At 38.9% G+C, this 65285-nt stretch overlaps 1 protein-coding gene across 1 annotated transcript; it reads right to left on the bottom strand.

The window, feature by feature from the left end:
- Positions 1 to 5073: 5073 nt before the first annotated feature.
- On the bottom strand, positions 5074 to 32218 carry BMP3 (bone morphogenetic protein 3). The gene is made up of 3 exons (XM_045858112.1): positions 31317 to 32218; positions 15648 to 16558; positions 5074 to 9097 (listed from the first exon to the last, which is right to left on the bottom strand). Exons 1-3 carry the CDS (start codon positions 31666 to 31668, stop codon positions 8906 to 8908), a joined length of 1455 nt encoding a protein of 484 aa, XP_045714068.1. The 5' UTR covers positions 31669 to 32218; the 3' UTR covers positions 5074 to 8905.
- Between the last annotated feature and the right edge of the window lie 33067 nt (positions 32219 to 65285).

The following is a 65285-nucleotide window of genomic DNA, read 5'->3' as shown; positions in this document are numbered from 1 at the left end:
TGCTTCAGTTATTAAATATTTAACTCAAAACTGGTTTTTAAGCACAAAGATATAATTCAGTACTCATTCAATTTATCCACTCATCTCTGTGGATGACATACTGAGAATGTAATGGTGGAGAATTGAAACGGTGGGAAATTGTGACCCACCCTAGCATTCTTTTGACACTGTTCCTGCAAGTGCTGACTCTCACTAATATGTATGTTGTAGATGAAGAGCATGTTTGTATAAGAATCCTAGGAACTAGCTTCAAAAGATACAGACTCTGACCTCCTCGCATCCCAGCTCTGGGAGGTTTGCTGACCTTCAACTGTGGAGCTGGGAAGATGTGAAGCCAGGATGACTAAACCAGGATGACTCACACAAGACTAGCGCTTGTCTTATCGGAATGGGCTGTGCTCCTCTCTCTGTAGAGCACTTTTCAATGCCCTCCCTTGATCTCTTGGTTCTATTCCCCTCTCCCTCCCTATAAAAACCTGTCTCTACTGAGAATGGAGATAGGCTTTGGGACATGAGTCCCAGTCTTCCAGGTGGCCCACACCTGCCTTGCAACTATTGACTTTCCTAGAGAACAGGCAGCTGGACCTGCCTTTCTGTTACAAGGGAAAAAAAATCCTAGAGCTACATACACATTTTGAAAACACAAGTAAGCTATGTTTCACACACGTAATTTCATTCTTAGTCTAGAAACACTAACACTTCCAGTCAGTTGACACAGACTTTTGTACCCTAGAAAGTTAAAAAAAAACACTTAAGGGTTTTAGAGGATCGTATGTCCTTCAGAAAACAGAAACCAAGTGCATTCTGTGGGTTGTAGAGTCTGAATATTTCCCTCTGAAACTGCAGCTTCTCTGGGCAAACACGCCCACCACCACACAGCAAAGCAATGGGAACGTCGGAAACTTAACTGCTTTGGTCTAGTTTATACCCACAACTTTCTATTTTAGCCTTGAAAACAGCTTTCTGATATAATTATCTTTTAAATGTTTATTACTTATTTTGATAGAACTGTATCTCAAAAGAAGGACTGAGAAGTTTGGAGAAACATTTTATCTTTTTATAAGATATAAATATATAATTTTTATAATAATATGAAATTTGTGTAAATTTTAAATGATTGTAACTAATGCATTTGTCAAAGTATTCACTTGTAGAAAAATTAATGAACAGTTATACAGGAATTGAAATAACTGCTGATGAAAAACAGGGTAAAACGGTTTATCAGTATTTACCTTTATCTATCAGTCTGTCTACCTACCTACCTACCTGCCTGCCTGCCCACCTATCTGTCATCTACAAATATTCTAAATGTTGTGAAAGGGCAAAAAATCAGCTTCTTACAAAAAGTGGACTGAATGGATTAGGAATAACTGTGGACAATTCAATGTTATAACAAAGGTTTTGAAGTCGAAAGAAAGGCACGGGGAGCTCTCTGCAGCATATAATATAATTCTGGAAAGAGTAACACAGCTGGGCTTGGTAATTAACATCTGTATTATAAATAGCAGGTGAGTGAAAACTGGACCCAGTGCCAAGAGAAATGACCTGAGGCAGCTTTTAGGTTAGAGAGTGATTAACATATAATCTGAAATAAGTATGGGTTATAAATTTGACATGTAATAGTTTTTCAATTTCAGTCAGCCACAAGGGTGCTGCATCTTTTATCACTTTCCAGAGCCTACATATTGGCCAAAGATCTCTCCATTGCTAGTGCACCTTGTTCAGATGAGGGATATAAAACAGACAACCTTCTCCTGCAGAGTCCAAGTGAAAGCACTCTACTTCCTGTTTATCCCACATGTCAACTTTGTCCAAGAGAACTTTCTGTGAGGATGGACTTGTTCTGCATCTGTGTTGTTCAACAAGGTAGCCACTGGCCACATGTGGCTATTGAGCACTTGAAATATAGTGTCATGGACTGAGGAATGGAATCTTTCATTCTGTTCCATTTTAATTACTTTAAAGTTAAATACCCCAACATGGTAGTGGTGATGGTACCTGTGCAGTCTTAGATTCAAGCTCTTACCTCTTTACTCCACTGAGGGCATTTTTCTGAATTTTTAGTTATTTTTTAACTAAAAATAACTATATTTTTTAGTTATCAGATGTTAGGCCTTTAAAACCTAAGCTAACACTAAAACCCAAGCTGCCTGTCATTCAAACAACTGAAGAAACTCTTATTTTGGGTTTCTCCCTTTTATCCAATGCTGTTTCTGTCAATTAATGAATAAATTACTATTCAGGACTTCTTGTCTTTAGTAGTGGTCATAATGGCACTCTTCAAATTCCCAGTGTTCAAAACAGACATTTTCTCTTTTCTTTTTTTTTTTTTTTGAGTAAGAGTCTTTACAATTGAGCTAATTGTTTTTCATCAGTCATAAGTGTCTAAGACTAGGCTTTGTTATTTTTCCCCATAAATCCAATTAAAAATCTTTTTAATAAGTGTTTAATGTGTAGATTAGATCATTCCATTTCCCACTTATTTTTTCTTTGTATCCTAACTCGGGTTTGTAGACCACTATCTCTGTGTCTGACAGGCCACTTTTGTGGCCACTGAACCTTTTAACAAATTCAGATTTTCTTTCAGAAAGCGGCAAAAGACCTGAGAAAAAAATAATAACAAAGTCCAAGGTTATTTAAGATTTTTTTAACATAAATAAAATATAACATTTTAATTCAAATCAATATATTCATGTAGAGGTGATTTCTCCCTTGTTCTCAAAGCAGGAGGTCATTTTCTTGCATCTAATAGGTAGTTCCAAGTGGAGTGCAGTTAAGGAGGCTGTCTGTGGTACAACAGCCATATCTTATCTTTACAGTGAATTTGAAATCTCAGTTCTATAATTAGCTGGAGTGGGGTAGGATTTTAAAACTGCTCCAGTAATACTCTGCTCCGGGGAATGAGAACACTGACGACCTAAGAGGCAACTAACTGCAACTTCAAAATGCTCTCAGCCCCCAACCCATCAAACCTGAGACTTCTCTCGGTAATATGCTGTGAGCCCTTGGAAGTGATACAAAGTGAGCTTCAGATCAAAGGAAGGAGGAAGCACAGCTCCAAACAGCTCGTTATTTATGGAAGCACACCCCCTAGCCAGGCCAGCCCTCTACCGCTGCATCATAAAATCGCACAAACGTTACTAACAACTCTGACTTTCCCAATCTGTGTTATTGACGCCAGCTTCCACACAGCATTTGTCTATGTGACCGTTTCAACTGCCAAAATTTTGAGATTGAGTCATTAATTTCTCCCATTTCTAACAAATAAGATGACTTAATGAAATTACATATGCTGGACCCAATTTTAAAAGTCCATGTATGTCCATGTGTATGTATATCAGTGTTTATAGTTATGGAAAATCTCCAGAAAGCAGGGCTGAAGTCCTATAAACACCAAAATGTTTCTCTTAAATAAGTCCACTTTGGGAAAAGCTCTGTCACATGGCTCTTACACATAATTGCCTCACCTCTGGACTGCTGCGTTCACATCTGGCCTAAGCCCCCATGAGGTAGGGGCTGGTTTTGACTATAACCCCATGGCAATTTGCCTGTGTTTTGAGTCTGAAAATGCAGTTGGCTAATATTTTGAGTCAAGGAGTTGGATATAACTATACCTCTCTCCCTGCTCTAGGGACATGGCAGCAGAGCCAACATCTGTGTGTGTGTGTGTGTGTGTGTGTGTGTGTATGTGAGAAATGAGAGGGAGAGAAAGACAGAGAGAGAGAGAGAGAGAGAGAGAGAGAGAGATGTGTGTGTATAATAAAAACAAATTCCAACAGTTGCCTGAAATGATTGCTGTATATTGTCATTGCTACATTTAGATTCATAGTAAATGTTCATTACAATTTAAAAAGTGACAGGAGACAGTTCGTATCACAAGTTATGTTAGGGGAGTCATTTTACCCCATTCCTTACCTTTCCATAAATGGGCTCAGCTTCTACCCAGCTTTCTGAGAGGGCCACATCCTGTTTTTTCCTCTGTTCACTGCTCTTCATTCTCTTATAAAAGACACAGAAGCTGCAATGTCATCAGGAACCAAGGCAGCTCTCCTTGCTCTTTAAGGCTCAATGCTCTACTGGTGTCCCATTCATTCTTTTCTCTCTGAACACTGGGTTTTAAAACTTTTTCACATTCCTTGTAGAAAATGGTTATATACAGCTCTCTCCCACAGCTTTGCTGCTAAACAACTGCTCAGCTTTACCAACATTGCCCAGCTCCCATCCCATGCTCATCCTTGTTATGTAAGAAGGAACCCGTCCCTGTTAGAGCCAGTTTCTAGGGGAGGACATGATGAATAGACATCTAAACAGGAATAAACCACAGCATGTCTACATTTCCTTATTTGGAAAATAAGAAAACTAGATTAGACAATAATAATAATTGATGGTAATGAAGTCGTTACTCTGTTTCAGGCACTTGGTGAAGTAATTCACATGTATTATTTCATTAAACCTTGTAACAAATCTGTGAGGCAGGAAGTTGTCTCATTTTACTGGGAAGATAAATGGGGCACGGAGGGGCTAAGTAACGTGCTCAAAATGATCTCTGAAGGGCCCTGTGGTTCCAAAATGCTATGGTTTTTATTTAAATATCATGGTATAAAAAAGTCTAACAGAAATAGATTAAATAAGTGAAAATACTATGAAAGCTTATTTTATTTTTTAACCTCAGGTCATTTTTTAAAAGTGAAAGCCATAGGCTTAAAAAAAAAGGTCAAATACATCTCAATGATCAGATTAATTAAATTTAGATGCTTATCATTCTAAAATGGAAACAATGACTGATGACATAAAATTATATTTTAAACACCGAGTCAGGCATCCAGAAAAAACAAATTCTCCAAGTAGGAAATGTGGAATTTGTGGTTAAACAAAAAATACCAAAAAAAAAAGGAATAAAAGAGGAATACGAAATAATTGAAGTTAGGTTTCTCAAGTTTAGAAGACACAAGAATTTTCCTCTTATGTGTGTATTTCAATATTTTTCACAGTGTTAATCCTATTATGTTGATAGCAGATTATGATGCTCCATTCATGATACCATTTGAGGTTAAAAATGTTCCAACTCTGAGGGAATGTTCAATTAAGCAGTTTTTTATTTCCATACTATGTCATGGAAAACTTTCCATCACTGGAGGAAAGGATACAAGGTCAGCAAAGCTTCTGCATCAGTAGTGACGTGTCCTTCCCAGACCCACTGCAGTGCACCCCTTGAGTGGACTTGACCAATGACCCAAATTTCACTTTTCATGTAATAACTGTCTTAAAAGAGTTTTTTCCTCACCATCAAAGGATGAAAATTATTACTATTATAAGAAGGCAACAATCATTAAATAAATTAAAAGCATCTTTAAAGTTTTTCCATATACATATATAATATATATTTTTAAAATTGCCATTGACTGTACAAGCATCAAATTCTCTACTAAAACATTTACAGAAACTAGGCAGAAAGCTGAGAGGAAAGCTTGGCTCTTCGAAAAGGGGGATCATTTAATCACCTATAAACTACATTAAAATATGATTCTTAAGGGGAAAAAAGCTATACAGAGAAGTCGGACTTACCCAAGGTTTCTTATTTAATTTCATATTTAATCTTACGCATCAGGTGTGCATAGCTGTTCTTTAACCCGACTCTCATTCAATACGAAGTCAACGTCCAGACCTTAGTTACTTGTTAGCACAGAGGAAAGTGACAGCAGAAAGACTAAACTGAGTAATGTTATTATATAAATTTTTTATGTCAGACTGATAATAGTATTATACACATATGATTACCTATGAAAATATTTAAATGGGCAACAAGAGAGTATTTTTCCAGAAATATTAAGGTAAAACCCAATGAACGAATGATCATCAGTGAATCCATAGCTAGGCGGATGTAAAAATATGTCTGGAATAGTCCTGCCATCTGGGGAGTCCCCTCTTCCAGTTGCGATTCCACAGCCCCGAATCCTGTAAACTGTATGCTACTTACACAGGTTACAATAAAACACTTTGAAAACACTGTATTGACATCGGCAGCCCCTGAATTTGAATTCAAGAGAATAGTTATTGAAAAAATTCAATTTTTGAGTGACTGTGTTTGTGCCTCTGTGTCTCACATCCAGGAGTGGGGTCAGGGTGGGGGTCGGGAGAAAGAGAGAGGAGACCTGGCAGAGACACACAGAGGTGGGGGGAAAGGGGAGAGACGGAGAGACGGGCGGAGTCGCGTGACTTCGGAATGGTGTTGGATACGTGACTTCTCGCCACTGCCGCTTTTATATCAGGAGACTTATAAAAAAATCTACGTAGCACTTACATGGACACTGGCACCTAACAAACTGTGAAATAGTTAATTCATTTTCCAACTATTTCAAGTACATTTTTATAAATTAAGATATTAACTCATTTACTGCAACTGCCACTAGTGAAAAGTAACCTTTCTTTATTCTGTGGGAATGAAACTTTTCCTGTTCATACAGGAACGCATCCTCGCTGCAGCAGTGAATTGAGGGGCACGCTGCCTCCTCAACAGAACTGCTGGCCGAGGATGATTGTGATTGCCCAGAGACCATCCAAGCTCTTTCCTTGTGTTGCAATTTTATCATAAAATTGCCACTTACAGTAAAATCTTAACTAGTTTGTACTTGCACATTTTTATTATTTAGAAGACTTTGGGCCATTTTAGGTTTTAATTTGTAACAGGTAGGCATCAATTCCATTAAGAAAGGTAGCAAGAGACATCTGGATAGAAAAAGACTGAAATGTAATACTGGGAATTGCTAGAGGTTTGGTTGAAATACCTCTAGAAAAAAAAAACTAGTTAAAAGCTTCATCAAATCTACCAATGAAAAAGAGATTTTCTTTATTGAAAAACAGTGTGACTGGGATATATTGTGGCCACAAGCTGGCTTGCTTCTATTATATAATTTTCCCTTCAAATTTTTGATTAAAAGTTTTTAAAAGTAATTTTATTACCTATCTCATTTTGAATCTTTAACTTTATTCTATCAGAACAACAACAACAAAAGAATGAACTATAAGAAATATAGTAACTCAAGCACCAGAACTTAATTTATTATTAGAGCTGGTGTATCTCATTCATGAACTTAATGCATGTGAACACCAACCTTTGCGTGCTCCAAAAGTATCAAAGAGCTGCTTTTTGTGGTAATCTTCTGTAAATGGGGTTCCAGTAAGAGAGAAATACTACTTAAATGGAGACTTCAACATTCACAAGCACTGAAGAGTAGAATGTTTTTGCATTGGGTTTATGAACAGAGATACCTGCAGTGTTTTAAAGTCTCACTATCATCCATTCAAGAAAGCTGTGTATGATACAGCCAATATCATACACCCAAATTTTCAGTGCCAGAAGGGCTTTCCAGCTTAGACAGACTCTTCATTTTAGGACACTAAACACACATGGTTAATATAGTGTCTTTTACAAAATATGTGCTCAATAAATGTTTATTAAATGATGAACCACAATAGAGGACTATAGGCAGAGATGGAGCAAGCCCTATGTCTTCTGATACTTCACAACCTCTGCAATGGCTTGGTCATCTCTAATCAGGTGAGACTGAAGTAAGATGAGGATTAATTTAGCCACAGATATAACATCAATGACAATCCATGGTCTGAAAACATTTCTGAATGCTTTCACAGCAAGGGAAAACTTTTTGAGACAATATTCAAGGACAACAGTATAAGAGGAAATACTTATGACAAATGGAAATGAGAGAAAACAAAGTATCTGTATTGGACTCCTCTTCTTGGTGGATAATTTTTAGTGAATTTTGCTAACTACCTTTCATGACTGAGTCAAAAGTCTCCATCCGTGTGATAAAGTGCCTGGATCTGAATGTGGCCGAAGAATGATAATGAATCTGTGATTGTAATTAAATCGGTCATTTAAATAAACCTCTAATATCCCATCAGTTTTTGAACCTTGACATCAATTGATTACTTCACAGGAAGTAAATGCATAGCAAGAGAACTAAGAATTTAATGGTTTCAGGAAGGATTTTTGAATTCAACTTAGAAGAGCAAAGGAAAGCACATACAAAGAGAGGCACAGGAGAGGAATTACATCTGGATTTTGGAAATGGGGTTGCTGGTTTCCTTTTCTGGGAGGCAATGAAATGAAAACAACTGTATTTCCAATTAAATGGCTGGGCCGAGTGGTAACTCTCTACATATGCTCTTGGATCACTCGATCCTATTTTGGTCAAGTTCTCATAATTGAATGGTGCTTGCCAGAACATGAAATTAAAAAAACAAGGAATCCTGTGTAGGCCGGATTATAAATCCATGTTAAGCAAACCTTCCTCCAGAGGGCACAGGCACCTGGTAGTGCGCACACACATTCTCGGTGACACGTGGCACACACTCACCACTCAACTGTTCGCACTCTGCCGCGTGCGGAAAAACACAGGTAAACAGGAGTCTCCAGTATTTTTAAGATAAGCATCAGCATTGATTGGGTTATTTAGCACTTACTGAGTTGCTCAGGAATCTAAGGCAATAAGCCTACTTGAAAATAGGAAAGTATTCTATTCTCTATGTGTGGAGATGAAGGATAAGCTATCATTGTTTTTCCAATCTATTTTCAAAGCCCATTACAAAAATAAATCAGTGTTCTCTAACAGTCCTAAAAACAGTTTGAGTTATCATTTCCTAGTGTGATTTTTAAAACAGAAATAGATGTTTGTATTTATTAAATCCTTGCATTGAGTTACATTCAGAAACAAATACAGTCCAGTTCTCTGTGGTGGAAATTGTCAGTCTATTCGCTCCTTTTTTTTTTTTTTTTTTTGAGTATTAAAAAATCTTTTGGAATGAAACGCATTGACAGTGCAAACAACAAAGTCAATAAAAATAAACTGATTCAATTAAGCATTCAGATGAGTTCTTTGCCAGGTTATCTGCAAGCACAAGACTCTACTGTCATGTTAGGATATACTTTAAGTACCACATTCTTATTTTCATCGAAGAATAAGATACTGAGCGAGGACATCTTTTCTGGCACACAGCAAGGCTCAGGAATTCCCGGAACAACCCCCACAGCTCTCACTATACTCTGGATGGTAGCATGGTTTGATGGCTTCAAAGACTAGAAAAGAAATGGAAGAACACGCAAGTTAAATGAAACTGCTTTTCTGCTCTTCACCTTGCATCACTACAATGCATACATAATGAACTCCTTTCAACAATTTAATGACGCCCTGGCATCTCGACACATTCAGCCAATCTCCTACATCACCATCACTAAAGTGGTTATAATTTATTAAGTTCCTGCTATGTGTCAGGCATGTTATACTCAGTATCTCTATTCCTACAACAAAACTAATTTCTTACATTTTACAGGAAAAGGAATAGATTCAAAAAGCTTAAGTAACACATTTAAAATCAAATAGCTACTAAGTGATAGACTGGGGATTTGAGTGGCTTAGTTCCCAAATGGGATTAATATATCCTAGGATGTTTTCAATAATAGTATTGCAACAAAAAAAATACTTGTTTTAAATCCTATGCTAATCATAATGAACCCTAACAAGCCCCTTACTCAACATTGATACTTATTGCCACTGCTGTAATGATATTTATACTTTTTTGTTAGAAATAAAACAGCCATATCTAGGGACATTGATTTATTTAACAGTTGCTGCCAGGATGAATTGGATGGTGATTGTTCCACTAAGTAATTATTCACCTCTCCTTAGAAGCACAAATTGAGAAGACCACACCATTGGCCACTGGGGGTCACTATTGCTCCACGGTGGAACTTTACTGTGGTAGCATTAATTGTACTCTAAGAGTGGGCCATACCCACTGGGAAAGGATGTAGGGAACCTAAGGTTATCGCATGGATGTCAGAAGTTTGACCAAAGAAGCCTGGGTAAAATCTGTCCCTGAGAAAATGCCAAATGAGACCATTAACACCTACGTGAAACACGTGGTTTGATTTAGAGTGTGCCAGATAGCTCTGCTCAGCAGTGAAGTGTAGTCACTTTTCCAACCCCGGGATGTTTAGACATTGCCAGAGTGGTAGGAACTTCACGAGAAATGCCACCCTTTCCAAGGTTACTTCTCCCCAATGTCATTTTTATGCAGGTGAATCCAGTATTGTTTTAAGCATATTTTAAACAGAAATTTGGTAACTTGTCAGAGGTCATGTGTGAATTCAGGAGTAGGATTTAGGCCAGAACTCTGGCTTTCTGATTTCAGGGTTTCGAGCCATGATTCTCATGGCTCAGAGGCATCTGTGCTGCAACGAACTGGCATTTTAAGTTCATGCCCCTGAAAGTCCCAGTGTGGGAAACGGGAAAAAGCTAAAATGTTAAAGGTACATACAAGTTAAGGGAGAAGCAAATAATATAGAAAGATGGCATGCTATTTTTCCTAACGATTCTTTTTGGCAGATCTTATTTATCTCATTCCATCTCTCAACTTTAATGAAAACAATTACCCATAGGTTAGACTTCAGCTTTATTTTGAATACTCAAAAATTATTTAAAAATTAGTCTTGATGGACAACTGTTTTTTTTACTTGCTCTTCCTAAATCTTTTAAGTATGTGTTTTTAAAAATGCAAACTTTTAGTTAATTAGCTTTGCAGAGAAAGGTATTTCCCCTTTAAAGAAAAAAAGTTTATGTTGTTCTATTTGGCCTATCCTGTGCTCTCCACCATCAATAATACCTGTGTAACTGGCACAAACTGCAATGATATTGTACAATAGAGGTCAATAGCCACTGTTTATTTCATCAGTGTTGGTGATTTCCAAAGAGAACTTTTGCCACCATCTACTCTTCACTATTGATCTATTCTTTATTCTTTAAGATTTTATTTATTTATTTTTAGAGAGGGGAAGGGAGGGAGAAAGAGAGGGGGAGAAACATCAATGTGTGGTTGTCTTTTGTGTTCCCCCTACTGGGGACCTGGCCCACAACCCAGGCATGTGCCCTGGCTGGGAATCAAACCGGCAGCCCTTTGGTTCACAGCCCATGTTCAATCCACTGAGCTACACCAGCCAGGGCTATTGATCTGTTCTTTAGACTCAATCATCCAAACAGCTTATGACAATGCCCCCAAAGAGTTCTGAAATCAATAATTTTTCTGACATTATTCTGTTATTGTCAATGTTTTAATGACCTCTATACTACTTAAATTTCCTCAGACGTGAGTCTACTTAAGTAAATGAGGCTTCAGCCGATAAACACTGCTCTGCAAGCCTAGAACAGGGCATGCTTTAGACTAAATAAACACTAAGTGGATGAAAAATGTATAAAAAATAACATACACTCCACTTTACCTATTTCTATGGAAATAATTCCCAACAACAAAAATAAAGGGTTCTGTGCAAATGACCCAGAGTAGATATGGAAAACATTCATGGGTGTTCCCTCGGAAAATTCCTGTCCTTTTTTTTCAATGCTCTAACTCACAAATGATAGATTCAGAAACTATGAGAAGTCTCTGGTGGGCTCATGAAATACAGTACAAGCCCATGATTCTCGGTTGGTGTGTCTTATCATGAACCTGTCAGTTTTCCAGGGAGTGTCCTCCTTTTTTTTCACTATGGAATCCTCTGATCAGGCTGCCACTACCAGGAATAATTATGTCATGCACAAAAGATCCAGGCAGTAATTTGCTTATCTGAAGCATATCACCCAGTCTATAATTTTTGTTCATTTTTGAGTTTTGATCATATTTCTCATGACTCTCTTTATATACAGCTTAGGAAATCTATCAATCACAAATGCAAATCTGTGTTATTTCCCTCCCCAGGATCCCTTTTTAATGAGGGTAAAACGGGGCTTCATCAGTTTAGGTGATTTTTTGCTTAGGTAACTCAGTACATCAAGAGTTAGGATTTTTAGAATTCATAATTACAAGCAGAGATTGGAACTGGAAAACTCAGGGAATTGAGGGTGTGTCATTTTGAACTCATTAAATGTACAATTTAATTTCTTCTTTATATAGGGTGCTTGTTCAAAGTGTTTAGATTTGTTGCTACCTAGATTCTTTGCTATTCCTAGGTTTTGCACCATTCCATGCAAACATAACTTCATCCCTCTAATCCTTGTTGGTTCTCTGGGGCCTCTGTCAGCAACAATGGTTCAATCATTTTCACTTGAAATCTCTGTTTTCCATCTTTGTGAAGGTGGTGAGAAGAGAGGCAAAGGCATATGAGTTGGCTTTAGCTACATGGGTATTTTTCATCTGATGGCAGAATTCCAGGGGTCTTTCCCTGGGAGAACAGATTGGCTGTCAGGGCTAGAAATCAGAAAAATCCAAACTGCCGTGCCTGTGAATGAAATCTGCGCTAGTCAGGCCCGCACCTGCCAAGCTGCGCATGATGGCCTCGAGTTGAATTTGATTACAAACGCATTAGCAGGGGAGAGTATGTCATCAGCTAAGAGCCTTCATTCCTGACCTGGGCCATGGGCTTTTGCTCCACACTCTTCCAGTCCAGCCCACATGGGTGTGATAGCCCAGAAACTATCTAATTGGAATCAGTGAAAGGGCAAAGCCTGGAATTTGGGAAAGGCAGAACACAGCTGTTCTGAATTACAGAACAGGTTGCTGACTTTTGCAGACGCAGAGCCTCGCCATATAGAGCAGGCTTTCGTGCAGGAAGCCAAAAAGAAGGAGGGCCGGCAGAGGAGTCTGGCCTGGAAGAACTTCTCTCTGGGGCAAAATGTATATCTGAAGTCTGAAGGTTCTTTGGCGCCTCAGTTATTCCACATGTGTTTGTACTGATCTGGTCAGAGACCTTGTTTTCTTCTGTTGCTTGGACGGTATTTCTATTTAAGAAGTTCACTCTGGTTACTATGTTGGACACTGTGCTGATAACAGCAATGCTGATTAATTACCCCTAATGTAGCAGCTTCACATTGCTTTATGTTTCCCTTCCTTTTGGTGACTTTACCACTTGAAAGCCACAAAGTCTGGAAGGCTTAAAGGGAACCACCAGAATGCTTTAAAAGTTAAGCAGATCCACACTAGGTGATGAGAGACTGAGAACTCCATGTAACAGCCAAACTTCCACTCTCAACTTGGCAAAGGGAAATCTCAAACTCAGAGAGAAAACTCCACACTTATCCCTGTTATGTCTCCCTGGAGTTCTGATGCCATTCCAAGTTTTGACAAATATTATGATGAGTTTAGTTGCTGCACCCAATGCTCTCCTGATTCTATTATTCTCCAAAGGAACGGTGCTGGAAGAGCTTACAGGCTGTTGAACCCACAGAGAGAATCCTATTTTAGGCTTTGTGATGTTTAAAAAGGGACTAGAGACATTTACAAAACCTTCTCTTGTCTTACATCTTTCTTTCTCTTGATCCCTTTCCCTATGGGGTCTTTCATCAACCCCTACATGTAACTTTCTGCTCTCCACAGTCTCAGTAGTGGCCGTTAATAATATCAGTGGCTAATATTCATATAGTGCCTACTATGTGCAAGGTGCTCTAGTAGCTCATTTTCCCACTGTGTTTATTATGTAGATACGGTTATTTTTATTACTGATTATTGCATCTGTTTCACAGATGAGAATACTAACACACAAAGAGTTTGAGTAACCTCCCCCTAAAACCATATCTACTAAGAGGGCAAAACAAGATTTAAGCCAAAAGGATTTGACTCTTGAATTTACTACTGCAAGTGTAATTTTTGGACCATCAGCTACGAGCTTGTTAGATGTGCAGAGTCATAGGCTCTGCCCCAGAGCACTAGAATAGATCCTGAATGTTAATACGATCCCCAGGCAATCTGCAGGCTCATTAAGGTTAAGAAGCCCACCTATGACCAAGCGTGTATCCTTAATCATCCTGCTGTACTAACATACTTCTCTCCTTTGACTTGTTCCTGGCATTCTTCACTTAGTCCTTGTAAGTTTTTCAATTATTATTATTCTTAAGTCATTGAGAACCAGGGTAAACTTCTGCTGAAGCAATAGTAAGGTTTTTGAACAATCAAAACAGGCAATGCCAACAAGAGATGGGGCAATTTTGGGGGGCAGAGACCAGGCCAGGCCTCTAGAGTTAGGGGTTGAAAAGCTAACTGACTATCTCCACACGATCATGGCTCCCTCAGGTCCTCAAATCCAGAGTCAGGAGGGGAGAGAAAAGCTTTCTGCAGGCTACCCAGAGAAATCACAGTTTATGAGCATGGGAGCAGTTATTTGGAAGACTCAGAGGCCCACTTAACATCAGTCATCCTAGGTTTAGAGACAGATTTTGAATCCATTTCTGCCGTTCAACACCACAAAGCAAGCCATATTCTGCAGAAATATTCTGTAAAATATTCAGCACTATCTGTTATGCTCGGCATTTTTGTTGTGTGTTTTTAAATTCTGTACTAGTTTGAATGATGTTTGTTTGATCAGTGAAGTGAATATTAGAAAAGATAAGGCTTTTATATAATTGTAAATGTATATATCTTTACTTTGTGTTTGGGTTTACAAAATATGGAATCTGCAAAAAAAAAATTGGGGAATGTCTCAGAAATGTAGAAAGCTTGTTCCTCTGAGACATTCTAACAAGAAAATGGAATTTCAGTCGAGTGCCTTGCCCTGGGGCTGACATGGCTTTGCGCAGGCCATCGACCCTTCGCTTCACGCGTGTGTGCGGTAGCACGCTGGTGATCATGGGACTGGAATGTGAGCGTGCTGCTATAAAGATCTATAAGCAGGAACTGGTTACTCTTCGAGGCAAAGGTTTTTTTTTTCTACATTATTGCACGACAGCAAAAGTTGATTCACTTCAAGCTTTCCAAAACAAAAACAAATCCTCTATTCTTCCTCTGAATTCTATTCCTAGGACCACTTTTTATTGTATAACAGAAATTTAAACTATTATAAACTAGGAATGAAAGTGTAGCAATATGCTTAAATGAAGGCCAGAGGGCATTACTACATTTTACCGCCTGCAAGTGCTAAGAGAACAGTCACTTGGACTTGTGTGCAAGATGGGGTTAGGGAGGTTTCTGAAAATATCTTTGTCAGAATACTGAGTACCAATATGATAAAGTACAGTTCTTGTTGATTTTGAAAGAGAGCACAGGTAAGCTCTGATTGGTGGAAATGAGTCTTGGAAAAACTTTCCAGAGTCATTGTATCCTATTCTGATGTTTATCAGGGAAGCAAATGCAATAAACATCTGGTGGATTTCATGAGGTGAGTTTACCTGGCCCGACGCTGATCTTGACCCCGTGGGGACAATTGATCTCAGAAGAGACTATTAAAAAACATTCTGCATCAGGATATCAGTCCAATCAGTCCTTCCCTGTGCTCCCACGACATCCACTCATTCTCTAAATACCCCCTCCAAGTCAGCCTTCCACCATTTGGGACTTGCTTATTGTAGATAGGCATAGATTCACATAGTTGAATAGGCCATGTAGCTGAATACTTGGAAGCAGCACACACACAAAAAACCCCCACATATTTTACACATACATTTTTTTCTCATACCCTTCTTTGTACCAATACTGACTTCATGTAACTTTAACAACTATTAAAGAAAAACCAAGCACAACCATATTACCTACTCTAATTTAGAATGCAATAAATAAGCATCCCTATGGATTTGTAAATAAAAACACACACACTCAACTTGCTACTCTATGGAAATAGGAAGTACAGGGCAAACAACAATGGCTACCTTTGGCATGGGGAACTGGCACGCTCCAGAGCAATAATAGGCATCAAAGGACTTGGGGGAGATAATCCATTCACTCCAGCCAATATCTGCAAAGTCCACCTTAAGGTATCGCCTGGCACAATTCCGAGGTTCAATCCATTGCTTTCTTCTTGCCTTCTTCAGCGTCTGTTCATCAAACTGGAGCGTCTGGCTCTTTTGATGAGGTCCCTTTCTCTGTTTCTTCTTGTTCTTACTCTTCTCAGGGGGCTGAGTCTGAAGGGTCTTGTACGGCTTTCTTTCCTCCCATACCCCATCCTCCTTATACTGATATTCTGCACCAGGAAGCTCATTGTTCTGCAGAGGCAGAAGGACCCCAGTAGAACGCTTCTTCCTCCGTTCAATAGAAAGGGCAGCCCTGATATGGCTATCCAATTTGGGCACAGATCCTGTAGGAAAATTCCGGTGACCTTGGAAGCTTGATACCACACTCTCTGGTTCAGAAATGGCAGCATCATTGGCATATACCAAGATATATGGTTCAGGAAAGGATAACATCTTCTTTGGCAGCTGGTGTCCTTTGGAAGTTATGTTAAATCCTATGAGGAACTCCTCACTTTCCTTGGCCTTTCTCAAGAGTTGTGTGATATCTTTAGACAGCCAAGACATGCCATCTCGATGAGGTTTGGCCACATCTGCTGAAAGATGACCCAGGAGTCGACTTTGGTTTCTGTTGGGTTTGAGGATCCATACAGCGAGATCGATCTGAACATGTTTCCGTTGGGCATGATGGGAGCATTTTCTTGACACTGGACAACTCAGGCTGCTGTTCGTCAGCTCTCCGACATAGAAATGCAGTGTGGCAGATAAAATGTTTTCAGACTTGGTTAGAGAAGTCATGTTAAAAATATGCAGACCCTTGCCTTCAAGGGTTCCTAGGAAGAAAAAAAAAGAAAGTAAACAGGAGCAAATAGGACCCCTACCTCACACCATATTTAAAAATTCATTCAAAATGAATTAATGACCTAAATATAGGAGCTAAAATCATAAAATTCTAAGAAGAATACACAGGGGTAAAACTTCATGGCTTTGGATTTGGTGATGGATTCTTAGAAATGACATCCAATGTGCACACACAAAAATATAGATAAATTGATAAAAATAAGATAACCTAGACTTCATCAAAAGTAAAACTTTTGTGCATCCAAGGACATTATCAAGAAAGCCTGTACAACCTAAAGAATGGAGAAAATATTTTCAAACCATGGAATTGATAAAACCTAGTATGCAGAATACACAGATTACAACTCAGCAACAAAAAGTCAAATGAACCAATTAAAAATGTGCAAGGAATTGAATAGACATTTCTGCAAAGAAGATTTACAGAGGGCCAACAGGCACATGAAAAGGTGCTCAATATCAGTAGTAGTCATCAGGAAAATGTAAATCAAACCACAGTATGGTACCATTTGACACATACTAGGCTGGCAACAATAATAAAAAAAACCAAAATAACAAATGTTAGCAAGGATGTAGAGGAAGTAGAACCTGTTTACATTACTGGTTGGAATGTAAATTGCTTCATCTGCTGTGAAAAATAGTTTGGAAGCCCTTCAAAAAGTTTAACATAGAAATATCATGGGACCCCACAATTCCACTCCTAGGTATACAGACAAAAGAACTGAAAATAGGTACTCAAACAAGTACATGCACAAATATGTTTAAAATAGGACAACAGTCAAGGATGATGAGTATATCCATACAATGGAATATTATTGAGCTATAACAAGGAATGAAGTACTGATGCATGCTACAGTGTGGGTAAACCTGGAAAACATTATGCTAAATGAAAAAAGCCAGAAATAAAAGGTGCTGTATGATTCTATTTATACCTAATATCAGGAATGGGTAAATCCATGGAGACAAAATGCAAATTGGTGTTTGCCAGAGGCTGGAAGATTGGTTCCTTCCCTTAACATCATCAAGAGGTAAGGCTGAGATTAGACTCAAGAACCCAGTCCGGGGATGGGCCACCAGAACTCCTCCTCCATGCACTTGTTTCATATACATATTTGTTTCAGAAACATACACACAACTGTGAAATTATGTTCTTAATCAAACACATGCTTCAGTCAAAACAAAATATTTTTATAAAGATGTGGAAATTTAAAATGAGCTTATTGAGTCCCCCAGCACAAGAGAAGTACAGTGTGAAATATATTTTACTCATTTTTAACATTGTATGAAGGAAAAAGGAGGAAACTGCCACTTGTGCACATTTGTACACTGCATGACACCAGGATAATATTTTACAGGCCTCTGTGGCATCAGGGATCTTCAGAAACTCTAGTCTTAATTTAGACCAGTCACCATAGAATACAGTTTTATCCAAACCTCATGTAGCAGACAGATGTTAAATGTGGAAGGAAGAGAACTCAGTCTAAGAACGTGCCAATCAAATGGTTAACAAATGAGCATCTGGGCAGGGAAGAAGTGAACTACGAGGGGCATCAGTGGTACAGTCTTAATGAGTAAATTCATTGTGATCCTTTCCCACACATTTTGCTTCAAACTGTTTCCTTCTTTCAAACATGTTTCCAGACACCTATGACTTACTATTAATCAGCTTCCACCCCTGTGTCTAATTTTCAGTATCTTCCTATAAATGTCTCAGAAATCTGCCACATGGCCTCTTCTGATGGATTTCATTTTAATGTAAAGCATCATTTTGAAGTGAAAGCCTCCTCTCAGCTCCACCATGACCAATAGTTGTCCTCAGGCAAATAACCTAAGCTCATGAAATCTCCGTTTGCTCACCTATAAAGTGAGCACAATAGTATCAGCTACAGAGTTGTAAGAAGTAATTGAAAGATACTTAAAAAATGTAATTGAAAGGATGCAGGTAAACCACATAGCACATAGAAAAAATTCAGTGAGTGTCAGCTAACGAGAACTGCACTGTCCAGCAACATAGTGATTAGTCACTCAAGTTTGAATTGAGATATTCTATAAATGTAAAATACACACTGGATTCCAAAGACTTAGTACAATACTGAAAGTAAAATATCACATTAATCTGTTTTATGTTGATTACATGTTGAGATGGTAATATTTGGATTTAGCAAGTCAACTGTTGTGATTATGTAACTTATAATAAGAAATATTGGATTGGACAAAGAGTTGGTTTGGTTTTTTTCTGTAAGACATCTCCAGGACACTTAGTAGCCTTTAAGTTCATTAGAAAAAATTTTGTTAGATTGTATTGGCACAGCTGTCATATCAGCGTGCATTTAAAAAAGAACATCAAAATTGGTGAATTTTTGTTTAGCTGTTTTAATAGTGAAGATGGAAGAAAATACTTAACGTTTTTGGTGTATTATGCTTTATTATTTTAAGAAAGGTAAAAATGCATCTGAAACACAAAAAAAGATTTGTGCAGTGTATGGAGAAGGTGCTGTGACTGATCAAATGTGTCAAATGTGGTTTGTGAAATTTCATGCTGGAGGTTTCTTGCTGGATGATGCTCCATGGTTCAGTAGACCAACTGAAGTCGATAGCGATCAAATAGAGACAGTAATCAATGTTATACTATGCAAGAGATAGCCTACATACTCAAAATATCCAAATCAATAAAGTTCTTGGTGAAAATGAAAAATGTGTTTTTTGTAACAGAAAAAAAACATGTAGACATTTTGGCCAACCCAACATACAGGGTCCGGCAAAAGTAAGGTTTGCTTGAGTGTGGTTGGTAGGGTAATAATATGGGTGTAATAATTTATAGTTTTATTTTTGACATTTTGTCTAAAATGTCATATTGTGTGCTTGCATGTGAAGTTGTTGTGTTACAGAATTAGATGCTTATGATTTTGTAATAAAAAATGGAGGCGTTATTTGTGCTGGACCCCTGAAAGGTCCTCCTCCTTTCTCTGGCACAGAACTCCTAAAGCCCTTGGAATTTCCTAAGTGTTGAGAGCTATACAGGTGTCTTTTGTTATGTTAATGAGGTGACCTTAGGAGGTCAGGTAAGAGTGGAGGCCGGTTGCCCAGTGACTCAATACAGTGTTTAGAGGATTGAACTTTCAGTTCCACCCCCAACATTCCCCACCTCTCTTGGGAGGGGAAGGGGCCTGGAGCTTGAAGTTAGCACCAATGGTTGATGATTTCATCAGTCATGCCAATGAATGAAGCCTCCATACTCCACCCCCATGAGAAATGGAATTTGGAGAGGGTCCAGATTGGTGAATACATAAATATCTGGGGAGAAGGGGTCCTAGGAGTCTCCAGCATGTAGCCAGCCAGTCAGAAGAGTAGGTAACAACCTGGGCTGGCTATTAGCATCTGAAGTGGAGGTTGGTCTGGTGGGACAGAGCCCTTTACCTGTGGAATCTGATGCTATCTCCTGCATATAACACCAGAATTGAGTTGAATTCTCTGACACTCTGCTTGTCTGTGTGGGAACACTTCCCCCTTCAGAACTGGGTGCAGAATATTTCAAATATATTATTAAATTTAATTTAACATGTTGCTTTTCATATTTTTAAATGTGGCCACTAAATTTTTTAAATTACATATGTGGTTGATATTTGCGGCTTAAATTAAATTTCCATTGGATAGTGGTGGTCTAGAATAACCACCAGTTTTAGTAGTCATAGAGTCCAAAGGGAAAGAAAAAGGGTATCCTTTTTTTTCTAAATGCAATGAAGAATTGCGATTTTGCTAACCATGAATATGCAAACCAAAAAGTAAACTGGGCAAAAATTCCCTTCTGGGAATGCAACATATTTCCCTTATCAAGGACATATTAGATAAAGATAACTTTGGTGATTACTTTTTAACTTTTCCTCCATTTACATCTAATTGTTTCCATCTGCAGTCACAAGCCTAAAACCAACAAACTATTCTAAATGGAGTGAAATGGGCAGATTAACAGTAGTGTTTTATGGCACAGTGATTATATATATAGCTTTGTGTTAACCTGGGTATTACACATAAACATCCACTACAACCAACAAAGAACAGGGACTGAAGGAAAACACATGCTTTACTGAACAAATAGGAATTTTTTACTACTAGGTGCTGGAACCCAGTCTGGGTCTCAGGCTGCACAAGTGACAGCTGCTGTCTGCACTGTGGCAGGGGGAAATTTATGAGCAATATGCAGGTAGCCATGCCATGATGATGCTACTTGCTGTCGAAAGTGTTAACTATGCTCTTGGAGCACAGAGGAAGGAGCGATTAACTTTGCCCCTCAAGGAGAAGAGGGACACCCAGGGAGGAAGGCACCTTCAAACAGACTTTTAAGAATGAAGGGGAAAGGGGTGTTGGGGAGGGAATGGCAGGAGAACAGTAATGCAATGCTGTATATCTGAGAGCTTTTGTGTAAGCAATGTGTCCAATGTTTTGAATAGAAGCTTATAAAAATATTGCAAATTGACCTAGTTACTTAAAGTCCTAACAGACATCTAAGCTGCCTATGTTCAGAAAAAGAATGGCCATTTCACATTTAACTCCTAATAGAAAGTGTCGCATGCCCAGCACTTGATGGCTTTGCTCCATTCTCCATTTCCACCCAGATAGGGGACTGTCTCCTCATGTTCTAGATTCTGCAACCCCCACTTCTTTTAAACAATAAGCTTGAAATCTCAACCATTCCACAAACCATTCCTTGGTTTTTCTAACCTACACTTCATTTTTGCTTTCTCTGACCTTAAAGTATTTAAGCTCTGTGCAAGTCAATGTCCTTTCTCTCAAAGCAACCCAACAAATAGTGCTTATTTACAATGGACAAGAACAGTAATATGAGAGTTGCATGGATTTGAGCAAATGAGTGTGGAGAAATAAATAAGAGTGAGATAATATTTCCCTGCAAGTAGAACTATGTGGTAATAATATCAGCTCAATCATTCTCATTAATTTTTATCTTTTAGATTTCATATTAATTTAACTTTTCAGATGAGTATCTTCCCATACTCAGTAACTGGAGTTTTGCAACAGGCTCCTCTCCCTCTTACCCACAAGTTATAGAAGAGATTTATCTATGAATATAGATATCTATATTCAGAGTGAATTAAAAATGATTTAGTGTTCACTTTTCTATTTTTTAAGATTTTATTTATTTATTTTTAGAGAGAGGAAGGGAAGGAGAAAGAATAAGAGAGAAACATTAGTGTGTGGTTGTCTGTCATGCACCCCCTACTGGGGACCTGGCCCCAAACCAGGCATGTGTCCTGACTGGAAATCGAACTGGCGACCCTTTGGTTAGCAGGGGGTAGTCAATCCACTGAGCCACACCAGCCAGGGTCACTTTTTCTATTCTTTTAAAATACTTCAATACATATTTATTCAGAATTATTGAATCTGAAACCCAAGGTAATTTCTGATTAATAAGAACAAAGTAATATAATAATATAAACAAATGGTGGGTTTTATAAGGTTGCAAAACAATAGCTTATGCATTTTTAGGCTGTTTACAGTCTTTAGGTACTAGGAAACATTAACTATATGCCACACCAATCCAATTATCTCCAGAGTTGCATGCTGAATTCTGGGTGCTCTCAGTTTTACTAGTTTATTATAGAAGATAGCAACTAGGAAAGTAACCAAGATGTTGAAGACTCTGGTTCCTTTTGTACAAATTTGATTGGAAGAAATAGAAAATATATGGACGGGAGGAAAAAAGGTTTAATAGTGCCATGAGAATTGTTTGCAGATACTTGAGGGGCTTCAGAAAGATCAGGGTTTCCCTTTCCAGTGTCAAAGATGAGAATGAGATGGGAAGGTGATGGTTGAATGGTAGAAAAATCCAGGCCAATGTAGGTCACAAGGTCTACAGGTCTAGCCTGACATCGAGACCCTTCTGTGGGACTGAGCAAACAGAAAATAGATGATCATAAATCAAGGCTATTACAGGAAGAACTCATTATGGTAGGGAGGGTGTAGAATCTGAAGTACATAACCTCACAGATCCCTTGCACGGAACTACACAACAAGTTTGATTTCCAGCTTTTCCCAAAGAAGTATTTTTGATGCCAAACCATAGTAACCAATAGGTGGTGCTGTTTTCTCACTGTTTGCTGGCACTGACACAAGCTTGAATTTTCCCTGTTGGGGATACAGCTACCACAGTCCATTTAGGACTTGCCATTGGCATTATGATCTTATTTCTAATTTTCCAGATTCATAATATCTGAGAATTGAAAAGGGGTTTAGAAGTCGAGTGAGTTTACGAACAAGCCATCCTCCCCTTTGCACAACTGTTAGGACTTTGCACACCTGTTAGGACTTTGCACACCTGTTAGGACTTTGCGCCTGCTGTTTCTTCCACCTGAATTGCCTTCACCCACCTTTGCTCTCCTTGAATTCCAGGTTTGTCTTGTAAGGTGAAGCAGAGGCATAACTTCTTGAAGCAAGCTTGTCATGACAACCCACTCCTGTGGTTCAGAACCTGTGTCTATTACTTTTTGCATCATACTGTTGCTCTGTCCTAAAACCATAAACTCCCTAAAGACAAGGCCCTGTAGTAATTAACAACAGACTCTTGAGCCCCTAGCATAGGGCTTAACTCATAAACTGTGCTCAGTAAATGCTTCTTTCATGAATAAACAGATTTAGTTCAGGCTGTTCATTATAGCAAAGCAAAAAAAAAAAAAAGGGACCAGTTAGCTAGAAATTGATTTTGGAGAGGAACCCAGGTCTTCTTTTATCTATATAGATTTGTTTTTGGAGTTTGATTACTAAATAAAGACAGAAGGTCGATTTATTTTCATCTGAAAACAAAGCACCTGCAGTGAGTGACACCAAAGATGCAGCGAGGAAACTGACTTAGGACCAGCTACACTCTTGCAACAGCTCCGATGTTCTCCAGCGGCACCTGAGGCGGTTCCCAGCAAGTGGTAGGTGGAAGGTGACCTTCATGCCGGCCCCCACAGAACATTTTCAAAGGGAATTAGAACACACAATAGAAAGCTTTTTATGTAAAGTCTGATTTTTAAACAAATAGACTAAATGAAATCTCAATGATTACTTAAATCCCCAGGGAATAGGAAAAACATTTCAGTCATTCAGAAAATATGTAACTACCAACAACTTTTTTCCCATTTCTTTTTCTAAACGATGTACAGCTGCGAGAAATGCCAGCAGTGCCTAGGACGGGGCCACATTCACCCATTGTCACTGGTGAAATGCTTGCTGCAGATTACTAAGTCAAGACCAGTTTCTCTCTGCCACCCTCAGCTGTTGGGCAAACGCAGGACAGAGTGTTTCTAAATAGAACACCAAGTCACAGATTTTTGTTTTTCTTGCAGAGTCCCAGTCAAATGACTGAGTTTTATGGGACCTCAAAACAACCATTCTCTCTGTCCCAAGTAAAACATGGCCAAAGATGATATAATGTATGTTTTTCTAGAATAGCAAAATATTCATTAATCAGTTTATCTCCTCTTAGCCTCCACCCAAGGGCATTCCTAGACTGTGAGCTCTCGGAGGGTAGACCTAAGTCCTATAAATCTTTGAACTTCTAATTCTTTGCACAGAATGGAGCATTTATATCCTGAAAAATATTTGTTAAACTTGTTGAATGAACAAATGTGTAAACTTACCCGTTTCAAAAGTGTTTCTTACTTAACACGAAAGTGAAAAACTTTCAAGTAGTTTCAAGTTCCCAAAGTCAGCAAAAGCCCGTCTTGGGTATAAGTACAGTGTGGAGTTTCCTTTCTGTCCATCAGGAAAGCATTATTAGAACAGTGTATATAGAGTCAAATATTATTTCCATTCAACATATACATGGTAAAATGCTTCATGAGAAATCCTTTTATGGCAAATTCATTTTTAAAGGATCCTTTGCCTGGCTGATAGCTTTTCTACTGTCTCTTCTCATCTAGTCCCTTCAACAGCTAACTCAGCTCAACTAAAATATTTACTAGGTGCCTGCTGGGTGGCAAAAAATGCCAGGCCTCAGAATACAAGAATAAGACTTGCTTTGTAGGCTTCTACTCCCATAGTTTTCCAGCTTGCAAACTGATTAAGCTCCAAACTCTCCACAGCTGCAAAAGAAGGGCAAGAAGTCAACTTACTGTGAAGCCCTCTTCAGGGCCAAAACTGTCATAAGACAGTAACATACCTTCCAAAGTGAAAGAAGCTTACCCTTATATAAATTCATAAACCATTTGTTCATGGCAAAACCCATCATGAGGACCAGGACTCACACATTAACCAGTTTTAAATTTCTAATGCTGGTAATGATATGATACTCAAAACTCTAGGAGCACGAACTTGGAGCAGTGAGTCTTAAACATGCACCAGAATCACACTGATGGCTTGTTAAAACAGAGACTTCTGGGCCACCCCTCCTCAAAGTTTCATCAGGTGGTCTTGGGTGGTCTAGGGAACTTCTACCAAGTTCCCATTATTGCTGGTGCTGTTAACCTAAAGAAAAGGCCTGTAGACCAACTAACTTCAAGAAATCACTGTTAAAAAGTGCAGCCATGCTCCATGCAGACACCAAGATCAGGACAAAATGAATAACTTCCTGAATGTAGGTGTGGGATGTTATAGATTATATTACAAGAGGTCATCTCTTCCTATTTACATTGCCACCTGCATATATCCTTAGTGCTCCAAATGGTCACACATAATCAATGTTTTAGGCATGTTTAAGGTTTTGTGGGAAGCTAGAGATAATCTATGAATACATTAAGAATATATCATTTACATTGGGCTTCTAAACTTGTAGTGCATTTTCATACTCATTTTCTCAGTTGAGATTCACCATCCCAATGGAGTAGCCCAGTAGGTATGACTTAAATCATTTGAAGAAACTAGGCCTACCAATATTAGGTGACTTTATTAATTAGCAGTTGAGCCAAAATTAACATTTATAGCTGTTAACTCTTAGCCTAAGGTAATTGAAAAATCAAAGCTCTAGAAATCTCTTCTCTACCTGAAAACCATTTTTCTTAACCCAAGCCTAAGTGCAGGAATTACATTCAATTAGAATAGTCTTTAAATCAATTCCATGCAATTAAATTAAAGTATTCTGTGAAGGAAAACCAAATAAGATCATGTAGGTCTTCAATTGTTTTAATTGTAAAGTCCGAGGACTGGACAAAGAATTTTGCATTTCTAAAACTACTGGGTGCAATTATTTTATAAAATAAGTATTTAACAGAACTCAGTAAGGTAAGAAGAACTTCCCAAGCTGATAATACAGTAGGATCAGTTTGTCCAAACACTGTTTTTTCAGAGGGTGCCCAGATAAAATCATGGCATTGTGTTTGCTGTGGTTCTGTTGGCACAGTAAATGGAAGGAGTCAATAAACACACCATGATCACGACCTAAGTGTGAATGTTTAGACAAATAAAGAATCAGCAATACTTTTAAAAATATTACCCCTGAACATATGTGCTACCAAGAATACTACTATATGTACCAGTATGCTAGGACACTGTAACTACTAACATGTGAATAGACTAGAAACTTTATGAATTTCTAAATATACTCCACACATAAGGGCTCTTCAGTTACATTGTCATCATTTACTACTGTCCAAAGTAGATATTATCCTGGTATACTTGTGTCACTGATTAATATTATGTCAATGTTTCCATTACAAAATCCTATTTTCATGGATTCATAACATAATCTTAAAAATCCACTCTAAATTAAAACTTGGCATAGGAAAGTTCAGGCTGAGACTGTTTTGTGATGCCAAACTTCTTTCTACTACTACCACCAATATAAAGTTATTAAGATACTGGTTACTAGGATATACAAATTGAATAGATGGGGAAACCATCAAAATTTTGGGAGAAAAGTTCTGATGTTACAGCACAAAGACCCTGAAAAGTGAATCAAAAGTATATACCAAGTTGCTCAGTAATTTTTACTAGGCTTTTTGGATAGCTATGCGTTTATTATACCTAATAAGTACAACAAACAACAGGATTATATAAGGGATTTAATCAGTTTCTTGAGTAAGTGTGTCTTTAATCAAGGTATTAATGGTTATAAAACATTAACAAAGTGATATATATATGATGTCTAGTGAATTTTTCCAGGAGCCGCTTTCCTTTTAACAGGATGAGTTATAAGATAATAAATATCAATCATGTAGACAATAATGAAGAAGAATTTATAAAGAAATGGGGAAAATTAAATTTAATGACAGAGAGAATCTTAAAAATTACACTCACAGAAATTTAAAACATGAGAGCAGGAAGATGATGCAATGAAAATTGGGCCCCAGTCCAAAAGTAAAAATATAAGTAAACATCCTGAGATAGGTACTAAATGAGAAATGAGACAGGTTTTACTTGAATTTTGCATATCTTCTTTCTTGAGAAATTAGGAAGGCCCTGAACCATTGCCCCCCTGACTAGAAGCCTTGGAACCACAGCTCTCTCACATGCTCTCTTGAGGAGACAGAGAGCCAGTCTTCAGGAAATGCACCAGCACTTAAAGGCCCTGAAAGGTCCCAGAAAAAAAAAGACTAATCATTTTTCCAAACTTATTTGACCATGAAACCCAATTTTAAGTAAAACCTGTTAACAATGTTCAAAGACCCTCCTTTTCACAAAATTTTCTCCTAGAAAATTAGATCAGGTTATTAGAAATAATAGGTTTTGAGATGAACTCAGTTATGTTTGAAAATTGTCTAGCAAATACATCATGATACCCACTTTTTTTTCATATCAGAAGGAGTTGGACTTGCTTTCTTTAAATCCTCTTGCACATACAAAATTGTATAATTTCAAAGTGCTTATGAGCACAGTTGACATTCACATCCCTATTTTTTTTTTAGAAAAATTTGAACTGGGTCAATCAAGTGCTTATCAACATCCACTTCTTAGATAAAGTGTATGTAACCATTTTAATATATTCTTAATTAAGTGTGTGTGTGTGTATATATGTATATATATATATATACATATATATAAAATGTACAAATATTCCCTGAGTGAATTATCTGCTTAGGAGATCTTTTTCATTGACCCTCACAGTCTCTTGGTCTCTTTGAGTGTGTCTAATTATATGAAAAACCTAAATTTAAATTATTTTATATATAAACCATTCTTTCTCCTTTCCATTAGCATGGATAATCAAGAATTCATAGTATTATGGATTTTTAAATGTCAGAGATTGTAAAGCTGTCTTGCCTATTACAGTAAAAACTTCATTAAGGATTATCGTGTATTCCAAGTGATGTGTAATTCAAAGCAGCTGCACAGCCACCTCCCCCTCTCCAGATGTACTATTGTCTTTAGAAGAAACACATCAGATAATCTAAGCGCTCTTTAATTTCAAGCCTAGTTTCTAAGTGCCACACATTTCAAGGTAACTATGTTTTAATACAGTTATTATATCCCCTTGCCATCAGGCCCACAGGCCCATGTGTTTCGTAGGAATGCCTCCTTAACTGTGTCTTTCCCAAAGCCTTATATTTTAGCCTAGCACTTCAGAAACATATCAAATGATATTTTCTAGTTTTAAAGACCTTTGGTCATAATAGGAAAGATTCTCCCCTTCCTCACTGAAGGAAAAAACATTCACTTTGAGGTCTGGAATAACTCAGTTTTATTTTCTTTTATCTATGAAACTAGTGTGACTATTTTTGAAACAGGTGACACATGTCCACTGAAATGCATCTTTGTACTTATATGTCATAAATTAAAATAATGACAGTTTCCTAATAAAAACCTGTATCTTTTAATTGCTCTTTCTAAAGAGGTTAAATTTATGATGAAGAAAAATAAGATTAAATGACTATGGAAATGATGAGAAACTAATGAACACAAAGTATGTATCTTAAAAGATCAAGCCAGGAGCAAGCCTCATGTAAACTATTCTTCTTTTGTTATATATTAGCCAAGGACAACCTCAACTAAGATGAAAATAAAAGCTGATCTCATATCCCTCTTGCCTTCCTTCAAGATAGAGTGTTTTTTTAAGCTGAACTTCTCTGCCATCAATAATTTTGTAAATTACCTTTTACAAAGGAAAGATAAAACCTGTCTTTATGTAAACCCTTACACATCACAAAAAGACTTATGAGCGTTCCAAGCTTAACGGTTTTGGCACACTGACTGCATAACACTGAGGGAGGAGAAAGGGGCTGGCAGGGAGTGTATTTAGGATGAATGCCACCCACCATCAAGTAATGGTTTAAGTAGAAAGTAATCAGAGGGAGACCACAGCAGCTAAATTTCAACCAAAGATATTCTAGGTTTAGAACAATAAATAATTTTAATCAGGTATGTTCCAAGGAGCAAATAGGGCTCTAAGGCTATAACTCAGCCCGAATAAGCACTTGGAAAGTCTGCTGGATCAGCAGCTACTCCATATAAACAGCATACCACCTGACATTCCATTAAAATCTGGAACACCGTTGGCACAGAGAAGCCCATATGTTAGGAAATCGAAACACCATGCACTAGAAAACATATCTAGTTTATTAATGCAAACAGCATTTTTCACCTACATCAGAACATATGTCACAAGATAAAAGGTGTTGTGGAAATGTTGATATTGATAAAGGAGAGAGACACACATGCAAGCCTTAGCACCTTGCTGGAGTCCTGCCTTAAGAGCCAGAATTGCCTTATAGTGAGGTCCTTTTAGTGTGTTAGTAACTAAACACTATTGGAAGGGATCCGACATGAACCACCTCTCCAGGAATCTCCAATGTAGTAACATGACGCTTAAGCTTCCACAAAAACCAGTGTCCATGTTTGATGAATACATCATTAAGACAGTCTCTAGGATGCTAAAGGGACTGCTTTTCTTATCAAGGCACACAGCCTTGTATATATGCTCCAAGCTACAATTCATCATTTCAAGGGAACTTCTGGCCTCCATATCAGAGTTTATCATTTGATGGCATAAGACTACAGTGAGGCTGATAAGGGACACTTTGAAATTATAATGCATGAAATGAGCTGAAGCCAAAAAGCATACGGAGCCCAAGTTACTCAAATTCTTATCCATCTCCCACTCATGGTTCACTCAGCCTAAAACAAACATACAAAAACTATGCAACATGTGTGAATGAAACAAAGTCACATTCTGCTTCCAAAGCTTGTGATTCCTCCTAAAAATAAAACTTGATACAAAAAAATACTATTCATCTCTTGGGTATCTCAGCTGCTCCTTAAGAATATTACCAAGAAAGTAAATGTCAAAGTAAGAGTGATTTGAGTATCCATGTATCCACCTGCCTTGCCCACCCAGCTTCCTTCCCATACCTGCTGCTCGCACATGGCTCCCTCACTGAGCTCTGCCCTCAGACCTGCACTAAAGTAAACAGAACATTCACTGGTTGGTCAGCTGTCAGAACGACCTCCTTAAGTAGCTGGTGCACTATGGAGAACCCAGAGCAGGTTTCTGTTTCCTTAGCAGAGGCCAGCTCCTTTCAGGTTATGGTCATGGTTTGAGGAAGAAAGTGAAATCTGGTTCAGCTCAGACTCTAGCTAAAGACTTCTGCATTAGAAAGCATAATTCACATTTATTGTAAATGTCATCATGCCTAAGAGCTCTAGAGTGTATTTACAGTGTCAACCTGGGGCTTTCCTTGATGGATGCTTTGGTTTTCCTTTTTTTCCAGGAGTCCTATGTATCAAAGCTTTGGGAGATTTCTTTCTAGTGATTCTGACAGACTTGATAGAGCATGAGGCATTGCGTCCTTACTTGAAGAGCCTTGGCTATTTTTCAACGGTTCACTGAAGACAGGCTTTGCAGTTATGTTTCCCTTTATCGTGAATGCAGTGAACAAAAAAGCCTGGTGCATCCTCAAAGCATGTAAACCGAGTTAATGTCCAGGAAACTTTCCCTCAAGCTGTTAGCACAGGAGAGGCAGGCTGTTAGCATAAGTTATTCCCTTCACCACAGGGGCCAGGAGAAGCCTTGTTAAGCCATGAATTTCAGACCACAGTGATCTGTGTGCTGAAAAATGGGATGAGCAGATTTTCATCAGCAGATTCCAAGAGGTGTTTACATCCACGGCTCCTCCCTCCACCCCCACTCCTCCCAGGGTGGATGGTACAACCCTATATGCCCAGATGGGTTTTAAATAATAGAAACACCCGGAGCACCTGGCTTAGTGTGTGTGTTTGCCACCAAGGGACTATCAATTTAAAAGTGTCAACTACAGTAACAGGAGACGAGTTAGGAAGGGTGCAAGGTCTGGAGAAGTGGCTAAAAGACGGGAGGAAGGTTTGTAGTTCAAGTGTGACTTTTATCTCTGCACCCTGCGGTTGGCATAAAATGACACCTGCCTCCAAGTAAACATGGCTAAAGCCCATTCCAAGGGAATTTCCGCTGACTGACTTAAGAAACATCCACATAAGCACCTCAGAGGCGCTCCAACCACCCAGGGCATGAAGCTCCCCGGGGCACGTGTGTGTGGAGGTGGGCGTGTTTAGCCCATTTCTGTCCCCATGCAGTTCTTCCAGCCGCCCCCCTCCACTGCTCTGAGCCGCCCTTCTCTCCACTGCTCCCATTTGGGACTCTAAACCTGGATTTACTTGCTGGCGAAATGCGGGGTGTGATGGGAGGAAGGGCTCAGAGGGCAGCTGCGGAGGGTGAGGGAAGGTCTCCAGGTAGCACTACAGGGCCTAGATCAGATGAGGAGGCTATGGAAGATGGGGTATGTGGGAGACCTGGGGCGGGACCTTAGAAAGGGGTGCTCCTGGGACACTCACCTGCTGTTCCAGCTCGAAAGCTGCGAACAGTGTTGCCTTCGCGCAGGGACTTGGGACGCAAGGGCTGTGCGCCCCTCTCTGAGGACCCTGGTGTCCGCGCCACCTTGGCCTTGACGCCGCTGTACCTGTCATAGAGCCGCAGCATGTGCTCGGACACCTTGTCGTGCGGCTGCAGCCCCGGCCCAGGAACACCACCTGCTGAGAGGTCACCTGGCACAGTCTTGCTGAGCTCCGGGAAATGCTGCTTCAGTCTCTCTCCCTGCGCCAGGCTAACGCAGAAGCAGCCCAGCCACAGACAGAGCAGCCTACGCGCCCCTGCCATAGCGAGGTCCCGGTGGCGTGTCCACTCCATGGGTCGCGGGGAGACACTCCAAAGCGCGAGGGGCTGGGGACTGAGCCGAGGGTTGAACTCCAAACTACTTGAGGTGAGAGCGCCCGGAGCCCCGGGCACTGCCTGAGCAGGACAGTGACAAGCCCCACTTTTTGCTCTGGCGTGTCGAGGAACGGCAGGTGGGCTCTTCACGGACAGTGGCGCGGATTTCACGGGCTCAGGTCGCTGCAGGAGCCGTCTTCACTCCGGAGCGGAGAAAGAGCTTAAGTTGTGGCGTGTGTGGCCAGGGTGTTTTCAGGATCTGTCTTTACCCTTTCTGCTTTATTTTCCGGCACACCCGTCCGTAGCGCGGCGCTGGGGACCCGGACTAGCGCTGCGTGGGGCACGGAGCGGGGTGCGCACGCCTGGCCCACTCGCTCGCCTTTTCCTGGGATTGGAGCAGCTGTGGTGCGGCCGAGCCGAGTTTTGAGTGTGTGTGTGTGTGTGTGTGTGTGTGTGTGTGTGAGAGAGAGAGAGAGAGAGAGAGAGAGAGAGAGAGAGAGAGAGAGAGAGAGAGAGAGAGAGAGAGAGAGTTAGTTTTTTCTCCGCCTGATCTGTACAGTCCGCAGCCAGTCTTGCCCTCTCCCTCCGTGGCTGCTGGGACCCACTGTAGCGAGGACAGAAGGGAACGGGGAAGTAACAGGCAAAACAGCAGAGGGAGGGGAAGAAAAGGAAGTAGGGGTGGTGGTGGTTGGGGAGACGAGGGGGAAAGGAGAAGATAGAGGAAGAAAGAAAGGGCAGGAGAGACCGTGTTTTTGTTGTTGTTGTTTTAATCCCCTTCAAGAACACTGGCTCTGACCTGGCCAGCAAGAGGGCAAAAGAAAGTAAACTTTTTTTCTGGCTTCTTTCTCCTCCGATTCCAAATGAAATCAAGACGTGAACACCATCCTCTCTTCCATTACTGGGTCAAGCTCGCGACCCTGCACCTGTGCCTGTGCAGTGCAGCAGTCCCTTCCTGTCTGTCTGAGAAGTTACCCATCATATCTCCTTCTCTTCTGCATCTTTCCCCTTGCATCTCCCCCCGCACCCAGCAGGGAAAAGATGTGCCAGTCAATCCCATCTTAGAAACAAACAAACAGGCAAACACAACCATAAACACCCACCCCACTCCCTCATTACTCCTCACGAGATTTCTCTGCAGGATGGTGTGTGGTGGTGAAACACAAGGGCTTCTAGGAGACTCCCTCCCTCACCCCCAAAATCCAAAGCAGGCTCTTAGAGCTGCTGACTCCTAGATCCTTCCTCACCCTCTCTTTCCTTGGCTGTAAAATGTCCATTAAGTTACTAGCTAACATTTTACCCATCACTTGCTGTGACCTAGGCACTTGTTCTTTATATTTCACATGCATTATCTTTAAAGAATTTTCATGAGGAAGCCCACTTTACATATAAGGAAACTGAGTCAAAAGGACACTCATAGATGGCAAAGCTGATCTCTAAACTCAGGGAGTCTGACTCCTGGGCTCAGGCCCTTCATCATCACATTATTCCTAATTAGAAACTAGCACTTAAACTGAAGTTTTCATGTGACAATTCATGTAAATGTTCTTATCACAATGTCTGGCCTGGTGCACTAAGGCTGTCAGTAAATGTCTTTTGAAGCTGTCTGTTTCCTCTTTAGGAGCTGAATGGAATTTATTGAAAAGAACTTAGGCCACAGGACCACACTGAGCTTCCAAACTTCAGTTTCTTTTTTGAAGGTGAATAACAACACATCCCTTTTAGAGTTTTGTTTGGATGAAATTAGAAAACAGTGCTAAAGTAACTAGCTTTTGGTTGGGGCTCAGTCCCTTATTATCCCAACTTTATCCCGAATGCAGACTGCATGCTCTGCACAGTCACTTCTCAACCCACTGCAGTTTGTGTTTTGCCATTAGCACCACACCCCCCTGCAAAAACTGTTCTGCAGATAATAACACATATTTCCAGTGTGGTTGTGAGGATTGAATGAGATTGTGTGTGATGTTTGCTTGGCATAAATAACATAACAGCTTTTGTGATTAATAACAAAGACTTAATTGCAAAATTCAATAGACCCTGGAAACTCTCCCTCTTTGTTTCATCCCTGTGAGTTTTTGGTTCTTTCCCATTCCTTCCTACTCTTCGCCAGTTCTGTAGCGAAGCCAGAACATCGCCAGCCATCTCCTCTTTCTAGGCCTGTCTCCAATGTTATTCACATCTTTATACTCTTCCCTGGGAGGATGCCAAATTGAGAAGAAAAATCTTCTGCTTTGATGATCACCTCTGACCTTTAAATACATAGTTCTGGGTCTTCCACAGCCCCACGCTGCATTGCCAAAATTTTATCTTTCCTCCCCTTTGAAACCACCCTTGACACTTCTCTTCCTTTAGCTCTAGTGCAAATCTGTATAGCAAACTTTGCCACTGTGTATGTTCTTCCTTTACATTGAACTTCCATTTTCTTTTTTAAAATTATATTTTATTGATTATGTTTACAGTTGTACCAATTTTTTCCCTTTTGCCTCCCTAATAAGTTGTGTATATAAGGTCTTTGGCTACTCCATTTCCTGTACTGTACTATACATCCCCATGGCCATTCTGTAACTACATATTTGCATTTCTTAATCTCCTCACTTCTTCACCCATTCCCTCACACCTCCCTCCCATCTGGCAACCATCAAAGTGCTCTCTGTATCCATTAATCTGTCTCTGTTCTTCTTGTTTGTTTAGTAGGTTTTTTAGATTCAGTTGTTGATATGATAAATATGTATTTACTGCCATTTTATTGTTCGTAATTTTGATCTTCTTTCTCTTAAATAAGTGCCTTTAGCATTTCATATAATGGTTTGGTGATGATGAACTCCATTAGCTTTTTGTCTGGGAAGCACTTTTTCTGCCCTTCCATTCTAACTGACAGTTTTGCTGCATAGAATAATCCAGGTTGTAGGTCCTTGCTTTTTATCACTTTGAATACTTTTTACCAGTCCCTTTTAGCCTGCAAAGTTTCTTCTGATAAATCAGCTGACAATCTTATGGGAACTTTTCTGTAGGTAACTCTCTGCTTTTCTCTTGCTGCTTTTAAGATTCTCTCTTTATCTTTAACTGTTGGCATTTTTATTATGACATGTCTTGGTATGAACCTTTTGTGTACATCTTGTTTGGGACTTTCTGTTCTTTCTGGACTTGCATGTCTATTTCCTTCATCAAAATAAGGAAGTTTTTTTCCATTAGTTTTCAAATAGATTTCCAATTTCTTGCACTTTCTCTTCTCCTTCTGGCACCTCTATGATGCAAATGTTGGAATGCTTCAAGTTGTCCCAGAGGCTGCTTATACCATCCTCATTTTGGGGGATTCTTTTTTCTTCTTGTTATTTCAGTTGGTTATTTTTTTGCTTCCTTATATTCCAAATCATTGATTTGATTCTCAGCTTCATCCACTCTGCTGTTGTTTCCCTGAAAATTGTTCTTTATTTCAATTAGTGTATCCTTCTTTATTGACTGGATCTCTTCCTTGATCCTTATAACTAATGTTTTAAACTCTGTATCTGATAGTTTTCTTATCTCCATTTTGTTTAGTTCTTTTTCTAAAGTTTTGATCTTTTCTTTCATTTGGGCCATGTTTCATTGTTTCCTCATTTTTGCAGCCTTCCTGGGTTTATTTCTATGTATTGGGTAGAGCTGCTATGACTCCCTGTCTTGGTAGCATGACCTAATGCAATAGGTGTCCTATAAGGTCCAGTGGCAAATCTTCCCCTATCACCCAAGATAGATATTTGAGGTGTGCCCTTCTGGTAGGCTGAGTACACCCTCTTCTTATAGTTGAGCCTTGGTTGCTGATGGCAGGTCAATAGGAGGAATTTACCCAGGTCATTCAGCTGCAAGGATTGGTTATGACTACTCACCACCAACCTCTTCCCTCCATGGAGCAACACCTGTTCAGGGACAGGAGCATCACCTGTTCAGGTGTTCTAACATGGTCTGTAGCTGTTCACTGGGTGCACAGGCTCTGGGGTTTCCTGGGTGGTGCAGGCTAAGATCAGCTCCCACTTGTGTTCTTCCTGAGTCCACCCTACCTGGGGTATGAAGAAATCTGAGATGGTTGCTACTTGTGTTGGGCTTGGAGACTCCCAGGTGAAGCCAAGCTGTGAATCTAGGCTGGCTGCTGCTAGTGCTGTGCCTGGGGCCAGTTAGCAAGTAGTTAGGAGGCTGAGGGCTCAGTGAGGCTGGTTGTTGCTTGTTTGGAAGGATTTAGGAAGTTGTGAAGTATGAGCCAGGACCAGCCATTCATATGGAAAAGCCACTGTTAATAACTGTAAGTTGGGTCGAACAGAACCTCAGGGCATCTACAGGTCAGGGCAAATAGTGTTAGCCAGGTTGATGGAGCCAGATGTGCACCCATCTGCTGGTTCTGTGGTTCTGTGGGTGGAGGGTTCAGAAAAGGGACAATGGCCTCTGCCTGCCTTTCTGTCTGGAAGAAAGATGTCCCCCAGCTCTCACCTTGATGCCAGACATTTCAATTCATCCCTATATGCAGTTCGTCCCTTTAAGCTGCTACCCAGGTGCTGGAGCTCAGAGGTAGTGAGTCTGAATAAGTCCATGTATGGGTTCTTTAAGAGGAACTGCATGGGAGTCCAGAAGTTTCTTCCACTGACTCAATCCCTGCTTGTTTTTTGCAGCCAGAAGTTATGGGGACTTATCTTCCTGGCACTACAACCATGGAGTGGGGGGCTTGGTGTAGCACTGTGACTCCTTGCTCCTGAGATATCCCTCCCAAATTTTTATTCACCACACATGGATATGAGACTAGCCGATCCTGCAACTCTACCCCTCCTACCCATCTGAATGGATGTGACCTCTTTATTTCTTTAGTTGTCAAACTTCCATTCAACTCTGTTTCTGATAGTTCTGAGTAATGGTTATTCTATAATTTAGTTGTAATTTTGATGTGGTTTTGCAAGGAGGTGAGCCATGTTTACCTATGCCACCGCCTTGACAGGAAATCTCTTTAGTTTTCTTCATGCTTCCATTTTCTTACTTGAGACATAAATATAAAATAGTAGTTCCTGTCTCACAAGGTTGTTGTAAAGAATCATTAGACAGTCCACATCAAGATACTAGTACAGTGCCTAGCACAGAGTGAATGCTAAAGAAGAGTCATTTACAAGCTAAGAGAGACACTTGTATGTTTTCATCTGAAGTAGATGTCAAGTGATACACATCTTTGTATTTTAGTGAGATGCAGTTGCATTCAGAGTAAAAAAGCAAAGAGATGTTAACCACATAGACTAAACCTTAGCCAGGACTCTCAGCTGTAATTGCAGGACTAGAAAAGAAAGTGTGGATAGAAGCCAGCAAATTGAAGAACACTTGGAGCAGCCAAATCGTGGACAAAAAAAAATTGTCTCATTTGCAATTAACTTATACCAAGAAGATGGATCAAGTGATGAAACAGATGAAGGCAGGAACATCATTTCTAGCAATGACAAATAAATGGCACCTATGCCATACCCTCTGAGTGACCTCCCAGGGAACTGAATTGAAAGAAAATTGAATTGGAAGTAATAGTTCTGTCATCAGAACACCTGGAGATACCATCTTGGGATGCTCCAAGACCAGAGCACAGTGTTTCTTTTATCAAAGGCCACAGGATCTCAGACCTGGATGGATTAAATTGTCTCAGAATGCTGGCATCTTTAGATGTCTTCCCCACAAGGAATAAATTATTAGATTCATAATTCTGGCTGAACATCTGGCTTGTATGGAGGATTTGCAGTTATTCAGAAAGAGGAACTTCAGAATTCAATATGATGTTGCTACAAGTGTCTTGTGTCTGGTTTCTTATTAGTATGGTTAATTAAAATTTGTTTTATATTTTAATGATAGCAATTTCTTATTTTATGCTATAGAGTAAGTGTTATGGTTACAGCCAACCACTGAATCAGAGGACATTTATCTCTCTTCCTAAACACAAGGAGAGTTAAAGGAAGACATTTCTCCCCTCCCTCTCTCCAGATGTGACTACTGAGAACAGTTCTTGAGGGTCTAATTCCATATATTTTTTCTGCATTTACACACACACACACACACACACACACACACTCATATACATGCAGTGCCCCTTAGAGCATCTCCCTCCACCTGTATTTCTCCACTAACAGCGTGTCCTGGTCATGTCCCCTTCCTTCTGTTTCATGTTCAGCAGGTGTTTCATGACGCAAATCCCCATTATTCATTTACCCAGTATCAGTCACTGCCAGTTAATAAATGCTTACAACTTAAAAAAAAGGCATTTCTATAATTAAAAATTACAGCAAGTACCAAGTTGGGACTTTAGTACATTCTGTTAAGTTGAGCTCTGCTTTTGACAACCAAATCGTGTGTGTGTGTGTCCATTATGTGTGTCTTTATTAGCTCTCTTAAGCACTACACACATTTATATTACAAAATCCTCCCATTGAAAATTATTTTTTATAATGATCATTTAATTTATTTTTTTATTGTTGTCCTAGTACATTTGTCTCCATTTTCACCCCACCATGGCCCTATCCCCACCCATCCCTGCCTCCCACCCTCAAATCCACACCCTTTGGCTTTGTCCATGTGTCCTTCATACATGTTCTTTGATAATTATTATTGAATACTTATGTAAGGATACATTGATAGCTGTGGGAAAATGAGAGTGTGCCTTAGGTTTGGAGGAATTTGCCTTCTAATAGGTGACCTGAGAAACCCAAGAAGAAAAACTAACAAACAGTGAAAGAAGTATTAATACAGTGTTCAGCCATGTTTTGTAAACTATGCCACAATCAATGAGAGATGAAGTAGCCAGGGAAAATTTCTTGGAAAAGGTGGGGCTTTATGTAGCCTTGAAAATGGGTAGGATTTTAAAGAGTAAATCATAAAGGACTTGTAAGTTAGGAAAGAATAGCAGCAAGCAATAAGTTGCAGAAATAAGAATGAGCTTTCCACATTAATAAGGCAGTGTCTGTTGGGACAAAAGGCTGAACTGATTGGAATAGAGTATGATTCTGGAGACCACAGGAAAATAGAGATGGAATGTAGGGTAGAGTGAATTTATAGAGGACCTTCAATGCTAGATCAGGGGAACATAGGGAATCATAGAAAGTTTATGGGAAGAGAAGGCTTTCTTGTGGTCAGAACTCTCCAAAATGGTCTGGAAAGTTTTAATAGCTAATAAATTTCCTGTCTCTGGAAGTGTATAAACATAAGGTAGATGAGAACTTGGAGAAATTTTAGAGCTAATTCAAATATCAGAAGGTTGACTGAAGATATTTAAAGCCTTATTAGTTGCAAACTTATTTGGCTGGAAATAAAAAAAATATATATACATATACTGTATATATCTGATTTGTTGTGGCTTAAACATATAGGGGTTTATTTATCTTCCTGTTGTAAGAAGTCTGCAATTAAGGAGCCGTTGTTATTTGTTCAGTGGCTTGGCAATGTCATTACTAGTATTTATGTGACTGACATCATTTTCTTCTTTCTTGCTGCCTCACAGTCACCAGATGGTTCCTGCAATTCCAGCCACTAAGCTTTTGCTCACAGTGGAAAGAAGGAGGAAAGGGGAAGCACCAGCCATATCTTCTTTTCATCAGGAAAAGCAAAAACTCTTAGAGCCCTGGCAAGTGTCTCTTATACCTCAAGGGTCAACATTTTATTACAGGGTCACCTCTACCTGCATGGGGTCTGGGAAATGAAGTATCTTGTGTGGGCCCAGGCACATCACCACTGCAAACAGACTCTGAGTTAAGTTGTCAAGAAAGAAGAGGGAATAGAAAATGTGAAGTAACTAATAGGGTCTTCTATGTAGGCCCTTCCAACAAGAGTCTATGAATCTTTAATCCAGTCCTTACTTTTGATGTAAACTTGTTTAGTTTTTCTGCCATTCTAAAAACAAAAACAAATGCCAACATTCTTTTCTTTATCTATTTAACAAATTATCTTATCATTTTACCTTTGATCTATGAACTCCTTTAGAAAGTAATCTACACCTGACATTTCACTTTCTATAATCTCATCACTTCATCTTATTAATATATATATAATATGATCCTCGTACTCTTCTAAACCGGTTCTTGCATTAGGCACTGAACTTCTAATTGCCAATCCAACCACTCCTCACCGCCTCAAGTCTTCATCCTTATCTATCTTTAAGTGTTTGACACTATTTACCACTCTCTCATGAAAACTCTCTTCCTTTTTTATCTTATGTATATGACACTCTTCTTGTTCCTTTCTATCTTTTTGATTATTTCTATATTTGTTTCATTCACTCAACAAGTATTTAGTGTCTGTTATGTTCTTGACCCTTAATCTGGTATTGAGAATACAAGAGGAAGTGGTCCCTGTCCTCTGAAAACTTAGTCAACTGGGGAACCAGGGATTTTACCACTTAAGAAACGTTAAGATAATTTTGAGTGGCTAAGTAAGGCAGAAAGTGATGCATGAAGGCAATGATACTTAAACTGAGATTTGAAAGTGAAATATGTTATTTTCCCAGGGTGATTTTGAATAGAAAATTCTAGGTACAGGAAGTATCAAGGACACAGAGATGGGGGAGGCCTTTATTTTTGGGATCTTCTTCAAATTTCATACCAATCTTTTTTCTATTCAATTATTTTCAATCTTTTCAGTTATTTTCTCAGTAACTCACTTTATTTACCAGTAACTCTAAAAATGACATTTCTATCCTAAGCTTCTCTACAGAATTTCACATTCCCACTTTTAAAAACACACTTGTAGATATCTCCTTGGCATTATAAACTGTGTGCATCTGAAACAAAACTGATCACCTTCCCCTATTTTATTCTGGGTTTTCATTCTTCTCTGAGTAACACCATCATCCTTTCAGCCATCCAGGTTGCAAGTTTTAGAGTTATATTCACTGCCTCCCTCTCTTTTACCACCGGGTCCAGTTCAGTGCTACGCCATGTAGAGACTTTCTCTTTGATATCTCCCCCATCTGTCATCTTTGTTTTTATTGCAATCTCTTCCATTTAGTTACTCACTTATTCTAATCTAGACTAGTTTTATAGTCTCCCAAATGGCTTCCAGTTCTTTCTCACTCCAACTGTATTTGATTTCTATTGCTGCATAAAAAATTACCACCAACTTAGAGGCTTAAAACAGCACACATTTATTTTCTCTTAGTTCTTGTTATCAGTACCCAGAAGCCATCTGCTATTTCTGCCACATGGTCCACTCCATTTTGAAATCAGCATTGGAGAATTTTTGGAAGTTGAATTTAGTACTTCTAATCTCTTTCTCCAGAAAGGGTTCACACCCTTTTAAAGGACTTGACTAAGATCACCTTCACCAAGGATAACCTTCCTTTCTTAAACTCAGTTTTGTTATATAACAAATAGAAGCTAATCACCAAAGTGATGCCCCATCTTATCCACAGCTCCCTCTTACACTGAAGATGCATTATACCAATGACCGACCATCATTTTAGAATCCTGCCTACCATAGTAATCATCTAAATACTGCCAGTAGATTTATTCTCCCAAAACTTGATTCAGTAATACTATAAACTTTTTCAAAAAACCAGTAAGTAGTTGCTCATTACCAACTAAATTTAACAAAACATAGCAAAACCTCAGTTTTATGTTCATAGCCTTCCACAATTTGTCCTACTTAATTCCTTCTGTTTCTCCATTCTTTCCCACATATACCCTCCGCTGTAGCCAGAGTAGATGGTTATTTTCCACTTTCCTCATTGCTTATTTTCCTTTGCCTGGTTTGTGCTCCTCAAGACCCATCTGAAAATGCTTCGTTTTCCATGAAGTGATTCCTAATCAGCTTGTGAGCTCTTAATCCTCTAAATCCTCATAGCATTTAGTACCTCTCATAGCATTTATGAGATTCTGTCATATGCTGCTTTTGTTTGCTTTTATAAAGAAATGGCTGCCTCACTAATAAAACCCAGCTCCTCAGGGTTGGCAGTAATGGGAAAACATCCACCTGGGGAAGAAGGGGCTGGAGTGTTGTCAGACTCTTCATCCCCAGAGGTTTTCCACCTGCCTGATCTTCTCTGGCTGATTCCTGTTTTTACTACTGCACAGCAGTAAGGGATTGCTACCCTTTCCCTCTCATTCTGGCTAGGCTTACACACACAGTTCATCCTTAATTTTTGTCATAGAGTTAAGGCAAGCCTGGAACTTGGAAACAATAATTGACTAAAGTTTCATGGAAATAAACATGCAAATCAACAGACAACTCTATAATCTGGCTTACATAACATTTTTCCTCTTTGGGCCCTTTTCTTCTGACTCTTGTACTGCCATCATTTGTTAAAATCCTCACCCAAGAATATACTTACTGACTTTTTTAGAGAGAAAGGAAGGGAGAAAGAAACAGAGAGAGAACTTGATGTGGGAGAGAAACATCGATTGGTTGCCTCCCGTACACACTTGGACAGGGGACGGAACTGCAACATAAGCATGTGCACTGACCGAGGACCAAACCTGCAATCTTTTGGTGTATGGGAGGATGCTCCAGATAACTGAGCCACCCAGCCAGGGCCTTCTATCATTTTTGTTAATTATTTTTACTGAACATTCACTATGTACCAGAGATTCTTTTGGAGATACAGCTGGGAACAACGTGAATGTTTGTTTTTGTTTGTTTTTTTTTTTAAATTCTAGGGTCAAGACAGTAAGACCCAGAGAGGCAGAAGCAGATGTTTCCTCTCTCATTTGTTCTTAAACATTCATTGAGTATATGAGCCATATGTTATTCTAGAAGTTGGGGATATCACCATATAAGAGATCTTAGAAATCCCCACTCTCATGAAGTTTATAATCCAAGAGAAATGAACAATAAACCCAAATAAAAAATATAGGGATTTCACAGAAGTAGCATGAAGGTAGTAAAACAAAGTAAGAGAATTAAGAATAGTGTGTATGTATGAGAAAGGATGTTGAGGGGGACTCTCAACATCCTTTCAGTGTCATAGGATGGTGATGTGGTCAAGAGAGGCTTCTCTAAGGGCCCAGCATTTGAACTGAGACCTGAATGATGGTGTAGATAGCCAAGAGAAAGTCTGGAAGGAAAATATTCCAGACAATAGGGGCAAATGGAAAGAAGAGCCTGCTGAGCACTGTCCAGTGACTGAGCATCTCCCACTTTCCTAATGATCTACATTGAGAATAATCAGTCATTTAGAGGGTTTTATCCAAAGGCTTGGTCCTATTCTTTGTCCTAAGTAGGAAAGTCAGACAAGAATCCAAGGCATACAGTTGGGGATGGAGAGGGGAGGAAGTGATGTTACATTGATCTTACTGCTTATTGGTTGTACGGACCTAGAACACAGAAATAATTATTCATCTTTTACTCCCACTGCTTTCCCTTAATTTCCTTACACATTATGACATGCTCAACAGATATTTTCAAGCTAAATCCAATTGAATAATGATAAGCTGAAGGGGTGTTACATCAGATATCTCCTCTCAAATACATTTGTTTTCCTGTGTAAATATAGAGAACAAGAAGTATTTATCTTTGAATAACACAAAAAATTTGATTTTAGCCTTTGCTTATTTCCTTTTCTTCTGAAATCATTTCAACTGCTTTCAACTAAGACATTCCTTAAAATGTTAACAACATGAAAATTAAAGGTGACTAAACAAATATAATAAGTAATAAGAATTAGTCAACTCCTTGAGGGCAGAAACTGTATTTCATGTATTTTTGCATCACCTGTAGTCATAGGACCCAAACAAAACCTAAATTAACATCTTGGGATACATCTTCCCAGTCTCCTTTTTTTTATGCCTAGGGCATAGCATATTTTTTGTATTAATTATATTTTATAATTACACAGTATTTTGACTTTTTGTTTAATTAAAAAAATAAATATTGTGAGGGGGCTGGATCTTTTTTGTGCTCTTTTATATTATACTTCATAGTTAACACATCAGAACCACATGCATGTGAATGTTTTATAGCTAATTAATGTACCTGGTAATATGTTCCCTTGTACTATTCTACTTTTACTGAAAATTTCTGCCGATAATGGTGCTGTGAGAATTGTACCTTCTCCTTCCCCTTGTCCCCCAAAGTGATAAAGAGTTTACTTAACACAGCTGATGTTTTTTTCCTCGGTAGAATGTTTTGTGTGGTGCCTGAATCACAGCATGGGAAATTTTGCAAGCCCACCTTGTGATTTGATCCTCGGAGTGTCTCCTCGCGTGCTAGTCTATTGTTTTCCCTCACTGTCTGTGGGATCTGCAGGCAGGACTCTGCCCACCAACCTGATCAGTTTCTTCCTGCAGGCAGTTCAGGTGCTGTCCTTCCTCTGTAATTTGCGTTTCAATTCTACAGACTCCTAAAACCCTTTTACCAGCACATTTCTCTCCCTGGGATATAGCGATTTCTATAGACAACAATTCATTGAGTCTGATTTTTGTCTTTTGGGAAAAGTTGTTACTTTAAAAAATCTTTTCATCTTAGAATTCACTCTCTTTTCCTCTTCACTCCCTTGGCAATGGTTTCTTGAGTTTGGCATCTAAAAGCATAACACAAATTATCTTGCACCCCAACAATTGTACCATGAACAATTCAGTGAATGTTTCCATTCATATTTGCACAGCATTGTCCCGGGTAGTGCTGAAATATATGTGGCTTTCTCTCTCCTCTTCTTTTCCTTCTGCTCTCAGGCTCAGACCCCTAGCTCTGCATCTCCCATTGTTACAATTTTACCTCCTATTGTCCCTCTTCCTTCTCACCAACCCTACCCCTAAATGCAGTCTAGGAGATGGTTGGCAATAGGACTGTGGACAGAAGAGATTACTGACCATCCAGTGACTGGAGCAGAAAGGCACTGGAGGAAGGTGATCTCATCTGTCACCTCAGCAACCCAGGGATTCGGTCACTGACATGATTACAAGCATCTGCCTTTCCACCCTGCAAATTTCCAGGTGTAACTACTCAGATGACCCATATAAAACCTTAACAGGATCAATTAAAGTTGCTTAGGTATGGTGACGAATGCTTCAAAAATATGGACAGATGGGGGTGTAGAAATGAAAAATATCACCACTGGGAACTAATTTCATTCTCTCCTTTTGCTTCAGGATTTCCAGGTGTTTTTCTCGGTCATTTCTTCCTTGAGGGAAGTGTATTTAAACTGCCCCTGGATATCTGCCCACAGAAAAGCAAACAGCTTTGTTTGACCACAAATGATTACCAACAACAACTCCTCCACCCTCTTTTTCAATTTTTGAACTCTGGGTTAAATTCTTGCCTTATAAAATTAAGAGCTAGATAACTTTGGCAAAAAGCCAGGTCCTGCAAACTTTTTTTTTAAACTGGGCAACGAAGAGTGCTTGTATAAACGGTACGTAAATATTTCAAGTATCCATGTTGTCAATCCTAGTAACTATTGCTGAGCTGTAAACAGAGCAGGAGTGTCTGGATAGTGCTGGGTGAGCTGTGCAGCATTTGGCTAGACAGGAATGAAAAAGGAATAGAAGCTGACAAATCCTAATCTCTGCAAGACCAGAGGCTGCTGCTTTCCCATTTTTGTAATCTCCACATTTATTCTAAGTATGCAACACTTTTTTTTATTAATGGACATATTTTGCAGGAAGTATAAATAACTTAAGAGAGATTTGTGATTACCTTTGTAGCTATTTCAGCATATCTATTTTTTAATTTAAAGAAACGATAAACAGTAACCTCAAGGAATCTGTTGCTGTCCTGTGGCAGAGTTGTTCTTGCTTCAAAAACACTCTTGTCTGTTTCCTCAGAATGTGACACACAACCCAAACCAGAATGATAATCCTTTCCAGATCAGCAAACTTCAGTTTTCTTTCTTTCTTTCTTTCTTTTTTTTTTTTTTTCATAAAGTCTCCCTGGATGACTCAGGCCATTTTTATTTAATGCACATGAGAAGTTAACTGACCATTTAGATGGGCATTTGGGTACATTTGCCTTTCTATTTCAAATGCAGCTTTGTAAGACAGAAATCATGCAAGCACCCAGGAGTGTGCATTGCAGACAGTGGTTTTTTAATAAGTACCCTCTGGAAAGGAAGCTGAAAGAACACTGAAGCAGAATCAGTGATACCTTAATTCTGTTACTTAAGATAGCAGAGGAATGCAAAGAGAGACTTCCTTTAAAAAAAAAAAAAACAAACAAACCTGGGCTTATTTTATAATGCGTCCGCAGCTCTCACAGAGTTGCAGCAAGGAACTCCATGTTGATAGCAGAAATGTATGTCCTTTTCAGGTAAAGGTACTATTACTTTTCTTCCAGTGATGAAAGGATTGGAATTAAAAAAAAAACATTTTCAATATTTTTCTCTGTGCAGTCAGTGCTTGTATGTAACGTAAATGCGACCGCCTTCTCCAAATCATTTAAATTATGCATGTTATAAAGACATGTAAGGAACCACACAGCACACTTCAGCCCCTGAGTTCTGAGTTCCCACTCTTCTCTTGAATCAGGCGTAAAAGACTGACTACATGTAATTAGGTCAGGAAATTAAATATAATTCCAACAAAGTCAGTGGGCAACCAGGCATTTTCTCGGTGATTTTAAATTGTTCCATCCTCCCCTCAGCCTCCACACCCTCTTACAAATCAGGAAGGAAGAGATCTTAAATATTGTCCATTGTGAAAATGCTGTGAAGAATGTTTTCTCATCTGCTAGGTGAGAGAAATCCCACCTGGTGGCAGTGTTTAGAATGTATTCCCAGTGAATGTTAAGAAAGAATTCACTTAATAATAGCTGGGCACAAAGAATGAGTTACAAATATTTTCAGAGATCCTGCTGCCTCACACAGATGATTCAGATGGGTCCTGATGTCAGCTAGTTCTGGGCACAAAAGTGACTTTTGTTTTCATTTCTGTCCTTAAGACAAAGCAAAACCTCAGTGTATTGGTTGATGCAGTAGGAGAAGAGGTTTCTCCCTGGAGATGGACTCCAGGGTGGCAGAGGACAGGGGTAAATGATCCCTTGGTAGTATATACCCTGTGAGCTATGAGAAGGGAATAAACTTTCCATCAGGGATTCAAAGAGCTCCTTTCTTTGGTTCTTGAAATTCAGCCAGCCTTCAAGAGCCCCCTAATAAAAGGTAGATATCCATTAGAAGGCTAACACCTTGAGCATTATCAACCAGTATCACTTAACACCTTAAGGGAAATTTAGGAGAGTTGCCAGAGGTGATAGAAAAAGAAAGAGGAAGTAGAATGTTCCTGGGATAAAGTAGTGCCTACCTCACTCTTTGGTCCAGGATCAGTTCTGCTTAAGTCTCCAGAACAAGTGGACTTCTGTCTTACCTCATTGGCCTTGGGCAAGTTACGCAGCTAAGCTAGTTTCTAGTTCACCTGTTAATTGGGGAGAGTGATTATTCTTTATCTCATGAAGGGTGTTGGGAGAATTTATGGTCTATAAAACATTTGAGGTTGTCAGTGTGAGGAAGTTCATAAGTACAAAGTGTTATTACTGGTTTTATTACAGGACTGTAAAGGTGGTCTAAGTAGCATCATAATAGTAATATTCTGCAACAGTACTTATCTCTAGTTCTGCAGAAAGTTGGACTTGTTTATATCTACTTACCAGGCCTTGGTAGAAGTCCTACTAAATATTGATGAATACAGATTGAGTCCTGATATAAAGGACACGTTGTTGGCTTTTATTACCTAACACAGGTGTTTTATGTTTTTTCTTATCAGAGAGTAATATCCAAATGCTTAGCTAAGCCCTGCTCAAAGTCAGTCTAAGGAGGATTTCTTTTTAATCCTGTGAAAAGGTGAGGAGGCTTTCTTTCCCACAATCATTACTATTGTCTTACTTCAGTGGCAGGCCACATTCATGTTCATGCCACTTTAGAATAATTGTTTATGAACCCTATCTCTTTCCATAATCAGAAATAGGACAAGAATAGCTTGGTCACTTAAAGCTTAAAGAATCTGTAGTGAGTTTCTAGGGCCCAAGATATTTACCATTTGAACTCAGTCCAGAATTCAAGGGCTTCTATCATCCATGAGCTTCATTTCCATTTTCCATAAACTCAATACATCTCAATTATTTTCCCGCTAACGGCCTACACTGTGAGTAGACTCTGGGACTCAGAGGACAGTTATAGGCTCAGTTCTATGAAAAGCATTTGTTTTATAGTAGCTGTTCAATAAAGAATTGTAGAATGCATGAATAAATGATTTAAAACCTGAAACACTTCTCACATTCTCTCTTGTGATCTATGTTCCTTAAGTGGTGGTCAAAGTGGCTCAGAAGTCAATTCCTTCAGGCAACTTTTTAATTCAGTGTGCTATGTCATCAGGTATGCACTCCACGAGTAATGCCATGATCTTGACTGAGCACTGCTGATAATGTTTGTTCTTCTATTTAGAGTCCATACTTAAATTTGAATTTAATTCTTCTAATTTGCTATTTTATAAAAGTGAGTGTTTATGGTTTACTATATGTTTGATATGTAAGAGAATGAGCTGAATGATCAGAAACAAGCCCTGGCCGTGCTGCGACCGGAGGCTCGCTGGAACCTAGTCCTGTGTTTCCTCAGGAGCAGCAGTTGAGTATCTTGTTAATACAGTGTTCATGATGATTTTACAGAACACAACTTCTACAACAATGAACTCTATTTCTTAAGAGTATTATATGGATTAAATAAGATAATGTATTGTGCTTGGCATAAAGTAGAAACTCAACAAATTGTAGTAAGATTATTTTGTCTTTCAATATTCTGTATTGCTTCACTCTATTTTTGCATTCTAGTGAAAATTTTACTACACTGTTCCAATACATCATTTTTAAATAGTGCCTTTAAAAATAATGCTATAACTTGTATCTTAAAGAAACAACAGGACACATTTTTGAAATGTTATAGTTAAAGAATGCATAGCAAAAATGGTGCTTATTAGACCTAGTACGAATCCCCAAGTGTAGGTAAATGAAATTATGGAATAGAATCAAGTAATTATTTTGTCAAAAGATAAATTCTCATTGCACCAAATCTCCCAATCATAAGAATGAAACATTGACTTTAAAAAATTAGGTGGAGGAATTGAGCAAAATAAGGAAGAAAAAAAAGAGAAAGAACTCATGGACACAAACAATGGTGCTGTGGGTGAGGGGGAGGTGGAGTGGGTAGAAGAGGAAGAGGGTATTGGGGGGATAAATGGTGATGGGAAAAATCAGGAAGCTTCTAAGTGCTCATACAACTGAACAGAATCTTTTGTGTTTTTTTTTTAAATTAAGCATTTTGAGATCTTTTCAGCAGAATCAGAAAGAATGAAAAACACATTGGAAAAAATCTGTAAGATCCCATGTCCTATTATATTGAATTAATAAGTCACTATTTTAAAACATCCCCCTATCTGTCTTATGCAGATAATATTGAAATGTGACTCTTTTCAACTCTTTTTTGAAGCTTTCATAAAATGCTTCATAATTTCTCCAAAAGAGGGTAATATCATTACATCATCTTACTCTTTTAACCTCTTCTTGAAAGAATATATATTCTTCACTGGAAAGAAATACATTCATATTTAATATTTACAAGATATATTGGTTACAAAATATAACATTTAAACATCAACCCAATGGGCTTTAGTTTGCTGGTAACTAGTTAGTTCTCTCTACCAGGAAAGTCATCCTGAACAGACATGTCAAGCAAACTCCTGCTCAAACTTTGAGAGAGTTCTCCACAGCCAAGAGGAGTTTACTGTCTTTGGTAGCACATTCATTGCACTGTGTTTTCTTGTGTTTTACTATTAGTACCTTGTGCTTTCTTTTCTGTCATCTCCACAGGGTTGTGAACAGTGCCTAGCACAAAGAGGATGTTCAATAAAACTTGTTGAATGGATGAATGACATCCAAGTTTCCAGGTTTGTATGGGTGTGCATTTAGCTGTAGCATATTGCCTTTCCTGTTTAAGTCACATATCTAGTAAGTGGCAGAGCAAGGTTAAAGGGAAAAAATACAAAAGGTACTTTCTGATCCAATGTTCTTTACACTCTATCCTTAATCCTTATCCCCAACCTTACATTTGGGATCCTTAAGACCTAGCGTGTTCTGGGGAGATCTTTTGGTATGTGAAAGGATGTAAGTCAGTAAGCCCACTTGCTTAAGAATAAATAAAGGGTCATTCTCAAGTGTGTTTTTCTTCTTCCAACACTTACCTTTTTTTTGGCACAATGAAGGATATCTCCACCAATTGTAAAACAAACTGTTAGCTCTAATGCCTCATATGTTAACATTAAGGATCTTACTGATGAATTTCAGATAAGTAACACGGAACTATAAGAACCACTCTCGACCCCGGTACCTGGAGAGCTGTGAGTGTTCTGGCATGTCTTATCAGTTACCACCAGTTTGAGGAAAACTTACTGATTTCTTGGTTTCCTGTGGTTCTTAGAATGACTTCGATCATTTATATTTTGAAATTACTCCCCATCATGTGGACTTTGTTAACTAAAATCTGCTCATTATTTTGTAATCTTTCTTCCCTTTTCTATCCTCTACTTGTCCCCAAGTTTTGCCAGTTCCTCTAGTAAAGATCTGATACTTTTTAAAAATATTCAAATGGATACCACCCTAATGCACATTTCTATGTCTTCAGAACTACATTAATCCAGCCACCTCATAAAACAGTTTCCTAACCTTTCAAATTTTTGATTCTCCTTTCCATCTATTCATTTTTACATACAACAAATGCTTCATTTTTCTGCATATAAATTGATTCTACCTTTCTTCTGATAAATACTTAATGGTTCCTTATCGTCCATCTAATTAAGGATAAAAGGTCTGGCCAAATTAGGGTTTATACTTTAGGGGAGTGTCATCAGCACTCACACATTTCTATGATCTGGCCCTAAACTCTATGCCTGTCTTTGCTCTCTGCTCTAGCCTGGGGCCCAATAGGGTGTGTGGCACAGGGTAGGTACTTATACACAACTTTTGATTGAAAAAATCAATGAAGAAAATTGAATTTTAAATTCCATTTGACTTAGATATGATGCTAAATGAAATGTAGTTCTATGACACTTTGTATTCATGTACGTGGAGTCACATACAAAGGCACTGTGAGTCTATAGGACAGATGAAGATATAAATTTAGTTCTAGTTCTGCTTCCCAGACAACCTATACATATTCAGGTTTCCTTAGCATTAGTCTTTATATATTAAATTATCCAGAAATAGCAATGGTTCATAGATGATTAAGTATGTCTAAGTCCATGAGCATATCTAGCTGTTGTTTTTCCTCATTCAATATTCCAGCATGACAAAGTGGGGAAGTGATGAAACAATGGGAGTTTATTAACTGGCTTTTTCCTATTTCTTCCAGATCTATTCCTAGTAAGGCTTCAGTTTTCTCTTCTACCACCATTGAGTGGGTAAAAATAGGTTAGTGGGAAGTCTCTCCAATTAATATTGTGTAAATTCAGCCTTTTCTCTATTGCATCTAGTGACACAGATATTCTGCTTTTTAAAGCTGCTTTTTGTCTAAGCCAACTTTTAACCATAAGGGAAAGGAACACCTGACTTGTCTTCATCTCACCAGGTGCAGTATCATGTCACATTACTAAGGCAGTATAGAGCAGCTTTGCCATATTTGCTTCTATTTCCTCACTAGTTGGTCACTCCACCCATTAAATCTTGCCAATCCTTTCATTAATTATGACAAAGGCTGGGTTCCACTATGACTTTTTAATCAGCTCTTGAGGGATGCCCATGCTGGCCTTTTCTACTTCTTTCTCCACTCCTCCTCCCTTCTGGTCTTTTTTGCAAGTTGTACTCTTGCCCAACATCTGCCCTTGGCCCAAGGGGTAATTTCCAGCTCTGGGTATTGTCTACTTTTTTTTTTACAACATCTCCCTAGGGCAATAAACACATATTTGCATTTGAATAGTAACTCCTGGCTTTGTTTAAAAAGTACCACCCACAAATAATTAATATTTTAACTGGGAAACTCTGATCTGTCTCCCCTCTGATTTCGGAAAAAGGCTACATTTTTCACATGCTGCTTGCTCTGAGTGCAAGTGAAGCTTAAAATAGCCACTCTTGACTAATTATGCTTTTCACACTTTGAACCTGTGATGATTGTTCTTCAACTTATGGTTGTAACTGGTCTCTCTTACCTTTTCCCTCAGGGACTTGCTGGGGTTTTTCTTAAAATGAAATATTGTAGACTGGTTGCTATTTAGCAACCCAACATAAAATCAAAGCAATGGGAAGGGAAAAAAGAGGGAAATTCTTGCTCCTTTGTTTATAAAAATAAGACAAACATTTCAAGAAGAAACACTGTCCAGTGCCAAACTCCAATGGAGGTTACAGCTTCCTAAATCACTTCTGTGGAAAATTCAGATGATCCTGTCTCTATCTGACAGAGGTGTAGAAGCAACATTAGGGAGACCAGAGTGGAAATTTTAGGATGTTGTTTAAGTCAGGGCTTCACACAAAAGAGAAAAAGCAGCAGAAACAGCTTGTGTCTGGTCTGTTATCATTCTTGCAGACCCTCACCTCCTGACGTCATTCGTCTTCAAAGAAATCTTTCAAAAATAGATGTAAAAAGTATAAATTAGCTCAGCAGTGATAGGATAAGGGTGGACTTGTAAAATAGAAAGTCTACATTAACTTGAGTACTGGTGATTTTGAAATAATTTATCAATAAAAACATCTAGACAAGCAGGAGGGATGACATTGGAAGAGAGAAGTGATACATTGCACCATACTGTTTTATCTAGTTAATTTTATATTCCAAGTGACAATTTATGTATAGAATTTATATTCCATAATTTAAAGATAATTATTGAATGGGGGTAGGCGCTATGTTCATGGAAATATGACAAGTGAATATTATAAAGACAACTTGTTAATTTCAGATCATTCTTCTGTATATGTGACAAAAATGGTGCTGAGTCAATTGTACCTTTAATTGCTACTTTTACAGTATCTAAAATATTACCTGAATGTAGAGATGTTTGTCACCATGGAAGAATAAAACTAGCAAAAATGGGGTATGAAATATACTTAAAACCAATACAACAGGGTAGATAAGAGTGTGAACTGGGGCTCAAATGAAGGCATTTGCTTTCCCAATTCTGCTGTTTACAGCTGTGTGCCCCTCAGCAATTTACCTAACCCCTTTGTGCCTCAGTTTCTGCATCTGTAAAATGAGGACAATTCACAACACTTCTTTCTTAGGGCTGTTGTGAGGATTAATGAATATAACACAGTCAAGTTTTTAGGACAGTGTATATGAGTGCTAGCTATATAAATTATCTGCAACACTATTTAAGTAAGCAATCAGGAAGGTGTACCATTCTGATCTGTTTCTTCAGAAGCTAAAAACAAGTACCATAGTTTAGTCAGTATTATTGTACCCTAACTGTTGAAAAGTAATTCATAGCCTGGTGAGGCATTTATTTATGTTATATGGATTTCAAGCTGGAAATGACCTTAAAACCACCTGGCCCCGATCCTGTCTAATGTAAAGATGAAGAAACTGAGGCCTGGTGGCACTCAGGGCAAAACCTCAATTTCTGTTTCTTGTCCCTTCTGTTATTTCATTTTCTTAATGGTCTCTAGATAGATGTGTCATGGCTACTCAGAGGGCTCTGCATGACGCATGTGGTTCAGGAGTGGCAAGTTTCATGTGGGTTGGGTTCTGTTCATTGTAAGGAGGTGGCTGTACAGTGACTTTAGACAGCTTTGCTTTGCTTCCCAGATGAGAATCTGACAAAGTCCAGGCACTTTGGATACTGCTGTGTGCTGACAAATGGCTTGACAAATGGGAGATGTGAAGAGGGTGTGGGTGGGTGGGAGAGGGGGCTAATTCCCTCCTTGGGAATACCTTAGGCAAAAAGCTAAGGGCTACAAAGTGATTGTTGAGTATGTGACTTTCTAAATGCCTCATTCGATTTCATGGAATGCTTCTTTTTGTTGTGAGTTGTTTGATATTTCACTTGATATACAATGTCAATTGTCAGAGAACTGGTCTTTTTTTTATTTTAAAGGCTAAGGTGAAAATTCATATTAGTGTTAAACAGTATACCAGGTAAGTTCATTATGGGAATAAGAGGAAGTGTACTTTGTCCATTTCTTATAGTACTATAATCTTTTTGCTCAGTGAGATAATGGGATCTGAGCATTACATGTATGGATATTTAGAACTTATCCTTGATTTATAAATACTGAGAAGGACCAAAACTCAGCTTGATATCCCAGAAATTAATTTTTCACTCCAAACTTTTAACAGGAGTGTTTTACATGTCTCTGGGTAAATCTATTTGACACCCTCACAACACTCCATTAACAGATCGGGACTCTGTGACTACTTTTTAATGGTCTATTTGGCCAAATTACTTTCCTGACGATGCAGGATAGATTACATGTGATGTGCAACATTGGGAAACAGGCCCAAGTATTCTTTCAGACCCTTGGTAACTAAAGAACAACAGTGAAATAGTATTGGAGAAAGGAATGAGGAAGAAGGGAAGGAAGGAAGAAAGTGAAAGAGGCCTGGAGCGGGGAGAAAAGCTATAAACTACAAGGAGAAATTCACTGTGTGTCTAGGTTAAGGGATAAAGGTAAGGGACATACATAAGAAGAGGTAAGATTATGTGCAAAGGAACAATCTCTAGTCTGCTCATCTGTCTATCTTTCTGAGAATAATCAACAGATTTGACCAGACATGTCTCCCCAGTTGACATGTTTTATTGATTACCCATCCATCATGTGACTCTTCCTTTGTGCTCTATGTCTCTATTCCTGGTAGAACCAACCATGAGGGGTTAAGGGGCTTCTATGTTTGATTCATTAATTCAATCATGGAAATGGTCCAAATAGTGTGATCTAGCAAAAAGAGTAGAATTCATAACGTTATCAGACTAAAAGCAAACACCGTCTTGCACAAGTTATAAAATCTCTCTGATTCTTTTTCATCTGCTTAATAGGGACAATATTTGGCTTTTAGAGCAGTGTACTGGGTAGGGCTTGTGTCCGTCTGTAGGAGCCCGGTGTGCCCATGTTTTCCAACTCTATGATCAGAGATGTCATATTAGTTACTTGAAATTAAAATATTATTAGTGGAAACATTTACACTAAAGAAATTGGTAAAGACTGCAGACAAGGCCCCCTTCCTTTTCATAGAGTGTCTGTTGTTAAACATTTATTAGTACATTTCCACTTATGTATAAAATGAGGCAATAAATACATTCTGAGCAATTATAGGGGTGCAATATTAATTTTCCTTCACCTTAGTTCTTCCTATAGAACATACGCATCTGGGGCCTGGCTAGGTAGCTCAGTTGGTTAGAGTGTTGTCCTGATTATGGCTTCAATCTCTGGTCAGGGCACATATAAGAAGCAACCAATGAATAAATAAATAAGTGGAACAACAAATCGATGTTTCTTCCTCTCTCCTTTTCCATCTTTTTGAAACAAACAAACAAACAAACAAACAAATGTGTCTGAAAACTTTTGATTGCAACACACCTAGATAAAACAGTATGATAATAGATTTTTTATTTGGAATCTCTATTTTATATTGTTATCTCCAGACTTAGTTTATGGTATTTGTGTGACTCAGTTCTCTTCTCTCTGTTTCTCTCTTTCAACACAGCTCAGCAGATACCAGAAATTTGGCCTCTTTTCTCCAGTTCTCCTTTCATGATACTTAAGTGTCCCATGAAGATCACTATAACATTTTATTTTGGTTTTGATTTTAAGTGTAGGCAGAAATCCTTCAACAGCATCTTTGATAGACTGTGATAAGAGTTACAAGTTTAACATGATAGGAGTGTAATGGGTTTAACATATAGCAAAGGCAGGAAAAGAAGTTTTATGAGGGAGATAACCTTTGTGCTGATGTGAAAATATGGTATGATTTCCCTGGGAGAAGGGCAAGAGTAAATGGTAAGATAAATGGGTCAGAGAAGACTTAACTGCATGAGGAGGGGCAGAGACCTGGGGTGGAAAGGGGGAGATTTGTGTTAGTAAGTAGTTGAGATGCGGTTGGAAGGTCAGGCTGAGACTACATCTTAAAAGACAGACAGAGAAGTTGGTATTTCACTGATTAGACAGGGAAGAACACTGGAGTATGAAGTAATCAGGATTGCATTTTAGAAAGATTAATTAGGTCATGTAAAAAATCATATGGAGAGGGGAGAGACTGGAGAGTAGGAAAGAGTATCAGTCTCTCCTATTCTTCATTTCCTTGTCAGCCAAGCATGAACAATAATGGTCTTTTCTAGGAGATATTATGGCAATCAAATGAAGCCATGTCTATAAATGATGGCCGTGCACTTGGCAAAGGGTAGATATCAAGGGGACACTCCTCTCTTTCCAAATTCCTCTTTCTATAGTTGGCTTTCAATTCCCCAGATAATAGCATATTTCAGACAAGGGAGCTGATAACCTACAACTGGAGAGAAAAGATGCCAGTAATCTGTATAGAAACAGATGGAAATTGTTTTCCTTAAAAAGACAAGAAAAAGATGTGTGGGAGGCAGACAGGCTATAGAAATACCTTTCTAGCATGTAGGCTCTGATTCTCAGCATTCAAGTAATTAGCACATCTTGACAGGGTGAAAGCGGCCACCCAGCCTCTCTCTTTGAAGGGGCAGAGGTCATTGACAGCTGCTGCTGAGGCCTTTGGAGGGATATTCTGTGTGAGACCAGCTGGAGGAAATAGATCCCCAGGAAGAGTGGTCACTCAGTGATCAGAGCTCCGTTCCTTTTTCATGTAAACAGTGAACACCCCTGAAGGCCCATCTGCACTGTTCCAATACATTCTGCACCTGGGTTTTTGTTTTCTTTGCTGAAGAACAGTTGCCTGGTATGCATCAGGAGTTCCCATCTGTCTCGCAGATAGTCGTAGAGCTCTTGACTGTGCATTTCATCTGAGAATGACTGCCTCAATTCATTCCTGCTTAAACAAATCCCACCCCGGCCTCTGGTCTCAATGTTGTGAATGCTTCTGTGGCAGAATTCAAACATAAAATTTAAAAAAAATTATATACCTGCACAAGATGTAGAAATGATATACTTCTTGCCTGGTCATTAAATTGAAGTCTTATACTTCTCAGACTTCAACTTCAGAATTTTTGGCAAACTCAGGTGTCTGCAGAAACACTGTTCCTTTCAAAGTTCCAAAACTCTTTACATTTGTCACTAGAAATACTGAAATTTGTATTTAATAAGTTAAAAAAAAAACAGGAAGCCAAGGAGTAAAACATTTGCAATAGCCTTTTTGAAATCCAGAGAAACAAAAGGGCAAATAATTTATGAATCTATAAGCACCCACATTTCAAATTGGTCTACTGAATGCTTTGCAATGCTCTATGCAGATTGCGCCTGTGTAGTTTTGTTGCATACAGAGCTTTTTGCCTTTCTCCAAAGGCAGCACATTTGATTGAGGGGAGCACTTTGGCCTTTCCTCGAGGAAAGTTTTCCTGTAATCCCTAGAAATTCTGCCTAAGTAACCGATTATCATGAAAATGTGTCTGCACTTATGGCAGGCGGCTGCAAAAAACTAAGACTCTTACCTAGAGCTAAGAAAAATACAATTTAAAGAATGTTGTCTTAATAGACAACAAAAAATTTTCCTAGACTTTACCACTAGGTGGCAAATCCTCTAGATACCTATAAGGTGATCTATTTTCTCTTCCGGGTTCTAAAATAATGCTGGCAGCTCGAATGAAAATCTAACTGAGCACCCTCGGCCAAGACACAGTGACTCCAATGCGCCTTTCCACAGTGAAAGGGATGCCACTGAGAAACAGTTCCAAACAGGTTTTGATGTTTACTGCCCAGTGTACTTAGATGAGCAAACTAATTCCACAAAGTCATGGATGACAGATGTTACGTATACATGCCTTGGACAGAATCTTACCTGGTTTGTCTCTATCTCCAAGTATCTTTACCCTTAAAATGTGGATAATACTTACATCTCAGTGTTGTTGTGAGAGTTAAATGGAATAAACTTTGGAAGACTACCTGGCACACACCAGTTGCTAAATAAATATTTGTTCAAAGAGTGACTGAATTAGTCAACCACCAAAACAGAAGTAGTTTCCCTGACATGCCTCGTATTGAACAGTGCCTTGTCAAGGAAAGGAAACTTTTAAAAAATCATCTTATAAGAAAATAAATCAGATAAATTATTTTATGAAATACAGATATAGATACAGTTTAAAATATACTCTTTCCAGGGTTTCTGCTAAAAGGTGGCTCCTATCTGGAAATACTGCAAGAAGAGTGGATTGTCACTTTGGGTCCTGGATGAAGGTCTCTTATTAATGCAAGGGGCCACAGAAACTCACTCTCGTGTTCTTTTTTCCTTTGAGCTAACATTGGTTTGGTGTTAACAGTGTTTTGTTTGCTTATTTGTTTTTTTAGGATTCTGTAGTGCCCTCAGAAAAAGAAAATGATGTTGGAAAATAAAGTGTAGACTGCTCAGTATTCTTCAGATGTTTAAAAATAAAAATATAGGTAATAACGTAATCTACATTTGAGTATGTTGAACAGTTAACTGAGTCCATTCCATGCCTGAGACAGCTTCCAGTGTTCCCATGGCAGGGAGCTGTCATTCTGCTGGGAAGAAGCTATGTAAATGAATGAGTCAAATATATGCTGAACATTTAGTTTAAAAAAAATTCTTCAAACAGTCATGTTTGGAGACTTACATTTCATTAACAAAATCTATTAAAAACAAAATAGACTTTTGTACAGTAAAGCCCCAACTATTTCAATTCTCATTTAATTTATTTTGTAGGTGGCACAACTGCCGTATAACTTTGCATGTGTTTCAAAACAGTGTCCTAAAACATCTCCTGACTGAGTTAAAGTAGACATGTTTTTGACTTATTTGTTCCTTTGATGAGAAGATCCCCTTTTGTCTGACTGACTCTGCATTTTATACACCATTTTTCTACATTCCTTTTTGCAACATCCTTGTAGGAGAGGCCTATTTTGAAGATGGAAACTGAGACTTCAATATGTCATCTGTCTTCAGCCACACAGCTATTGCTACACAGCCAAATCAGCATCGGGATCCAGAACTTCTGACTGCTAGTTCAATACTCTCTCACTCCACCAGGCTGTAGATTTCCGTGTGGTTTTAGGTAACTGAATTTATATATGAATTAAGTGAGTTTTAGTTATAAAGAGGACTGTTGCTCAGTCCTATGTCAATCCCAACTGTAGAAAGAGTAAAGAAACTGGTACCAGGCAAGTGGGGAAAAAAAGAAAAAAAAAGATATTAGGACTAAGACAAGAAAAAGGAAAAGGAGAGAAATAGAGGAGAAAACAGGGGAGGCAAGGGGAAGAAAGAAACACGTGTCTTTAGAACACTTCTTTAGAGTCCACTCCTTCCTACACCCACAGACCCCACGACAGCTTTAGTTGCTCCTGCCATGTACTTCCATAGAATACCGCACCTCTGTAATTACAGTTCTTACCACATTATATTAGGTTACTTGTCTAGCCATTTCCTTGTTATTTAGTAAGTTCCATAAAGGCTGGCAATATGTTTCACACCACTGAGACTGGCATATAACATGCACTTACAAGATGTATTTTGAATGCATTAATATACAGGTAGGGACTAGCATAATACCTTGGACTGCTGGAATGTCATTACATTTCCCCCACATCTATTCTGCAGGCACGGGATCTTCAAGTTGGAATGTTTGCTTGAAAGTGAATCATAAGTAGTTGGATCTTTAGGGAGTTGCCATTTGAACTGATTAAATATTTGCTATTATTCAAAATGTAATGTACATTGAACAGTTTAAATGAATTAGAGGGCAAGTTCCTTTTTAAGGAGGGTTTTTTTCCCCCCGAATGACTGCTGATTGTACTCCATTTCTTTGTGGTAGAGTTTTCAAATTACATAATTGGACATGATTCATGTTATACTTATATCAGAAAGTGAATTTGTTCCATAATACTGAATCAGTTTGGCAGTGGAAAGTTCATTTCTTTTTCTTTATTAATTTGATTAGAAAGTCTGTATTTTATTCTCCTACAATAATAATGGCTCTCATGTTTTTGATCTGCCTGAGGTAATTTATACCTCAAGAACCTTTATGCATCTTTTCCATTTTGTTCCACTTCCTGAGCTTTAAGACTATCTCTATTAAAATATTAGGTAATTAAGTTAAAAAAAAACAGGTGAGAAAAAAATGTTTCTTCAGGGACAAAGCCAATTTCTTTAATTGAGTTTATGTTATAACTTATAAGAAAAGTTTGAACTTTATAGATCCCTAGAAAAATTCTGTAAGGGCTTCTCTCTTTTCCTGTTAAATCTTACTTAAGTTAGAAAACAAACACATGTTTTTATACCACAGAAAAATCATAAATGCAACTCCTTAGCTTACCGTATATGTTAATTTCTTCGACTGAATTGTATAATGTGACTTATATTATTAACACCAAACTCAGACAAATAGGTGTTTTGTTTTTCTGAAGCTTAGAACCCTTTTAAAATTCTGAGTTTCTGAGACACTAATTCTAGTTCACCTGATAAATAGTCCAAACTGTTCCTAGTTAATGACTAAGGCTTTACATTATATTAAATTTGAATTAAAAGACTGTTGCATGTATGTGTGTTTATGTGTGTGTTCTATTCTTTGACAATGCATTTTGAATTGTGAAAGTGCCTTTCAGTGGGCACACACTGATGGTGTGTGCTCATACGGAGCCCTCTGCATGAAGTCTAGGCTGGGATAGGGTCTGAGACTTCTGAAGAAAAGACAAAGTTTTATAAGATTATTTGGTCTAGTATATTTTTCTTTTATCTTGTGTTTTAAATCTTTATTTGGCTTAATGTTATTTCTTTCCTCCTCCTCTTCTTTATTTTCTTCTTCTTTCTTCTTCTTCTTCTCCCTAAGATTCCCCAAGTACTCAGTAAAGTCTATTCATGTGTTGGTTTATCTCCAGCCATGCCAAGAGCAGGCAAGGAAGTCATGGAACCACACTGCTAGAGAAAGAGTGGCCCTGAATGATGCTGAGTACAAGGCAGCCACAATTAACAGCCATTTTTCCCATACAGAGGATGAATTTCAAGGAGGAAAAGGCAAGGCTACAATGCCTAGTCACTTTTCCCTGTGTAAAGATTATTTGGTGTTGGGAACTGCCCTGACTGGTATCAGAAGCTGAAACCCCCGCCTAGGCTAAGGCTAAGGGAATGCCCTTGGAACCGTAAACCAGCAAGGAGACAAAAGCTTATCTCCCAGGCAGGAATGCTGCTTCTGCTGCTTTATTCATAACTGAACCCCAAAAAGCTTGGTCGGTTAGCCAAAGACGGGTAAGATTCCCCATGGGGGGAACGACCTAAGACAGGCACGATCACTTTGGGAGGCCCCCCAAAAGAAGGACTTGGGGGGCTGCAGCAAAAGGGGGGTGATGGACCCTCGCTCCTCGGCTTTGACATAGCCTGAGTTCTCAGCATCTGGGAAAAAAATCTCCTTGTCTCCCAGTTGCCTTAGTTCCCTTGCTCCACCTAAGCCTGAAACAATGACAGGGTGGTGCAGCTCTGTACTGAGAAGTGCGGATTCCCCGGGGTGATCAGGCCTAAGAAAGAACATGTAAATTACTGTGAAACCTTCTTTGTTTAGAATGCTCTCAGTTGAATGAGAAGGGTCTTAGGAGGAAGTTATTTTGTTCCTCAGTCTTACAGCTCTTTGACCCCCAACTTAATAGACCGACAGAGTTCTTTGTTTTCTATGATTCCTTACTTCCCCCTAATGAGTACTGTATTTTACCTGAATTATTATGCAGAATGAGCCCAATAAAAGCAGGTATGGACTGTAAATCGGCACGCTCCCCACTAGGGGGGGGTGGCCATTTCGTCCCTACTTCCCCACAGAAACTAGTCTGCCTCTGTGCATGTTGTTTTTTCTCGCGTGTTTATCGTCGAGCCATCCACAGCGTTCCGTGGTCACTGCTGGCCGGTGACCCACGCGCAACAATTTGGCATTGTTAATGGTGAAAACTTGAGAAATGTACATTCAAGAAATGAAGATATGAGTCCCATAATCAGGGACTGAGCTAACAACTTAGGAGTATATAAAGAAGAATCAGCTATGGCCCCCAACTTTAAGACATTTGAAAAGAGAAAAAACATTAATATTTGCATCACATGTTAAAATTTATAAGGCACTTCAACACATGTCACTTTGTTTAGTTTGTAAAATGAGGAAGATGGCAATCATACAATGTCCAGATTCGCTGGTGACCCGGCCCGGGAGACGGAAGGGAAACAGCAGATTTGCTGCTGTCGTTCTGACTTCACGGCACATGTTTTTTAAACGATTACATCATATGGTATTTTAATTTTATCTTTTCCTTAAAAATTACAAACTGTGAAATATTTAAACACACAAAGAGTTCAGAAAATAACTCATACACATCAAGACGTGAATTTTTTTCTCTATTTGTTTCAGCATTTTTCGAACACTCTCTTGCTTTTTTTTAACAATGTAATACATTTACACTGTTCAAAACTTCAAACAACATAAACAAATATTCACTGAAAAGTGTTGTTCCAACTCCTGTCTATCCTATGCGAAATGCTATAGGTGGGAACCACTTCTATTAACTCCTGTTTTACTGTTTCTCATTATTGCTTCACCAGGAACATCTAGTACCTGCTTAGTACCAGGGATATACCAGTAACAAATATAAATGTACCTTAGACATAATTTAGAAAGTGGGGCAGATAGTAAAAATACAGAAAAATAGCAGAATTATTACAAATGGCAACAAGTTCCTTAGACAAGCAATGGGTCCTGAGAGGTCAGAGGCTCTCAAATCTGAATGGGCACCAGAGCCGTTCTGTTAATTGTTTTCTCTTAAAGAATATGTTAATACATCCACACTGTAAAAATAAACTACATACTACAGAAAACTATACCATGAAAAGCACATATATCTCCCAAATGCTTTTCCACAGAGGTTAAGTCGTAATATATATTTCTATTGCTCAAGATGATTTATATATAAATCTAAACATAATTATAGATATATATTAAGATGTTAAAATGACTTTTCTTGTTATCTCAAAATTTTTGCTGAGGCACCAGAAGCCTAGAATGATAAACTAGGTACTTAGTTCTCTCCACATAGTAAATTGGATGCTAGCCTGTCTACACAGGACATACTCAGAAGCTGTAAAACCTGTGTATTTGCAATCAGCCCATTATATATCACAAGGCTATGAAAAGAAACTAGGGATAGTAGCATTTTTGGAGAGTTGTTTATATGCTTTATGGACTCCTTTCCCATGAGAGAACGTGGGGGATCCTTCCACTTTACATTGGCCCAAGTGGAAAATGATGCTTCAACAGAATTACTTAGAGACCTTGACCTGTGTTGCCAGGAGTTTGAAGGGCACGGGGATCAGACTCATGTCTGCAAAGTCAAAGGCAAGAGATTCCTGAGACAGAGTAGATGCAGGGTGGCAAGTGCCTATTTTCTGAGGGAGAAGATGAAAGAGAAGGCAAATGTGGGTGAAGTGTTACAGAACAGACCTGGGGGGAGAGGTGAATGATACAGTATTACTGAATGGACCCACCCTTGTGCTCCAGGGGTCCGCCACCAGGTACTAGGTTCGCCTTGCCCACTGCCAGGGAAAGACGTCTCTCAATGCCAGAGATTGGTGAAAAGGAAGGGGGTTATTTATTTAAAGAGTTATACAGACTTAAGAATAATAACTTAATGTCTTCACTGAGATCCCAAAGTCCTTGAGAATACCCACAAATGCACAGTCCTTCCTTCCCCCTCTGCCCAGTCCCAGGTACCATATCTCAGAAAAAGAAAGAGAAGTCAGTGATTCTTCTCTACTCAAGCCCTGTGGTCCCAAAAAGACACTGCATGACTGCCACACCTGGGTTTAAATCCCAGCGCCAACCTTCCTCTGCCACCATTTCTGACTCCTCCCACAATTGGCCACAGGTGCCAGCATTCCCGTATTTTTTCAGCTTTACTGGGCTGCCATAGTAAGTCCAGGCTGGTGTGGCCTTGTGGTGTGGAGCCAATCATCTCCAAGCTCTTATGCAGGCTCTGTAACCAGGGAGAGTTGCCTCCCAGTTACATTGTGGGTTGAAGTCACTCCCATCCCCCTGGCTCAAAGCATGGCCACAGCTGTTTAACGTATCTATGAAACCAGTTCATAGATATGTTAAATGACCATTCTAGAGGTTATCTACAAAACTATTGCTATTCAAAACAACTCTCAGTGGCCCTGCTCCATGAGTCCTATCCCCCAGCTCAGACTTGTGGGGGTGAGGACATCCTATATATACATTTTAATATTTCCTGGACACTGAGTTCTGGACCCCATTACAAATCCCTATTTGTGCCCACCCCCACCGGCTGCTCCCTGTTACAGGAGTCTACCCGGAGTGATCTTAAAAGGGATCTTGTCCAAGAGAACTGCCTAGAGGAGCTGTATAACTTCAACAAAGGGCTGGACTCTCTGAGACCAAAGGCTGAGGGAATGAGTTAAGCAATGAACCAGAGGAGTAACCAGAGACCAGCTGTTAGAAGTCCCCAGCCTGGGAACTCTGACCTTAAATGACCTTAAATGAAACCCACAGGAGAACAGAATAGCAACTGTGCATCCACTATAGCCCAGGGGAACTAATGCCAGACTATTATCCTTTGAAGTCTGACCCTAGAAAGATTAGAAACAGTAACTACTAAGTCAGGGAAGAGGACTATGCAAGCAAGCAAAGAAAATAGAGAAGCTAGTCATGTTCCTCTGTTCTCCTTTATTCTAGGCTTCTAAGCCTAAACCTAGCCATAGTGTTGGGGTTAGGGGAATGAAGAGTTATTATTTTATTTTAACTAATTTTTTTACTATTTTATTTTTAAAACATTTTTAATAATGGTTTAAGAATATGTAACATTATTATTTATAGTACAGTGTTCAAATCTTAGGGAAGGAGTAACATTAAGTTAAATTTTTAAATTTAACTTGTGTTAATAAAACTGGATCTCCCCTGAAAAACCCAGATTTTTAGCACTTGCCAATTTTTTGGTGTAAATTCTCCCACTCTGGCCAATATCAAGCTACTAGAGCTTTAAAAACTAGGGTAAAAAAATATCTGAATAGTAGGCAAATTTAAAATTTAACTGAATTAGTATAAGCTAGTTGAAGTTGCTTTTGAGTAAGTGTAGAACAGAAAATGGGGATGAGTTTCTTGTTATGGGATGAGCTTCTTATGGAGTCTTGGGTGGAGATTCATGTGAGGGGGAGAAAGCAGGCCCATAGAATCAGTTTAACAGAGGGTGGTGAAAAGGAATTACTTATCTGCATCAGGGTTCTCCAGAGAAACAAAACCAACAGGAGATATCATCTATTCATCTTGATCTACCTGTCTGTCTGTCTGTCTATCTATCTATCTATCTATCTATCTATCTATCTATCTATCTATCTATCATCTGTCTGTCTCGTATCTATCTATCTATCTATCTATCATCTTTCTGTCTCTTTATCTACCTATCTATCTATCTATCTATCATATGAAATTGGCTTATGCAATTATAGAGCCTGAGAAGTATCAAGATCCCCGCTGGGCAAGCTGGAGACCTAGGAGAGCCCCTGATATACTTCCAGTCCAGTCTGAAGGCCTGAGTAC

Source organism: Phyllostomus hastatus, unplaced genomic scaffold (genome assembly GCF_019186645.2).
Source record: "Phyllostomus hastatus isolate PE091 unplaced genomic scaffold, TTU_PhHast_1.1 phas_scaffold_1674, whole genome shotgun sequence".
Classification (NCBI taxonomy): Eukaryota; Metazoa; Chordata; class Mammalia; order Chiroptera; family Phyllostomidae; genus Phyllostomus; species Phyllostomus hastatus.
This window is presented reverse-complemented; position numbering and strand designations above follow the sequence as displayed.

Bases quoted from the DNA above. Each gene is read 5' to 3' on its own strand.
- BMP3 (XM_045858112.1), bottom strand. From the start codon at position 31,668: ATGGAGTGGACACGCCACCGGGACCTCGCTATGGCAGGGGCGCGTAGG. The intron at 16,559-31,316 runs GTGAGTGTCCCA...TTTTCTTCCTAG, and splicing joins CTTTCGAGCTGGAACAGCAG to GAACCCTTGAAGGCAAGGGT. The intron at 9,098-15,647 runs GTAGCCATTGTT...TTTCTTTTCTAG, and splicing joins GCCAGTTCCCCATGCCAAAG to TCTTTGAAGCCATCAAACCA.